The following is a 72,089-nucleotide window of genomic DNA, read 5'->3' on the forward strand; positions in this document are numbered from 1 at the left end:
AATGTTTAATCATTTTGATATGACCTCTAATCTTGGTGATGATTCTGTGTTGAATGACTTATTGCATGTTTGCTTATTTAAGCATTTTGTAGCATGTAAATTTGATGCAAGTAAGGTTTATTCACCAATGTTGGGATGGTTTAATGATGAACATTGTCAATCTTTCGAAATGAATAAGAGCTTCACTTATATGTGCAAACTGAGTTGCAATATTTTCATGCCTTCTACTTCTTGTGCTAATTTTTTGGCTTTAGATTTTATGAACTATGCAAGTTACTCATCTATTCATGTGTCATATATGCAAAAATCAAGGGAAGTAAAAATGGATGACATATACATATACAACATGTACACCTTGTCTCTTTTGTTAGCCACATTTCAGATTAAGCAACGTCGAGGACGGCTTTATTTTCAAGAAGGGGAGGATGATGAGGACATGACTACCTTGGATATGACCAAAAATATTGCATATATGCATATTTGTCAGGTGATTTCTAGTGCAAACTATTCAATAATCTATTTATGTTATGCAGAACAAAAATACTTCACACACTTTTGTGTTTTGTCTAATTGCAGGTGTATGGGACATTTGTACAATCCACATATGAAGATAAGGAAGAAAGAGATGTTTATTTGCTGTCCAAAAAGTTCTCTCACGTCACTTTTGGCCCAAGAGAAGATAGAGTCCAAGTCTCTCACGTTCTGGATTCAGATTCGGACTGCACAGACATACCTGACTCAAAACACACACAAGTTTTTCATACGGACTCTGAATTGGGTGATTCTTTTTTTGTTGGAAACTAGATTTTGTGCACTTTCCAACCCAATTGAAATCACCTTCAAATTCGTCCGGAGCGTTGAGTTGTGGACGAAACAATCTGATGCTATAGCAGAATCCGAGTCAAACTACAAGTCCAAAGGTGTTACATCACCTCCACTTGGGCCCATTGGCCTTGTACGACCTAGATTTAGTTTTAGGCTGCCTTGGGACGTCCTCCCACCTCCTTGGCCACCACCCCTTGCTCCTATATAAGTAGATCCATCTAGTAGCTTTTGCTTGGGATTTGTTTAGTTAAAAGTTAGCCATTGCAACTTCGTGTACTTCGTTTGTGTCCAACGACCAGACCAAGACCGCTTCCGGATCCCCACCATTATCAATACCTCATATATATTTGCAATATTCAGATTGCTTTATCATATTCTTGCTCGTTCTTCGATTGCTTGCAGGAATAGACCTTTGTGGTCAGGCTGACCGTGCTTCCGGCATCGTAAGTAACCTCAGGAGATTGGTTTAGCGATTGCTAAGGTGCAACGTCGTGCACGTTTGTAGTCGGATCGTCAAAGTCGTCTCCACCAAATCGATACTTATCATCTCATCGAAAGATCGGGACACCCTCGCCTCTATCACATTGGCACTTCCTTTTGAAGGAAATTTGAGAGATTGTGTTGCTTATAGACATTAGCACCCCTGGTAGGACAAACCTACCTTTCTGCAGATGCTCTATGATCCGGGCAATCTCATTGGCCGTAAATTGAAGAAAATCCAGCGGCTATATGCCTTATTCTCCTTGTTTTCACCGGATGGCATGCTGTAACTCATGCGCGTGAAAGCCAAGAACTAAAAGGCATTCCTGGCATCCGTTAATATATATGTGGAAACGATATCTCCACTATAGAGGACAAGAAATTTTGGGGCAGTCAGGCAAAAAGCGCACGAGAAAATGAAGTACTTTCAAGGACTGCCATAGAATGGACAGATGCTCACTAAGACGGTCATATTTTGTCATTAGGAGTCCGTGTCGGACCCATAAGTACTCGCTGCTCGCGGCGAGCGTGCGAATCCAAAAATATACTCCCCGCTTGCGCCAGGAGGCCCGGAGTACCCTCAAATTCAGCCTTAAGCAGGACTTTTTGGCCCTAAAAGTCAAAGAACATCATTCGTCGCTTTTTTCAGACAAGTTTCTGAACCCATTGGCACTTCCTTTTGAAGGAAATTCGAGGGATTATGTTGCTTATAGACATTAGCCCCCCAGGTAGGGACAAACGTACCTTTCTGCAGATGCTCTATGATCCGGGCAATCTCATTTGGCCGTAAATTGAAGAAAATCCAGCAGCTATATGCCTTATTTTCCTTGTTTTCGCCGGATGGCATGCTATAACTCATGCGCATGAAAGCCAAGAACAAAAGGGCATTCCTGGCATCAGTCAATATATATGTGGAAACGATATCTCCACTATAGAGGACAAGTAATTTTGGGGCAGTCAGGCAAAACGCGCACGAGAAAATGAAGTACTTTCAAGAACTGCCATAGAATGGACAGATGTTCACTAAAACGGTCATAATTTGTTCACTAGGAGTCCGTGTCGGACCCATAAGTACTCAAACTGCTCGCGGCGAGCATGCGAATCTAAAAAAATACTCCCCGCTTGTGCAAGGAGGCCAGGAGTACCCTCAACTTCAGCCTTAAGTAGGACTTTTTGGCCCTGAAAGTCAAAGAACATCATTCGTCGCTATTTTTCAGACAGGTTTCTGAACCCATTGGCACTTCCTTTTGATGTAAATTCGAGAGATTATGTTGCTTATAGACATTAGCCCCCTGGTAGGGACAAACGTACCTTTCTGCAGATGCTCTATGATCCGGGCAATCTAATTTGGCCATAAATTGAAGAAAATCCAGCGGCTATATGCCTTATTCTCCTTGTTTTCGCCGGATGGCATGTTGTAACTCATGCGTGTGACAGCCAAGAACAAAAGGGCATTCCTAGCATCGGTCAATATATATGTGGAAACGACATTTCCACTATAGAGAACAAGAAATTTTGGGGCAGTCAGGCAAAAAGCGCACGAGAAAATGAAGTACTTTCAAGGACTGCCATAGATTGGACATATGTTCACTAAAACGGTCATAATTTTGTCATTCGGAGTCCTTGTCGGACCCATAAATACTCAAACTGCTCACGGCGAGCGCACGAATCCAAAAAAATACTCCCCGCTTGCGCCAGGAGGCACGGAGTACCCTCAAATTCAGCCATAAGCAGGACTTTTTGGCCCTAAAAGTCAAAGAACATCATTCGTCGCTGTTTTTCAGACAAGTTTCTAAACCCATTGGCACTTCCTTTTAAAGGAAATTCGAGAGATTATGTTGCTTATAGATATTAGCACCCCTGGTAGGGACAAACGTACCTTTCCGCAGATGCTCTATGATCCGGGCAATCTCATTTGGCCGTAAATTGAAGAAAATCCAGCGGCTATATGCCTTATTCTCCTTGTTTTCGCCGGATGGCATGCTGTAACTCATGCGTGTGAAAGCCATGAACTAAAGGGCATTCCTGGCATCGGTCAATATATATGTGGAAACGATATCTCCACTATAGAGGACAAGAAATTTTGGGGCAGTCAGGCAAAAAGCGCATGAGAAAATGAAGTACTTTCAAGGACTGCCATAGAATGGACAGATGCTCACTAAGACGGTCATATTTTGTCATTAGGAGTCCGTGTCGGACCCATAAGTACTCGCTGCTCGCGGCGAGCGTGCGAATCCAAAAATATACTCCCCGCTTGCGCCAGGAGGCCCGGAGTACCCTCAAATTCAGCCTTAAGCAGGACTTTTTGGCCCTAAAAGTCAAAGAACATCATTCGTCGCTTTTTTCAGACAAGTTTCTGAACCCATTGGCACTTCCTTTTGAAGGAAATTCGAGGGATTATGTTGCTTATAGACATTAGCCCCCCAGGTAGGGACAAACGTACCTTTCTGCAGATGCTCTATGATCCGGGCAATCTCATTTGGTCGTAAATTGAAGAAAATCCAGCAGCTATATGCCTTATTTTCCTTGTTTTCGCCGGATGGCATGCTATAACTCATGCGCATGAAAGCCAAGAACAAAAGGGCATTCCTGGCATCAGTCAATATATATGTGGAAACGATATCTCCACTATAGAGGACAAGTAATTTTGGGGCAGTCAGGCAAAACGCGCACGAGAAAATGAAGTACTTTCAAGAACTGCCATAGAATGGACAGATGTTCACTAAAACGGTCATAATTTGTTCACTAGGAGTCCGTGTCGGACCCATAAGTACTCAAACTGCTCGCGGCGAGCATGCGAATCTAAAAAAATACTCCCCGCTTGTGCAAGGAGGCCAGGAGTACCCTCAACTTCAGCCTTAAGTAGGACTTTTTGGCCCTGAAAGTCAAAGAACATCATTCGTCGCTATTTTTCAGACAGGTTTCTGAACCCATTGGCACTTCCTTTTGATGTAAATTCGAGAGATTATGTTGCTTATAGACATTAGCCCCCTGGTAGGGACAAACGTACCTTTCTGCAGATGCTCTATGATCCGGGCAATCTAATTTGGCCATAAATTGAAGAAAATCCAGCGGCTATATGCCTTATTCTCCTTGTTTTCGCCGGATGGCATGTTGTAACTCATGCGTGTGACAGCCAAGAACAAAAGGGCATTCCTAGCATCGGTCAATATATATGTGGAAACGACATTTCCACTATAGAGAACAAGAAATTTTGGGGCAGTCAGGCAAAAAGCGCACGAGAAAATGAAGTACTTTCAAGGACTGCCATAGATTGGACATATGTTCACTAAAACGGTCATAATTTTGTCATTCGGAGTCCTTGTCGGACCCATAAATACTCAAACTGCTCACGGCGAGCGCACGAATCCAAAAAAATACTCCCCGCTTGCGCCAGGAGGCACGGAGTACCCTCAAATTCAGCCATAAGCAGGACTTTTTGGCCCTAAAAGTCAAAGAACATCATTCGTCGCTGTTTTTCAGACAAGTTTCTAAACCCATTGGCACTTCCTTTTAAAGGAAATTCGAGAGATTATGTTGCTTATAGATATTAGCACCCCTGGTAGGGACAAACGTACCTTTCCGCAGATGCTCTATGATCCGGGCAATCTCATTTGGCCGTAAATTGAAGAAAATCCAGCGGCTATATGCCTTATTCTCCTTGTTTTCGCCGGATGGCATGCTGTAACTCATGCGTGTGAAAGCCATGAACTAAAGGGCATTCCTGGCATCGGTCAATATATATGTGGAAACGATATCTCCACTATAGAGGACAAGAAATTTTGGGGCAGTCAGGCAAAAAGCGCATGAGAAAATGAAGTACTTTCAAGGACTGCCATAGAATGGACAGATGCTCACTAAGACGGTCATATTTTGTCATTAGGAGTCCGTGTCGGACCCATAAGTACTCGCTGCTCGCGGCGAGCGTGCGAATCCAAAAATATACTCCCCGCTTGCGCCAGGAGGCCCGGAGTACCCTCAAATTCAGCCTTAAGCAGGACTTTTTGGCCCTAAAAGTCAAAGAACAGCATTCGTCGTTGATTTTCAGACAAGTTTCTGAACCCATTGGCACTTCCTTTTGAAGGAAATTCGAGGGATTATGTTGCTTATAGACATTAGCCCCCCAGGTAGGGACAAACGTACCTTGCTGCAGATGCTCTATGATCCGGGCAACTCATTTAGCCGTAAATTGGAGAAAATCCAGCAGCTATATGCCTTATTTTCCTTGTTTTCGCCGGATGGCATGCTGGAACTCATGCGCATGAAAGCCAAGAACAGAAGGGCATTCCTGGCATCAGTCAATATATATGTGGAAACGATATCTCCACTATAGAGGACAAGAAATTTTGGGGCAGTCAGGCACAACGCGCACGAGAAAATAAAGTACTTTCAAGGACTGTGATGAGGACATGACTACCTTGGATATGACCAAAAGTATTGCATATATGCATATTTGTCAGGTGATTTCTAGTGCAAACTATTCAATAATCTATTTATGTTATCCAGAACAAAAATACTTCACACGCTTTTGTGTTTTATCTAATTGCAGGTGTATGGGACATTTGTACAATCCACATATGAAGATAAGGAAGAAAGAGATGTTTATTTGCTGTCCAAAAAGTTCTCTCACGTCTCTTTTGGCCCAAGAGAAGATAGAGTCCAAGTCTCTCACGTTCTGGATTCAGATTCGGACTGCACAGACATACCTGACTCAAAACGCACACAAATTTTTCATACGGACTCCTAATTGGGTGATTCTTTTTTTGTTGGAAACTAGATTTCGTGCACTTTCCAACCCAATTGGAATCACCTTCAAATTCGTCAGGAGCGTTGAGTTGTGGACGAAACAATCTGATGCTGCAGCAGAATCCGAGTCAAACTACAAGTCCAAAGGTGTTACATCACCTCCACTTGGGCCCATTGGCCTTGTACGACCTAGATTTAGTTTTAGGCTGCCTTGGGACGTCCTCCCACCTCCTTGGCCGCCACCCCTTGCTCCTATATAAGTAGATCCATCTAGTAGCTTTTCCTTGGGATTTATTTAGTTAAAAGTTAGCCACTGCAACTTCGTGTACTTCGTTTGTGTCCAACGACCAGACCAAGACCGCTTACGGATCCCCACCATTATCAATACCTCATATATATTTGCAATATTCAGATTGCTTTATCATATTCTTGCTCGTTCTTCGATTGCTTGCAGGAATAGACCTTCGTGGTCAGGTTGACCGTGCTTCCGGCATCGTCAGTAACCTCAGGAGATTGGTTTAGCGATTGCTAAGGCGCAACGTCGTGCACGTTTGTAGTCGGATCGTCAAAGTCGTCTCCACCAAATCGATAGTTATCATCTCATCGAAAGATCGGGACACCCTCGCCTCTATCAAGTGGTATCAGTTTTTAGGTTGCTCGGTGAGAATTTCCAGTTTTTCCTAGATTAGATTTATTTTCTTACCTATTGTCCAAGAAAAAGCCACAAAACAAAAGTTAGATCTATTCATCCTTTGTCCTAGCCAGACTGAGCCTTTGCAATTTTCTTTTCATTGTTTGCATTATTGAATTATCGGTTGCATCGCCGTGTCGAGTTGCTGGTCTTAGTGTCTAGTTCCTTTAGAGTTTCGAGTTCTGTTCACATTAGTCACGCAGCCGCTGCCTCATTATCCCATCCGCTGTCCACCATCCCATCCACCAATTTCCACCATGTGCTACGCACTATTTATTGTCATAATCATAGTTGAGGTCACTCACATCTTCGCCTGATCGAATCTGTATCTTATCTAGTTTGTCTTGGAAAGAGGGAGAAAAAGAAGATAAAGAAAAAAAAAGAGAGAAAAAATGAAAGAAAAAAAAGAAAAAGAGGGAGAAGAAAAAGAAAAAAAAGGCGTGAGAAAAAAAAAGAGAGAAGAAAAAAAATTGGATCTATCTAGAATCAATCTTGTACCTGAATTTGGATTGGAATCTGTTTTGCGCACTGTTCAGTAAAACAGGTGTATCTTCCTCATACGAAGTCAGTTTTGGCTCCGTGAGTACTCAAATTGAAGATAGCGACGAGCCGCATCTAAATAGTTGCAGAAGCTAGTTCAATATTTGACACCTCAAAATCGGCTTCTAAATAGGTCTTTTTGCCCTCCGAGAGTGGCTACGAAGGTCTATTCCTGCAAGCAATCGAAGAACGAGCAAGAATATGATAAAGCAATCTGAATATTGCAAATATATATGAGGTATTGATAATGGTGGGGATCCGTAAGCGGTCTTGGTCTGGTCGTTGGACACAAACGAAGTACACGAAGTTGCAGTGGCTAACTTTTAACTAAACAAATCCCAAGGAAAAACTACTAGATGGATCTACTTATATAGGAGCAAGGGGTGGCGGCCAAGGAGGTGGGAGGACGTCCCAAGGCAGCCTAAAACTAAATCTAGGTCGTACAAGGCCAATGGGCCCAAGTGGAGGTGATGTAACACCTTTGGACTTGTAGTTTGACTCGGATTCTGCTGCAGCATCAGATTGTTTCGTCCACAACTCAACGCTCCGGACGAATTTGAAGGTGATTCCAATTGGGTTGGAAAGTGCACGAAATCTAGTTTCCAACAAAAAAAGAATCACCCAATTCGGAGTCCGTATGAAAAACTTGTGTGCGTTTTGAGTCAGGTATGTCTGTGCAGTCCGAATCTGAATCCAGAACGTGAGAGACTTGGACTCAATCTTCTCTTGGGCCAAAAGTGACGTGAGAGAACTTTTTGGACAGCAAATAAACATCTCTTCCTTCCTTATCTTCATATGTGGATTGTACAAATGTCCCATACACCTGCAATTAGACATAACACAAAAGTGTGTGAAGTATTTTTGTTCTGGATAACATAAATAGATTATTGAATAGTTTGCACTAGAAATCACCTGACAAATATGCATATATGCAATATTTTTGGTCATATCCAAGATAATCATGTCCTCATCAGTTTACCTCGAACAAAGAAGGGGAGGGATAGCATATTTGTTGTCGTGGATAGATTCTCGAAAATGGCACACTTTATACCATGTCATAAAAGCGATGATGTTGTTAATGTTGCTGATTTGTTCTTTCGTGAAATTATTCGCTTGCATGGTGTGCCAAATACTATTGTTTCAGATCGTGATACTTGCGCAAGGAGGCTCGGAGTACCCTCAGCCTCATTCGTCGCTATTTTTCAAACAGGTTTCTGAACCCATTAGCACTTCCTTTTGATGTAAATTCGAGAGATTATGTTGCTCATAGACATTAGCCCCCTGGTAGGGACAAACATACCTTTCTGCAGATGCTCTATGATCCGGGCAATCTCATTTGGCCATAAATTGAAGAAAATCCAGCGGCTATATACCTTATTCTCCTTGTTTTCGCCGGATGGCATGTTGTAACTCATGCGTGTGATAGCCAAGAACAAAAGGGCATTCCTGGCATCGGTCAATATATATGTGGAAACAATATCTCCACTATAAAGGACAAGAAATTTTGGGGCAGTCAGGCAAAACGCGCACGAGAAAATGAAGTACTTTCAAGGACTGCCATAGAATGGACAGATGTTCACTAAAACCGTCATAATTTTGTCATTCGGAGTCCGTGTCGGACCCATAAGTATTCAAATTGTTCGCGGCGAGCGTGCGAATCCAAAAAAATACTCCCCGCTTGCTCCTGGAGGCCCAGAGTAACCTCAAATTCAGCCTTAAGCAGGACTTTTTGGCCCTGAAAGTCGAAGAACATCATTCGTCGCTATTTTTCAGACAGGTTTCTGAACCCATTGGCGCTTTGTTTTGATGGAAATTTGAGAGATTATGTTGCTTATAGACATTAGCCCCCCTGGTAGGGACAAACGTACCTTTCTGCAGATGCTCTATGATCCGGGAAATCTCATTTGGCCGTAAATTGAATAAAATCCAGCGGTTATATGCCTTATTCTCCTTGTTTTCGCCGGATGGCATGTTGTAACTCATGCGCGTGACAGCCAAGAACAAAAGGGCATTCCTGGCATCGGTCAATATATATGTGGAAATGACATTTCCACTATAGAGGACAAGAAATTTTGGGGCAGTCAGGCAAAAAGCGCATGAGAAAATGAAGTACTTTCTAGGACTGCCATAGAATGGACAGATGTTCACTAAAACGGTCATAATTTTGTCATTCGGAGTCCGTGTCGGACCCATAAGTACTCAAACTGCTCGCGACGAGTGCGTGAATCCAAAAAATACTCCCCTCTTGAGCCAGGAGGCCTGGAGTACCCTCAAATTCAGCCTTAAGCAGGACTTTTTGGCCCTGAAAGTCAAAGAACATCATTCATCGTTGTTTTTCAGACAAGTTTCTGAACCCATTGGCACTTCCTTTTGAAGGAAATTCGAGAGATTATGTTGCTAATAGACATTAGCCCCCTTGGTAGGGAAAAACGTACCTTTCTGCAGATGCTCTATGATCCGGGCAATCTCATTTGGCCGTAAATTGAAGAAAATCTAGTGGCTATATGCCTTATTCTCCTTGTTTTTGCCGGATGGCATGTTGTAACTCATTTGCGTGACAGCCAAGAATAAAAGGGCATTCCTGGCATCGGTCAATATATATGTGGAAATGATATTTCCACTATAGAGGACAAGAAATTTTGGGGCAGTCAGGCAAAAAGCGCACGAGAAAATGAAGTACTTTCAAGGACTGGCATAGATTGGACAGATGTTCACAAAAACGGTAATAATTTTGTCATTCGGAGTCCGTGTCAGACCCATAAGTACTCAAACTGCTCGCGGCGAGCGTGCGAATCCAAAAAATACTCATACCGCTTGCGCCAGGAGGCACGGAGTACCCTCAAATTCAGCCTTAAGCAGGACCTTTTGGCCCTGAAAGTCAAAGAACATCATTCGTCGCTGTTTTTCAGACAAGTTTCTAAACCCATTGGCACTTCCTTTTGAAGGAAATTCGAGAGATTATGTTGCTAATAGACATTAGCCCCCCAGGTAGGGACAAACGTACCTTTCGACAGATGCTCTATGATCCGGGCAATCTCATTTGGCCGTAAATTGCAGAAAATCCAGCGGCTATATGCCTTATTCTCCTTGTTTTTGCCGGATGGCATGTTGTAACTCATTTGCGTGACAGCCAAGAATAAAAGGGCATTCCTGGCATCGGTCAATATATATGTGGAAACTATATTTCCACTATAGAGGACAAGAAATTTTGGGGCTGTCAGGCAAAAAGCGCACGAGAAAATGAAGTACTTTCAAGGACTAGCATAGATTGGACAGATGTTCACAAAAACAGTAATAATTTTGTCATTCGGAGTCCGTGTCGGACCCATAAGTACTCAAACTGCTCGCGGCGAGCGCGCGAATCCAAAAAATACTCATACCGCTTGCGCCAGGAGGCAGGAGTACCCTCAAATTCAGCCTTAAGCAGGACTTTTTGGCCCTGAAAGTCAAAGAACATCATTTGTCGCTGTTTTTCACACAAGTTTCTAAACCCATTGGCACTTCCTTTTGAAGGAAATTCAAGAGATTATGTTGCTTATAGACATTAACCCCCTGGTAGGGACAAACATACCTTTCTGCAGATGTTCCATCATCTGGGCAATCTCATTTGGTCGTAAATTGAAGAAAATCCTGCTACTATATGCCTTATTCTCCTCGTTTTCGCCGGATGGCATGGTGTAACTCATGCACGTGAAAGCTAAGAACTAAAGGGCATTCCTGGCATCGGTTAATATATATGTGGAAACGATATCTCCACTAAGAAGGACAAGAATTTTGGGGTTGTCAGGCAAAAAGCGCAAGAGAAAATGAAGTACTTTAAAGGACTGTCATTGAATGGACAGATGTTCACTAAAATGGTCATAATTTTGTCATTAGGAGTCCGTGTCGGACCCATAAGTACTCAAACTGCTCGCGGCGAGCGTGCGAATCTAAAAAAATACTCCCCAGTTGCGGTAGGAGGCCCGGAGTACCCTCAAATTCAGCCTTAAGCAGGACCTTTTGGCCCTGAAAATCAAAGAACATCATTCGTCGCTATTTTTCAGACAGGTTTCTGAACCCATTGGCACTTCCTTTTGATGGAAATTCAAGAGATTATGTTGCTTATAGACATTAGCCCCCCTAGTAGGGACAAACGTACCTTTCTGCAGATGCTCTATGATCCGAGCAATCTCATTTGGTCGTAAATTGAAGAAAATACATCGGCTATATGCCTTATTCTCCTTGTTTTCGCCGGATGGCATGCTGTAACTCATGCGCGTGAAAGCAAAGAACAAAAGGGCATTCCTGGCATCGGTCAATATATATGTGGAAACGATATTTCCACTATAGAGGACGAAATTTTGGGGCAGTGAGGCAAAAAGCGCACGAGAAAATGAAGTACTTTCAAGGACTACCATAGATTGGACGGATCTTCACTAAAACGGTCATAATTTTGTCATTCGGAGTCCGTGTCGGACCCATAAGTACTCAAACTGCTCGCGGCGAGCGCGCGAATCCAAAAAAATACTCCCCGCTTGCACCAGGAGGTACGGAGTACCATCAAATTCAGCATTAAGCAGGACTTTTTGGCCCTGAAAGTTAAAGAACATCATTCGCCGCTGTTTTTCAGACAAGTTTCTGAACCCATTGGCACTTCCTTTTGAAGGAAATTCGAGAGATTATGTTCCTTATAGACATTAGCCCCCTGGTAGGGACAAACGTACCTTTCTGCAGATGCTCTATGATCTGGGCAATCTCATTTGGCCGTAAATTGAAGAAAATCCAGCGGCTATATGCCTTATTCTCCTTGTTTTCACCGGATGGCATGCTGTAACTCATGCGCGTGAAAGCAAAGAACAAAAGGGCATTCCTGGCATCGGTCAATATATATGTGGAAACGATATTTCCACTATAGAGGACGAAATTTTGGGGCAGTGAGGCAAAAAGCGCACGAGAAAATGAAGTACTTTCAAGGACTGCCATAGATTGGACAGATGTTCACTAAAATGGTCATAATTTTTTCATTCGGAGTCCGTGTCGGACCCATAAGTACTCAAACTGCTCGCGGCGTGTGCGCGAATCCAAAAAAAATACTCCCCGCTTGCGCCAGGAGGTACGGAGTACCCTCAAATTCAGAATTAAGTAGGACTTTTTGGCCCTGAAAGTCAAAGAACATCATTTTTCGTTGTTTTTCAGACAAGTTTGTGAACCCATTGGCACTTCCTTTTGAAGGAAATTCGAGAGATTATGTTGTTTATAGACATTAGCCCCCTGGTAGGGACAAACGTACCTTTCTGTAGATGCTCTATGATCCGGGCAATCTCATTTGGGCGTAAATTGAAAAAAATCCAGCGACTATATGATAAAGGCGGGGGTGTCCCGATCTTTCGATGAGATGATAACTATCAATTTGGTGGAGACGACTTTGACGATCCGACTACAAACATGCACGACGTTGCGCCTTAGCAATCGCTAAACCAATCTCCTGAGGTTACTGACGATGCCGGAAGCACGGTCAGCCTGACCACGAAGGTCTATTCCTGCAAGCAATTGAAGAACGAGCAAGAATATGATAAAGCAATCTGAATATTGCAAATATATATGAGGTATTGATAATGGTGGGGATCCGTAAGCGGTCTTGGTCTGGTCGTTGGACACAAACGAAGTACACGAAGTTGTGTTGGCTAACTTTTAACTAAACAAATCCCAAGGAAAAGCTACTAGATGGATCTACTTATATAGGAGCAAGGGGTGGCGGCCAAGGAGGTGGGAGGACGTCCCAAGGCATCCTAAAACTAAATCTAGGTCGTACAAGGCCAATGGGCCCAAGTGGAGGTGATGTAACACCTTTGGACTTGTAATTTGACTCGGATTCTGCTGCAGCATCAGATTGTTTCGTCCACAACTCAACACTCCGGACGAATTTGAAGGTGATTCCGATTGGGTTGGAAAGTGCACGAAATCTAGTTTCCAACAAAAAAAGAATCACCCAATTCGGAGTCCGTATGAAAAACTTGTGTGCGTTTTGAGTCAGGTATGTCTGTGCAGTCCGAATCTGAATCCAGAACGTGAGAGACTTGGACTCTATCTTCTCTTGGGCCAAAAGTGACGTGAGAGAACTTTTTGGACAGCAAATAAACATCTCTTTCTTCCTTATCTTCATATGTGGATTGTACAAATGTCCCATACACCTGCAATTAGACAAAACACAAAAGTGTGTGAAGTATTTTTGTTCTGGATAACATAAATAGATTATTGAATAGTTTGCACTAGAAATCACTTGACAAATATGCATATATGCAATATTTTTGGTCATATCCAAGGTAGTCATGTCCTCATCATCCTCCCCTTCTTGAAAATAAAGCCGTCCTCGGCGTTGCTTAATCTGAAATGTGGCTAACAAAAGAGACAAGGTGTACATGTTGTATATGTATATGTCATCCATTTTTACTTCCCTTGATTTTTGCATATATGACACATGAATAGATGAGTAAGTTGCATAGTTCATAAAATCTAAAGCCAAAAAATTAGCACAAGAAGTAGAAGGCATGAAAATATTGCAACTCAGTTTGCACATATAAGTGAAGCTCTTATTCATTTCAAAAGATTGACAATGTTCATCATTAAACCATCCCAACATTGGTGAATAAACCTTACTTGCATCAAATCTACATGCTACAACATGCTTAAATAAGCAAACATGCAATAAGTCATTCAACACAGAATCATCACCAAGATTAGAGGTCATATCAAAATGATTAAACATTGGTTCTTTTGCATCAATATTTAATTCAATGGGTGCACTCAAAATTGTTGGTATTTCAGTTGTTTGATCACATGGCAAAGTCAAATTATCAATGTAGTCCTCTAAAATAGGTGGTGTGATCAAAGTAGTGGGTAGCTCATCAGATGGTGCATTCAAATTGACAAGGCATTCATCATTCTCATGTAGAGATGGAAGATCAGTACCTTTGTCATTACCTCTTATGATCAACTCAGATGATGTAGCCACTCTCGAGGGCGATGTGTCATATGGCGGAGGTGATGTAGTCCTGACAACAACGGATGTGGTTGTCATAGTATGCCTAGTAGTTGAAGGAATAATCATATCAACTCTTGGAATGTGCACCGTGCGCTTGTTCTCCTCGTGGCCAACACGTCGTTTTATTTCCTGTTCAGCTTTGCAAGCAAGATGAAACAAATGGTCCATAGGATAACACTCTTCATGAATTAGTATCTCTTGAATATCACGGTTTAATCCTCCCCAAAATCTATCCATAAAATCATCTTCACTTTCTTCTAAAGAGGAATGCAACAAGGTAGTTTGTAAATCATCATAATATTTTGTTACAGTTTCACTACCTTGTTTTAAGTGTTGCAACTTCTTAATCATGTCACGAGTATAATAAGCAGGGACGAAAGTATGTCGCATGGCAAGTTTCAAATCATCCCAAGTAGTAGGTATATAATCAGGGTGTAACCGACAATATTCACTCCACCAAACCAAAGCATAACTAGTGAAAGAACCAACCGCAACCTTAACCTTTTTATGTTCATTGAAATTATGGGAAGCAAATATGTTTTTTATGTCGAACTCCCATTCAATATATAAAGCAGGTTTAAAACGGCCATTAAATGGTGGTATAGATACATTAACCTGATCATGTGCATTTGGATGTTTGTGCACCTCTCGTGACGGTTGTGGTATTTGCAAAGATGGTGGCACGTCTCCCGCGATCGACAAAGCCCATGAATTGACTCTGGATCCTGTCATGATTAGTAGAACAAGAAACAAAACCCAAAAATAATGTTCCTATAACTACTAGGATGTGGTGGTAAAACGCTCACAGTAAAGCAAATATCAATGTCTTACAAGTTCTTACCATGCAGCAGGCGGTGATCGGCAACCAGCGGTGTCAAGTAACTCCGAATATTGAGTAAAGCGATTGCCAGGGGAGCGTACGTATACACGGTGTAGAAATATGTGGAGCTGGGTTGGCTATATATGGTAGCAAAAGATTAGCAATAATCAATTCAAAGATGCAATGTTGAATAAACGCTCAACGACGGTACTGTGCTGGTCCTAGGCTAGACCGTACTAGAGACGCGAGCCTAGAACACTAATGAGGTCACGGCGTAGCACAACTAGCATCAATGAAGGATACTAAGTAGCTCTTGACAGCAAGATATAAGTGAATATCACAATGGCAGTGAAGATAATGATGAAAAAAAACTACCAAGCAGGATATACAACAACTCTCTCTCCAACTTTCCTCTTGAAAAGTTTAAGACAATTTTCTGATAAATTCTTTCAAAGAATGCTATTAACTCAAGCTTTCCAATGCAAAAAGAATCACTCAATTCCGAGTTGATATGAGGAGTCAAAGAATTCTAAAACTGGCCTGAAAAATTGGAACAAGCTGTGTTCATGAACTTCGGAGGGCAAAAAGACCTATTTAGAAGCCGATTTTGAGGTGTCAAATATTGAACTAGCTTCTGCAACTATTTAGATGCGGCTCGTCGCTAGCTTGAATTTGAGTACTCACGGAGCCAAAACGGACTTCATATGAGGAAGATGCACCTGTTTTACTGAACAGTGCGCAAAACAGATTCCAATCCGAATTCAGGTACGAGATTGATTCTAGATAGATCCAATTTTTTTTCTTCTCTCTTTTTTTTCTCACGCTTTTTTTTTTCTTTTTCTTCTGTCTCTTTTTCTTTTTTTTCCTTTTTTCTCTTTTTTTCTCTATCTTTTTTTTTCAAGACAAACTAGATAAGATGCAGATTGGATCAGGCGAAGATGTGAATGACCTCAACTATGATTATGACAATGAACAGTGCGTAGCACGTGGTGGAAATTAATAGATGGGATGGTGGACAGTGGAAGGGATAATGATGCAGCGGCGGCGTGACTAATGTGAACAGAACTCGAAACTCTAAAGGAACTAGACGCTAAGACCAGCAACTTACACGACGATGCAACCGATAATTCAACTATGCAAGCAATGAATAGAAAATTGCAAAGGCTCAGACTGGCTTGGATAAAGGATGAACAGATCTAACTTTTTTTGTGTGGCTTTTTCTTGGACAATAGGTAAGAAAATAAATCTAATGTAGGAAAACTGGAAATTCTCACCGAGCAACCTGAAAACTGATACCACTTGATAGAGGCGGGGTGTCCCGATCTTTCGATGAGATGGTAACTATCGATTTGGTGGAGATGACTTTGACGATCCGACTACAAACGTGCACGACGTTGCGCCTTAGCAATCGCTAAACCAATCTCCAGAGGTTATTGACCACGCCGGTGCACGATCAACCTGACCACGAAGGTCTATTCCTGCAAGCAATCGAAGAACGAGCAAGAATATGATAAAAGCAATCTGAATATTTCAAATATGTATGAAGTATTGATAAAGGTGGGGATCCGTAAGCGGTCTTGGTCTGGTCGTTGGACACAAACGAAGTACACGAAGTTGCAATGGCTAACTTTTAACTAAACAAATCCCAAGGAAAAGTTACTAGATGGATCTACTTATATAGGAGCAAGGGGTGGAGGCCAAGGAGGTGGGAGGACGTCCCAAGGCAGCCTAAAACTAAATCTAGGTCGTACAAGGCCAATGGGCCCAAGTGGAGGTGATGTAACACCTTTGGACTTGTAGTTTGACTCGGATTCTGCTGCAGCATCAGATTGTTTCGTCCACAACTCAACACTCCGGACGAATTTGAAGGTGATTCCGATTGGGTTGGAAAGTGCACGAAATCTAGTTTCCAACAAAAAAAGAATCACCCAATTCGGAGTCCGTATGAAAAACTTGTGTGCGTTTTGAGTCAGGTATGTCTGTGCAGTCCGAATCTGAATCCAGAACGTGAGAGACTTGGACTCTATCTTCTCTTGGGCCAAAAGTGACGTGAGAGAACTTTTTGGACAGCAAATAAACATCTCTTTCTTCCTTATCTTCATATGTGGATTGTACAAATGTCCCATACACCTGCAATTAGACAAAACACAAAAGTGTGTGAAGTATTTTTGTTCTGGATAACATAAATAGATTATTGAATAGTTTGCACTAGAAATCACTTGACAAATATGCATATATGCAATATTTTTGGTCATATCCAAGGTAGTCATGTCCTCATCACTATATGCCTTATTCTCCTCGTTTTTGCCGGATGGCATGGTGTAACTCATACACGTGAAAGCCAAGATGATGTAGGGTGGAACCCTATGGGGAGATCTTTCACTAATTGGAGGGGAATCCCCAAGAACAAGATGAACAAAAGAGGGAAAACAAGAGGAACACTCAAGAACAAGTCAAATCACACATCCACTAGACAATCAAACACACAAGATCCACAAGGTACATGAACAACAAAGGGAAATAAGATACATGGTAGAGTTCATCCCAAATCCTATGAAGGAGATGAGGGCTTGATGATCTAGATAGATCCTTCCCTCAACGGGGTCTTCATCCACTAGGGATCTTCTCCAATGGAGGCCTTGAACTCCAATGGAGTGTCTCTCTCTCAAGAGAAATCCCACAAGGGGAGGTACATGAGCTAAGCTCTAGTGTTTTGATCTAATCTTAGCTAAGTCTAAATGGAGGAGATGAAGGAGTATATATAGGTCCAAGGGATGAAGGGGTAAATAGGGACGAGATGGGGATACAAGGGTGATAGAGGCGGGGGTGTCCCGATCTTTCGATGAGATGATAACTATCGATTTGGTGGAGACGACTTTGACGATTCGACTACAAACGTGCACGACGTTGCGCCTTAGCAATCGCTAAACCAACTCCGAGAGGTTATTGACCACGCCAGAGCACAATCAACCTGACCACGAAGGTCTATTCCTGCAAGCAATCAAAGAAAAAGCAAGAATATGATAAAGCAATCTGAATATTGCGAATATAGATGAAGTATTGATAAAGGTGGGGATCCGTAAACGGTCTTGGTCTGGTCGTTGGACACAAACAAAGTACACGAAGTTGCAATGGCTAACTTTTAACTAAACAAATCCCCAAAGTCTAAACGATGCCCTAAGGGCTGTATATATGGAGGAAGAGGGGGGGGAATTTCGTGGCCCTTGGTGGAGGGGTCCGAAATCAACCCTATCTTTTGTTTCCCCACACATACGGACTCTAAAAATAGCCTATACTTATGTATTTCGAAATTACATGGGCCTGGCCCAATAATAAGGTGACGCAGCACCTAAAATAGCCTCGGGACGAAAATTATGAAGTGGCATCTTGTATATTTCGTCCAAGGCTTCATGCACCCATTATGGTGGCTTCAAAGTCCTAAAATCATCACTTGTAACTCCGTTCTTGGTCTTGCTCCAATGTTCATCCTTCTCCAAGCTAGGCCCTTCATTTGTAAGCAACACAAATGTATCCAATTTAGGCAGCATCATATTCCCATGAACATTAGAATCATTACCAAGAAACGAAAGTACCTGGTAATTTAGTTGGCGTGCACGAGCTCTAGTAATTGGTCCAGTATGTATAGCAGCAGGGGTTGTGGGTGTAACAATTGTATTGATGTCCTCATCAAAGGGCCAAGCCCAACAGCCACGCACAGGCGGGGCCCGTGTGCACGGGGTAAGTGGAGCACTCTCCAATGTCGCACCGTCTTGTAATTCCTTCAAAAGGAGCAAAGATAACAAGCACTTGGAAAAACAAATGTGGTTGTCGTAAGAACAAAACCAAGCATTCAAGAGGTGATTCAACCAACAAGTGTTGTCATCAAGCATAGCATATGGTTTGACAAAGAAGTGTGTCATGGCATTTGAGCATATAAATTGAGCACAATCAAGTACATCATGGGAACAAGCATGCAAATGGGAGGTCAAGATGCAAATATATGTGATAAGTGAACAAGCATCTACCTCAAGGTCATAGCAAGCATGCATAAAGTGCTCAATGAATGGTCTATGGTAGGCATAAGAGTCATCCACAACACCAAATATAGTGAAATGTCTAAACACATGGGGCAAGTGCAAAACAATCCAAGCATAACGTGCATAGGGTGTATTGAAGATATCGTGGCACTCAACACAATGAAAAGAGCAATTGTTCAACATGTGTGAGTTAATCAAGTCAAGCATGTGATAAGCAAAGGGACATGGCATATGTGAAGAACCAGATGCAACAGACAAGGTATATATATCATGTGGCATGGCAATGTGGTAATGATAGGTCGAAGCAAGACCGCTAGCATGTGTGCAAGGTGTCATGGAGCAAGCAACACATGAAGTATGATCCACAATATGCATGCTCATGGTTTGGGTGTTCTCGAGATAGAAAGATATCACCTCGAAAGCATGTCCTTGTGCGTTCTTCACAATGTCGAAGTGGTAGGAAATGTGGTGTAGAAGCGAGTCATGATATGGAGCATCCCACGTTCATCTCCATGTACACCTTCATAGCACATCAAGCCCCAAGTGGACCTACCGGACTTAAGGTGAACCCGCTCCTTTTCAAGATTTACATGAATATCCATAGGACTTGGCCGCTACCTCACCACGGAACGTTGTGCATCTTCAGGTTCGGGGACGACCGCTGCCAAGCAGCTAAAGAGCTTCCCGGAAGCCAAGGAGAAGGACCCCAAGGCCGCAAGGAAGAAGATGGAGTCCAACAGGAGCTGGACAGGAGGTCTCAGGTGACCCCATGCGCACGGGCCCCCAAGACCCCGTGCGCACGGACTACTCAGAGAGTTTGCGCTGGAGCACCCCGTGCGCACGGGCTTGTACCGTGCCCACGGGACCCCCATGCGCACGGGCCCAACTTACCCCGTGCGCACGGGCTCATCAGGATGGACGACCGTGATCTCCACTACGAGCCCCTCTTCCTCCACTTCGTCCCCAAGACTATATATTCCGTACCTAGACCATTTGTTAGGGTAAGCAAAGGATATGTTAGACATATGAGAGCTTTTCTCCATGGATCCACTCCACTAGGAGATCAAGACCTCCTCTTGGAGTGACCTAACTCAAGACCCCCTCATGGGTGGCCCCTATCAAGACCTCCTCATGGAGAAGAACCCTGTTACCTCTTGTATCGTCCTTTGTTGATCATGGATCATGTATCTCTCTTTGTGTTCATCGTTCTAGCGCATGTGTAATCAAAACTTGTTGGTTTGAGTGATTCTCTTGTGTTTTCCTCGTGATTTCCCTCGTGCTCTTCCGCTCGTTCTTCGTGTTCCTCGTAGGGATCCTCTCCAAACGTGAAAGATCATCCCCATAGGGTTCCACCCTACATCATATGGTATCATGAGCCACGTTGATCACGTTTTTGGAGCCCCTACCCCGTGTTTTCTAGCTTGATTTTGTTGTTTTTGTCCTAAATTCGAAAATTTCCCCACCAAAAATAGCCCCAATTTTTTTTCTGATTTATTGGTTTAGTGTGATTTTGTTGGATTTGATCCATGAATTTGCTTGGTTTCAAGTGGATCTAGCTTTCCTCCACCTTCCCCTACCTTCCATCCTTCGAATTTGACCCTAATTTCGAAATTCCCCACGGATCTGGAGCAGTTCATCCGCTCTTAGAGGACCCCGTGCACACGGGCCCCCGTGCACACGGGCCTGTCAAACCCCATGCGCACGGCCCTTCCAGTGTGTTTCTTCCACTGTCCCTTTGTCCTCCATACCACCCCCTACCCCCACCTCAACCTCAGCCACGAGATACATCCATTTGGAGCCCAAATCGCCAAGAAATCTGCCAAACCCGTGAGTCCCAGGTGACCCCGTGCCCTCGGTGTGTGTATCGTGCGCACGGGACCCCGTGCCCACGGCCCCTAGACCCCGTGCGCACGCCCCCCCAGGTCAGCCGCCAGCACCTCACCATATACTTCCACCATCCCAACTTAACCCAATTTTGTTTGAGCTTGTTCGAGTTGTGTGTTGTGTCTCCTCAGGTGTTTCGGCTACTTAGGGATGGCAACTTCAACATTGACTCGCATAACCCACCATTCCACTTCCGCATTGCCTAGTGCAACACCACCGCTTTCAGATACCACCATTTGACATTTGTCATTTGAGATTTTGAGTTTGCGGTTTTTACCGTTTCCTAAGGTGTTTTGGCTACTTACGGACGGGTCTACATCATCTTGGTATCTACATCAAGAACACCGCCACTCATCATCGCAAAAGACGGTAACCTCGACGACACCATTGTATATTACCCTTGCAATTGCATTGATAACCCCTAGCCCATTTTGCGTCACTTACCTACCGAGACTAGCCATTTGAGTATTGCCGGCAACGTTACTTGTGCAATTAGTGATCCACCATTCCATTGCATACATACCATATCATATTGGTATCATATCATCCATTGTGTCACAATATCGTTCCCGCATATACACAATAGCTATCTTGGTTTGTGCATTGTGCAAAAGTGGCCAGAGAAAAAAAAGAAAAAAAAGAAAGAGAAATAAAGCTTTTAAGCAAAAGAAAGAGAGCAAAGAAGCTTGTAAGCAAGTGCCATAGCATCATACTCCATTGCACATAAGATTGTCATATCTGATCATCTTGGATCAACTTGAGAGAAACACCGGGAACCATACATACATAGCATACTTGGGATAGAAAGTAAACCCATTTTGCATCTATAGGTTGTGCATAAGTGTCGTATCCGCCTATTGAGCAATCGTGCTAGCGTCTCTCTTGAGTTGTGCAGCACGAGCGTTTTGGTGGATTCCACATTTTGAGCTCATTCCTTGGTTGCACGACCCCAATTATCTATCCGTGTGTGTGTTTCCGTGTGCCATTCTTTGCTATTGGTCTACTTGTTTCACTTGCGAATTTGTGAATCTCTTTCAACATTATTGACACTTGTGCCACTATCCTCACCAAGCTCCACCATAAGCCTTATTTGTTAGGTGTGAGAAACCGACAAGAATTGGTACCAATTGTGTTATTTCCTTGTTACACATTGAGTGATCATTGATCCATTTTCAACATCGGTCAAGGTACATTTGGTATAAGTTGTTCTCTTTCTCCCACTCATATTTGCTCGAGTCTTGTGATGGATAGGCAAGGCATTTCCTCTCCGGTCTTCGACAACAACGACGGCGTGAACAACTACATCACCAAAAGGTCCATCTTCGGACTACAACACGAAATGCAAGGAGCACAATCCACCTTGCAAGAGCGCATCGAGAACCTCTCCATCGACATTCATCTCTCCGAAGCAAGGAAAAGGGACTTGAAGAGGACATCAATACCATTGTTACACCCATAGCCCCTACTGCTACATATACGGGACCAATTACTAGAGCTCACGCACGCCAATTAAATTATCAGGTACTTTCGTTTCTTGGTAATGATTCTAATGTTCATGAGAATATGATGCTGCCTAAATTGGATACATTTGTTTTGCTTACAAATGAAGGGCCTAGCTTGGAGAAGGATGAACATTGGAGCAAGAACAAGCATGGAGATGATGCCATGCGCAAGGGGAATAAGAACGAAGTTACAAGTGATGATTTCAGGACTTTGAAGCCACCATAATGGATGCATGAAGCCTTGGACGAAATATACAAGATGCCACTTCATAAATTTCGTCCCGAGGCTATTCTAGGTGCTGCGTCACCTTATTATTGGGCCAGGCCCTTGTAATTTCGAAATACATAAGTATAGGCTATTTTTAGAGTCCGTATGTGTGGGGAAACAAGAGATAGGGTTGATTTCGGACCCCTCCACCAAGGGCCACGAAATTCCCCCCTCTTCCTCCATATATACAGCCCTTAGGGCACCGTTTAGACTTTGGCTTTTGTTTAGATTAAAGTTCGCCATAGCTGCAACTTCGCGTACTTCATTTGTGTTCAACGACCAAACAAAGGCGTCACAGAACCCCACCTTGATCAATAAAGCTTTCATCTTATATTCGCAATATCCATATTGCAATCTTAGTTTCTTGCTTGTTCTTCGATTGCTCGCAGGAAACAGACCCTCGTGGTCAGGTTGATCGTGCTCCGGCGTGGTCAATAACCTCTCGGAGTTGGTTTAGCGATTGCTAAGGCGCGACGTCCTCGCACGTTCGTAGTCGGATCGTCAAAGTCGACTTCCACCAAAGCGAAATCCATCATCTCATCGAAAGACGGGACACCTTTGCCCCTATCAAGTGGTATCAGATTTCCAGGTTGCTCGGTGAGATTTTATAGTTTTTCGTAGTTTAGATCGAGTCTTTTCTTCATACCTATAGTCCCCAGAAAAAGCCACAAAAAAATTTAGGGTTAGTTCATCATATCCGAACCAGTCTGAGCCATTGCATAATCTTTTTAGGGTTTTTTCTTTGTTGAATTTGCGGTTGCATCGTCGTGTCTAGTTGCTGGTCTTAGAGTCTAGTCTTTTAGAGTTTCAAGTTCTGGTCATAAGTTGTCACGCTTCCGCCGCACCATCATCATCGCCCCTGCCATCTACCACCACCGCTTATCGGCCACCGCTTCGAATCCGTATCCATATACCATCACCGCTGTCATATACCACCACCGCTGCCATCTACCACCATATATCCACCACCAATCCGAGTTCCATCTAGATTCCGATTCGTGTTTCCTTGCCGGAGTAGGTTTCGGAAAAAAAAGAGTCCGAAAACCACCCTCCGTTTAGGCCCAAAATTTTCCGAAAACGCACTTGTCGAAAAAAATTCTGGCTATCCTATTTTTAGGTGTTTCTAAGCGTATTGAGACAGTCGTCGTTATAGAAAGTTTTTTTTTTGACCCGTTTCCAGTTTTTGGGTCCGGGCAGTCGAAAAAAAATGGTCAAAAAAATTTCGTGCCCATCCTGTCAGTTTGACCTGGGAAGAGTTTTGAGACACTTGCCATTATAGTGATTTTTCGCAAAACAAAAGCGCAAAAAAAAAGCAGCGCAAAAAAAAAGAGCGAAAAAAAAATTCCAGAGTGTGCTTTTCCCTTGTTTACGTGCAGCGCCGTGATTTTGTTAGTGTTCTAGGCTCGCGTCTCTAGTACAGTCTAGCCTAGGACCAGCACAATACCGTCGTTGAGCGTTTATTCAACTTTGCATCTCTGAATTGATTATTGCTGATCCTTTTTTGCTACCATATTATAAGCCTTCCCAGCTCCACATACATCTACGTCGTGCGTTTGACTCTCCCTGGTAATCACTCTATCCAAGCTTTGAGAGTTTTGACTACAACGGTTGCCGATCACCACCTGCTGCTGGGTAAGAACTGGTAAGAATTTGAGATTTGCTTGACGGGTTTGTGATACACCACCACCACTTCTTAGTAGTCTGTAGGATCATATTCTTGTGTGTTTCTATTTGCTGCTAACCATGGTAGGATCACAAGCCGATGAGACTGATTGGGACAACCTGAGGAACAAACAGCTATATGATAAATTTCAGCAAATGATGAGTGGACAGGTGCAAGAGGTGCTCAACAGATTTGACGAGGCCATGGAGAAGATAGATGGCATTGAGAAGATGTTTGAAACAAAGCTTGATAGCAAGTTTAATGAATTGCTCGCGCGTTTTCCACCACCACCGCCAGCTGCACCTATCGCACCTCTGCAACAACAACAACAACAACGCCTCCTTTCGAATCAGTATGGACGAGCGAAGCGTGTTCCTATTGAGGATGGCCAAACTTCTGGTGCTGCTGTTCCTGTTGTTGATGCTTCTTTCGCTCGTGCTACTGCTGCTGCTGGTACCCAGGAGGATGACGAGTATGCGGGCGATTATGAGGATGAGGTTGATCAAAATCCGAACTATGTGCAGCCACCAGCACCACCACCAGCAGATCGAACTCAGGTATATATTCGTAATGGTAGGCCTGCACCACCACCTCAGGTACGAGATGATGTCCATATTCCTAAACTGAAATTGAATATTCCACCATTTGAGGGTAGATATGTTCCTGATATATATCTTACTTGGGAGTTAGAAACTGAACAACGTTTTACATGTTTGCAATATCCCGAGGAGAGACGGGTTGCTGCTGCTGTTTGTGCTTTCACTAGTTTTGCATGTGTATGGTGGTCTGAACATTGTAGATTATATCCTATTCCAGCTACTTGGGCTGCTTTGAAAACTGCTATGCGTACGCGTTGGGTTCCACCATATTATCAACGTGAATTTCTTCAAAAATTGCAGCATTTAAGACAAGGAAAAAATTCTGTAGAAGAATATTATCAGGAATTACAAACTGGCATGATTAGATGTGGTATTGTTGAGGAGAATGAAGCTATGCTTGCACGTTTTCTGGGTGGATTAAATAGAGAGATTCAGACCATTCTAGACTATAAGGAGTATACTAATATCACTCGTTTATTCCATCTTGCTTGTAAAGCTGAACGTGAAGTGCAGGATCGACAAGCATTGGGGCGAACTAACTTTTCTGCAGGCCGACCTTCATCATGGACACCGCGTGCATCTTCTACTTCAACTGCACCAGCACCTCCAGCAGGTGCCACCTCCAGCCGTGATACAAGAAAACAGGCACAACCACCATTATCTGCCAAGAGCGCACCTGCGGGGCCTGCACAGCGTTCTTCTTCTTCCATAGCATCAACAGGGCACACAAGTGATATTATTTGTCGTCATTGTAAGGGAGGAGGTCATTATGCGAGAGAATGCAAATCTCAGTGTGTGATGATTGCTACCGAGGATGGTGGGTATGAGTCCGCTAGTGACTATGATGAGGAGACTTTGGCTCTTATTACACGCGAAGAACATGGTGGAGATGATTCTGATCATGAGACGCAATACATGGCTCCTGAAGACGCTGACAGGTATGAATGTTTAGTTGCTCAACGTGTTTTGAGTGTGCAGGTCACACAAGCTGAGCAAAATCAGAGGCACAATTTTTTCCATACCAAGGGAGTTGTGAAGGAACGTTCTGTGCGCGTCATAATAGACGGAGGGAGCTGCAACAACTTGGCTAGCATGGAGATGGTGGAGAAGCTTTCTCTCACCACAAGACCACATCCACATCCTTACTACATCCAATGGTTCAACAACAGCGGCAAGGTTAAGGTAACACGTACTGTTCGTGTGCATTTTAGTATCTCTACATATGCTGATTATGTTGATTGTGATGCGGTACCTATGCAAGCATGTTCCTTATTACTTGGTAGACCATGGCAATTTGATAAAAATTCTGTACACCATGGTAGAAACAATCAGTATACTCTTGTTCATAAGGATAAAAATATTACTTTGCTTCCTATGACTCCTGATTCCATTTTGAAAGATGATATTAATAGAGCTAATAAAGCAAAACAGGAGAAGAATAAGAGTGAAAATCAGATTGTGGCAAAAGAATTTGAACAACAAATGAAGCCTAATAATAAACCATCTAGTGTTGCTTCTGAAATTAAATTGAAAAGTGCATGTTTATTTGCCACCAAATCTGATATTGATGAGCTGGATTTCAGCAAATCTGTTTGCTATGCTTTTGTGTGCAAAGAGGCATTATTTTCATTCGAGGACGTGCCTTCCTCTTTGCCTCCTGCTATCACTAACATTTTGCAGGAGTTCGCTGGCGTCTTTCCACAAGACGTGCCACCGGGATTACCGCCTATTCGAGGGATTGAGCATCAGATTGACCTAATTCCCGGTGCTTCACTGCCAAACCGTGCGCCATACCGTACCAATCCAGAGGAGACGAAGGAGATTATGCGTCAAGTACAAGAGCTTCTCGACAAAGGTTATATACGCGAATCCCTTAGTCCTTGTGTTGTTCCTATTATTCTAGTGCCAAAAAAGGATGGTACATCGCGTATGTGTGTGTTGATTGTAGAGGCATTAATAATATTACTATTCATTATCGTCATCCTATTCCTAGGCTAGATGATATGCTTGATGAATTGAGTGGCTCTACAATATTCTCTAAAGTTGATTTGCATAGTGGATACCATCAAATTCGTATAAAATTGGGGGATGAATGGAAAACAGCATTTAAAACTAAGTTTGGATTATATGAGTGGTTAGTGATGCCTTTTGGGTTAACTAATGCGCCTAGTACTTTCATGAGACTAATGAACGAAGTTTTACGTGCTTTCATTGGATGATTTGTGGTAGTCTATTTTGATGATATACTGATTTATAGCAGATCTTTGGAAGAACATTTGGAACATTTACGTGCTATTTTTATTGCTCTACGTGATGCACGTTTGTTTGGTAACCTTGGGAAGTGCACCTTTTGCACCAACCGAGTATCTTTTCTTGGCTATGTTGTTACTCCACAAGGAATTGAAGTTGATAAAGCCAAGATTGAAGCTAATGAGAGTTGGCCGCAACCCAAAACGGTCACACAAGTGAGGAGTTTTTCTTGGCCTCGCTGGATTCTATAGGCGTTTTGTGAGAGATTTCAGCACCATTGCTGCACCTCTCAATGAGCTTACAAAGAAGGATGTGCCTTTTGTTTGGGGTACCGCACAGGAAGAAGCCTTCACGGTGTTGAAAGATAAGTTGACACATGCTCCTTTACTCCAACTTCCTGATTTTAATAAGACTTTTGAGCTTGAATGTGATGCTAGTGGAATTGGATTAGGAGGTGTGTTATTACAAGATGGCAAACCTGTTGCATACTTTTCTGAAAAATTGAGTGGGCCTAGTCTGAATTATTCTACTTATGATAAAGAATTATATGCTCTTGTTCGGACTTTAGAAACATGGCAACATTATTTATGGCCCAAAGAATTGTTTATACATTCTGATCATGAATCTTTGAAACATATTAAAAGTCAAGCTAAACTGAATCGTAGACATGCTAAATGGGTTGAATTCATTGAGACTTTCCCTTATGTGATGCGGAGCATCCCTCGCTCATCCCATGGACGTGCCTACATCTCCCTCAACACCACTTGGACCCATGACACGAGCCCGAGATAAGGCCATTGAAGATAAGGTGAACTCGCTCCTCTCCGAACTTCCTATTCCTACTCACGAGACATGGCTACTACCTCATTTAGAAACTCTGTGTGTTATCAGGTGCCTGGAAACGAGCCACGGAACAGCTACCCCCAAGAGCCAAGACAGCGAGGACTCCAACCATGATGAATAAGAAGAAGAGCTGCCGCGAAGCTACAGGCGTCGGACGACCCACAGTGTCCGGACGTCCGACGAGTCCCAGGACACGGACAACCGGACCCCTCCGGACGTCCGACACTTCGTCACCCGAACAAAATCTACGGACGTCCGGAGCGGACCGGACGACCGGACGCCAAGCACCAGAACCAAAACTACGGACGTCCGAGCGCGCCCGGACGACCGGACCCTCCTGAAGCCCCGGACGACCGACCCCCTACGGACGACCGACGCGCCTACATCCGAGCTGAAACAACGGACGCCCGAGCGCGCCCGGATGACCGGATCGTCCCGAGCCTCCGGACGTCCGACGCCTTCCGGACGTCCGACTCCTGAGTGATTGAACCTGCGGGTTGGAGCCCTTGTACCCCTTCGTTTTGACTTCCATTTGCACTAAGACTATAAATAGGACACCCCCCACCTCCTGGTACGGGCAGCATTGGATTAGCTCATATTTGTGAGAGAGCCTTTGCTCATCCACTTGGATACTTCTCCTCGGAGTTCAGGACCTCTTCGGAGAAGATCCCCCAAGCGGATTCAAGACCCCTCTCGAGGGAAGACCATCAAGACCTCCGTTAGGAGATGAACTGTCCTTTGTATCCTTACCTTTGTTGACTATGGATCATATGTACCTCTTTGTGTTCGGTGATCTAGCACACGTGTGATTGATTCTCTGTCGGTTTCGTGATTCTCTCTCAACCTCCCCGTGATTTCCCCTTTGTGCTTCCACGTGTTCTTCGTGTTTTCCCCGTGGGATCCCTCCAAACGTGAAAGATCATCCATCTAGGGTTCTGCCCTACATCATCTTGGTATCATGAGCCACGTTGATCATGTTTTTGGAGCCCCTACCCCGTGTTCTCTAGCTTGATTTTGTTGTTTTCGTCCTAATTCCGAAAATTCCCCACCAAAAATAGCCCCAAATTTTTTTTGTGATTTTTTTGTGAGTTGAGATTTTGTTGGATTTGGTCCATGGATTTGTGTTGCTGCGTGTGGATCTAGCTTTCCCCACCCTCCCCACCCTTTCCATCCATCAAACCGCTCGATTTCGACCTCACCGTCTTCTTCTTCCCTGGAGTTTCGCAGTTCCTCTCCCCGAGCCCGATTTTCGCCCAGGCTTCGGACGACCGGAAAAGGCCGGACGTCCGATGAAGTCCGGACGACCGTAAAATCACGGACGTCCGTGAAACCCTGACGAAGCTGAAGTTCGACAGTTCCCCACCTCCACATTCCCACATTCCACCACATCTTCCAAACCCACATACATAAACATCTTCCACAATACCTTCGATGACGATTTTAACACATTTTGGTCCTTGAGATTTCGAGTTGTGGATTCCGTATCCTTTTGTGTTTCGGCTATCTAGGTACGGTTGACGTCATCACCACCACGGCTCATCTTCGCAAGGGTCTCATCATCGCAAGGACGGTAACTTCGATGACATCTTTGTCATACCTTGCAATTGCATTGATACCCACATGTCCCTACTTTTGCGTAGCTTACCCATCGAGACTAGCCATTGAGTATTGCTGGCAACGTGACTTGTGCACATTAGTGATCATACTCCATATAGCATACATATCATACCATAGTGGTGCATATCTCGAGATCAAATTGTGTGTCACAAAGTTGTCATAGCATATGCAATTGCTATCTTGGTTCGTGAAGTTTTGCATGAGAAAAGAGCTCAAAAGTGAAAGAGCCACCCAAGCTTTTAAGCAAAGAGGAAAGATAAGCAAAGAGCTTATGAGCAAGAACCATAGCATCATACTACATTAAGATTGTCATATTGGATCATCTTGGATCATTGCACCGAAATACCATACATATAGCATAATTGGGATAGAGATAGTTGCATTTTTGCCTAGTAGGTTGTGCACAAGTTTGCGTATCCGCCTATTGTGCAATCGTGCTAGCGTCTCTCTAGAATTGTGCAACAAGAGCATTTTCGTCGTTTCCACATTTTGGCTCACTTTTGGTTTGCACAATCCCACTTATCTATTTGCGTGTGTGTTTCCGTGTAGCCATTCTAGCTTGGTCTACTTGTTGCATTTGCAAATTTGTGAATCTTTTCCAACATTATTGAAGCTCACTTACTATTGCATCAAATTCTGTGCCACCATCCTAACCAAGCTCCACCAAAAGCTTTTACTTGTGTAGGTGTGAGAACCGACAAGAATTGGTACCAACAGTGCTATTTCATTGTCCGCATTTGAGTGAATTTGATTCATCTTCAACATCGGTCAAGGTACATTTGGTACACATTCTTTTCCTTCTTCCACTTACATTTTACTTGGTATGATGGATAGGCCAAGTTCTTCTACAAATCCACCTCTCATCGAGCATGGCGACGATATGTCATCATTCGTCATAAAGAGCCACCTCTTTGGTGCTCAAAGGGCGTTACACCAAGAGCAACAAGCTATGAGCAACCGCATCGACAACCTCGCCACCGACTTGCGACTCTCCGAGCAACGTACAAGAGACTACTTCGACGACAAGTTCGAATCTCACAAGCAAGAAAATGATGCAAGAATGGACGAGATCCGCGCCTTGATGAGGAACCGGCATCATTCCACTTCTTCCTCCTCAAGACGGAGCCGCTCGAGTCAACACTCCGATGACACCTTCTCCGGCTCAAGTACACCGTCTTCGACCATTCTTCGACGAGCCGCGCATCAAGACCGTCATGCATCTCGGAACCCACTACAAGACAAGCATTCACAAGAGCAAGTCGATGAGAAAGTCCCTCATCCTCAATCAAACCAAGTGGCTTTTGCTCAAGCTCAAGAACAACAACGACTATGGCGCCAAGAAGAAGAACGAGCGCGTCTACACCAAGAAGAACAAGACGCCGAGGCTCAACGTCTTCAACAACAACAACGTGAAGCGCAAGCTCTTGAGGCGCAATGTGCCCTTCAAGAATCAAGTCGAGCCATCGCCAACCGCAATCGCGAACGGCGCAATCAAGAGGAAGCTCTTCGAGAAGAAATCCAAGAAAGGAACTACCTACCGCGTGTGCAACGTCAAGCTCCACAAGCCCCTCCTCAAGCTCGTCAAGCTCCTCTTCAACCTCAAGTTCAACAAGAGCAAGTTGATCATGGACTTCCTCCGCGCTAAGAGCAACATGAGGATGACTACCTTCCACGCCAAGGACGTCATCATCACCATCGCCAACAACACAATGAAGAGCAACGCTATGGCAAGCTCAAGTTCACAATGCCCAAGTTCAATGGAAGCAACGATCCGGAAGAATACCTCTCATGGGCATTGAAGGTTGACAAAATCTTTCGTTTGCACAACTTTGAGGAAGAGAAGAAGATCGCTATGGCATCACTTGAGTTCTAAGACTATGTGCTCATATGGTGGGAACAAGTACTTGAACGCCGTGAAGCAAGAGGTGAAACACCAATCACCACTTGGACTCAAATGAAGGATGTCATGCGGGCACGCTTTGTACCAACCTACTACAACCGCGATCTCTTCAAGAAGCTACAAATCCTCAAGCAAGGAACAAAGAGTGTTGAAGAATACTACAAGGAAATGGAGATAGCCATGATTCGAGCCAATGTCAACAAAGATGATGAGCAAACAATGGCACGTTTCTTGAATGGACTCAATCATCCCATCAAGAAGATCGCCGACTTCCAACCATATTCCAACCTCATTGAGCTCGTGCATCAAGCAACCAAGGCGGAACGTCAAGTGCAAGATGACTTCAAGTACGCCAAGTACTCATCCAAGACCTACGGCTTCTCCAACATCCAATCTTCAACGACTCCCCCAACATCTACGTCAACCAAATCTTCTCCAAGCAACGACGACAAGTCAAGTTACAAGAAAACTTCGGCAAGTTCAAGTCGTCTTCCTCCTACTACAAGCAACTTCAAGCCGCGTGCTTCATCAGCTACTCCGACCGATGAGACCATCAAAACAAGCTCCTTCAAGTGTTTCACTTGCGGCGGCCGAGGCCACAAAGCCTTCCAATGCACCAACAAGCGCACCATGATCCTCAACGACGATGGCACCTATGACTCAATGAGTGAAGATGAAATGGAAGCTATTGAGCAAGTGGCCATGCACCGACGCGTGAACGAGGATGAAGATGATCAAGTCTTTTGTGATGAGGATTCGAGCCCCGCTCTCGTTGTCTCCAAAGTCTTGACGCTTCAACATCAACAAGAAGAAGACCAACGATGCCACATCTTCCACACTAAGGCCGGCATCAATGGAAGGTCTGTCAAGGTCATCATCGATGGAGGTAGTTGCCACAACTTGGCAAGTGAAGAACTATGCTCCAAGCTTCAATTGGTCAAGAGGAAGCACCCGCACCCCTACAAGGTCCAATGGCTAAGTGACTCCGGCACTATACGAGTTGAGCATACGGTCCAAGTCTCCTTCAAAATTGGTGCCTATGAAGACACTTTGGAATGTGATGTGGTCCCAATGACCATTTGCCACCTCCTTCTTGGTCGACCATGGCAATTCGACCGTGGTGTCATCCACAATGGGCGCACCAATCACTATAGCTTCAAGATGAAAGGGAAGGAATATGTGCTACGACCTATGTCTCCTAGTCAAGTGATAGCCGACAAGCAAACCACCCACCATGGGGAGAAGAGTGAGAAAGTTACCCACCCAAAAGTGAGTGAGAGCCACAAGCCAAATATGAGCGCCTCTTCATCTAGAGAGAAAAACCTCATCCTATTTGCCACCAAAAGTGAGATAAGAGAAGTGTGTGAGAACCCATCGAGTGTGATACACTTCGTCCTCGTGTGCAAAGATGGAGAGCAAACAACTAACACCTCTCACGAGCTACCTTTAGTGTTTCAATCTCTTTTGCAGGAATTCCAAGATGTTTTCCCCGATGAGCTACCTCCGGGTCTACCTCCACTTCGAGGCATTGAGCATCGAATCGACCTCATCCCCGGAGCGCCACTTCCAAACAAAGCTCCATACCGTGTCAACCCCGAAGAGACAAGGGAAATCCAATGGCAAGTACAACAACTCATCGACAACGGTCATATACGTGAAAGCTTAAGCCCTTGTGCCGTTCCCGTTATACTTGTGCCTAAGCCCGATGGAAGTTTCCGCTTGTGTTCCGATTGTAGACCTATAAACGCTATTACTGTTCGCTATAGGCATCCCATTCCTCGCTTAGATGATATGCTTGATGAACTTAGCGGAGCCAACTTTTTCTCAAAAATAGATCTTAAAAGTGGCTATTATCAAATTCGCATTCAAGAAGGTGATGAATGGAAAACCGCTTTCAAAACCAAATTTGGCTTATATGAGTGGTTAGTGATGCCTATGGGTTTGTCCGAAGCTCCCGGAACTTTCGTGCGTCTTATGCATCATGTGCTTAGACCTTACATAGGAGTCTTCGTTGTGGTTTACTTTGATGATATTCTTGTGTTTAGCAAAACAATGAAAGACCATATTAATCATGTTAAATCTGTTTTGCAAACCCTTCGCAAGGAAAGCCTTTATGCAAATTTGAAAAAAATGCACGTTTGGTGTTGACAAAGTGGTTTTCTTGGGATTTGTTGTCTCTTCAAAAGGTGTTCATGTTGACGAAACTAAAATTGAGGCAATTAAAACTTGGCTCCAACCAACCAATTTGCAACAAGTGCGTAGTTTCCTTGGCCTTGCAGGATTTTATCGCCGATTTGTGAAAAACTTTAGCACAATTGCCGCTCCTTTGCATACCTTGAGTAAGAAGAATGCTCCTTTTGTTTGGGGATCTTTGCAATCCACCGCTTTTGATGAGGTCAAGTCTTTGCTTACTCATGCTCCGATTCTTGCTTTGCCCAATTTTGACAAAACTTTTGAGGTTCATTGTGATAAAGGCAAAGGTGTCCCGTCTTTCGATGAGATGATGGATATCGCTTTGGTGGAAGTCGACTTTGACGATCCGACTACGAACGTGCGAGGACGTCGCGCCTTAGCAATCGCTAAACCAACTCCGAGAGGTTATTGACCACGCCGGAGCACGATCAACCTGACCACGAGGGTCTGTTTCCTGCGAGCAAACGAAGAACAAGCAAGAAACTAAGATTGCAATCTGGGTATTGCGAATATAAGATGAAAGCTTTATTGATCAAGGTGGGGTTCTGTGACGCCTTTGTCTGGTCGTTGAACACAAACGAAGTACGCGAAGTTGCAGCTATGGCGAACTTTTAATCTAAACAAAACCCAAAGTCTAAACGGTGCCCTAAGGGCTGTATATATGGAGGAAGAGAGGGGGAATTTCGTGGCCCTTGGTGGAGGGGTCCGAAATCAACCCTATCTCTTGTTTCCCCACACATACGGACTCTAAAAATAGCCTATACTTATGTATTTCGAAATTACATGGGCCTGGCCCAATAAAAAGGTGACGCAGCACCTATATTAGCCTCGGGACGAAATTTATGAAGTGGCATCTTGTATATTTCGTCCAAGGCTTCATGCACCCATTATGGTGGCTTCAAAGTCCTGAAATCATCACTTGTAACTCCGTTCTTGTTCCCCTTGCGCATGGCATCATCTCCATGCTTGTTCTTGCTCCAATGTTCATCCTTCTCCAAGCTAGGCCCTTCATTTGTAAGCAAAACAAATGTATCCAATTTAGGCAGCATCATATTCTCATGAACATTAGAATCATTACCAAGAAACGAAAGTACCTGATAATTTAATTGGCGTGCGCGAGCTCTAGTAATTGGTCTCGTATATGTAGCAATAGGGGCTGTGGGTGTAACAATGGTATTGATGTCCTCATCATCCTCCCCTTCTTGAAATGAAGTCGTCCTCGACGGAAACTCATCTTCCTCACCCAAATAAGGCTTCAAATCTGCAATGTTAAAAGTGGGACTAACCCCAAAATCTGCAGGCAGCTCAAGTTTATATGCATTATCATTTATTTTCTCTAACACCTTAAAGGGACCATCAACATGTGTCATTAGCTTTGATTTGCGCAAATCAGGAAATCTATCCTTACGCAAATGTAACCAAACAAGATCTCCAGGTGCAAACACAACATGTTTTCTACCCTTATCTCCAGCAAGTTTATATTTAGCATTCATACGCTCAATGTTTTCCTCAGTTAACTCATGCATTTTTAAAATCAATTCAGCACGTTGTTTAGCATCAAGATTAACTTTCTCCGAAGATGGAAGAGGCAACAAATCAATAGGTGCACGAGGTAGGAAACCATACACAACTTCAAAAGGGCACATCTTAGTAGTAGAATGCAATGAACGATTATAAGCAAATTCAATATGAGGCAAGCATTCCTCTCACATTTTCTTATTATTCTTCAAAACAGCCCTAAGAATAGTAGACAATGTTCAATTGACTACTTCAGTTTGTCCATCAGTTTGGGGGTGACAAGTTGATGAGGACATGACTACCTTGGATACGACCAAAAATATTGCATACATGCATATTTGTCAGGTGATTTCTAATGCAACCTATTCAATAATTTATTTATGTTGTCCAGAACAAACATACTTCACACACTTTTGTGTTTTGTCTAATTGCAGGTGTATGGGACATTTGTACAATCCACATATGAAGACAAGGGAAAAGGAGAAGTTTAGGTTGTGTTCAAAAAGTCCTCTCACATCACTTTTGGGCCAAGAGAAGATAGAGTCCAAGTCTCTCACGTTCTGGATTCAGATTCGGACTGCACAGACATACCTGACTCAAAACGCCAACAACTTTTTCATACGGACTCCGAATTGGGTAATTCTTTTTTTGTTGGAAACTAGATTTCGTGCTCTTTCCAACCCAATGGGATTCACCTTCAAATTCATCCGGAGCGTTGAGTTACGGACGAAACAATCTGACGTTGCAGCAGAATCCGAGTCAAACTACAAGCCCAAAGGTGTTGCATCACCTCCACTTGGGCCCATGAGCCTTGTACGACCTAGGGTTAGTTTTAGGATGCCTTGGGACGTCCTCCCACCTCCTTGGCCGCCACCCCTTGCTCCTATATAAGTAAATCCATCTAGTAGCTTTTTCCTTGGGATTTGTTTAGTTAAAAGTTAGCCATTGCAACTTCGTGTACTTTGTTTGTGTCCAACGACCAGACCAAGACCGCTTCCGGATCCCCACCATTATCAATACTTCATATATATTTGCGATATTCAGATTGCTTTATCATATTCTTGCTTGTTCTTCGATTGCTGGCAGGAATAGACCTTCGTGGTCAGGCTGACCGTGCTTCCGTCATCGTCTGTAACCTCAGGAGATTGGTTTAGCGATTGCTAAGGCGCAACGTCGTGCACGTTTGTAGTCGGACCGTCAAAGTCGTCTCCACCAAATCGATAGTTATCATCTCATCGAAAGATCGGGACACCCTCGCCTCTATCAAGTGGTATCAGTTTTCAGGTTGCTCGGTGAGAATTTCCAGTTTTCCTAGATTAGATTTATTTTCTTACCTATTGTCCAAGAAAAAGCCACAAAAAAGAGTTAGATCTATTCATCCTTGGTCCAAGCCAATCTGAGCCTTTGCAATTTTCTTTTCATTGCTTGCATAGTTGAATTATCGGTTGCATCGTCGTGTCGAGTTGCTGGTCTTAGTGTCTAGTTCTATTAGAGTTTCGAGTTCTGTTCACATTAGTCACGCCACCGCTGCATCATTATCTCTTCCGCTATCCACCACCCATCCATCAATTTCCACCACGTGCTACCCACCATTCATTGTCATAATAATAGTTGAGATCTAGTTTGTTTTGGAAAGAGGGAGAAAAAAAGAGAGAAAAAAAACGAGAGAAAAAAAAAGTCAGAGAAAAAAAAGAAAGGAAAAGAAAAAAATTAGAAAAAAAAGAGAGGAGAAAAAAAACAAAATTCGGATCTATCTAGACTCAATCTCGTAGTTGAATTCGGATTGGAATCTGTTTTGTGCACTGTTCAGTAAAACAGGCATAACTTCCTCATATGAAGTCTGTTTTGGCTCCGCGAGTACTCAAATGAAAGCTAGCGACGAGCCGCATCTAAATAGTTGCAGAAGCTAGTTCAGTATTTCGCACCTCAACATCAACTTCTAAATAGGTCTACTGCTATTGTGATCTTCACTTATATCTTGCTGCCCAGAGCTACTTCATATCCTTTATTGATGCTAGTTGTGCTACGACGTGACCTCATAAGTGTTCTAGGCTCACGTCTCTAGTTTGGTCTAGCCTAGGACCAGCACAGTACCGTCGTTGAGCGTTTATTCAACATTGCATCTCTGAATTGATTATTGCTAATCTTTTGCTACCATATATAGCCAACCCAGCTCCACATATTTCTACACCGTGTATACGTACGTTCCCCTGGCAATCGTTTTACACAATCTTCGGAGTTATTTCACACCGCTGGTTGTCTGTCACCACCTGCCGCATGGTAAGAACTTGTAAGATATTGATATTTGCTTTACTGTGAGCACTTTACAACCACATCCTAGTAGTTCATAGGAACATTATTATCGAATTTTGGTTCTTGTTTCTACTAATCATGACAGGTTCCAGAGATAGAAGTTCTTGGATGACGGATACATCTTCACCATCATGAGAGTTGGGACAACACACACAAGCATATGGTCAGGTTATCTCTTTACCATCATTTGAGGGTAGATTTAATCCTGCATTTATCTAGCTTGGGAGCTTGAAGTAGAACAAGTTTTTAGTCACCATGATTTTTCTGAACTTGAGAGAGTACCAGCTACCATTAGAGCATTTACTAGTTTTGCTTCTGTTTGGTGGAGTGTACATTGTAAGAAAAACATTGATAACCAACCCACAACTTGGAAAGTTTTGAAAGCTGTAATGAGACAACAATTTTTTCCTCCTTACTATCGTCGTGAATTGCGTCGCAAATTGGAGCAATTAAAACAAGGCAGTAACACTGTTCATGCTTACTACCAAGAGTTCAAATCTTATATGCATCATTGTGACATAGAAGAATCTGAGGATGATACAATGAATAGATTTTTTGGTGGTTTGAACCATGATATTCAAGCAAGATTTCAGTATATTCCTCGTTGCATTACTGGTATGTATGTCCGTGCTTGTACCTTTGAGAGACAAATACAGGAGGATGCATTGGGTGACTACAACAACTACTATTCCAGTTCATGCTCACCACCGCCGGTTGGTTACTCCACTATTGCACCTACTAGAGCAGCCCCACCTCGGATTGTGAGCGCGATATCATCTCAAGAGTATGGTACATTGTCAACATCCGTACCTACATCAGCTACATCTCTGCGAGGTAACAGTAAAGGTCTTGATGATATAACTTCACATGAGAATGAAGCATGCCTAGTTAACTTGAATGCATCATGTGTTGAGTTACCTGTTGATTTGAGCACACCACCTATTTTAGAGACTCTTGTTACTGTCATGAATGCGTCATGTGATCAAACAATTGAAATATCAACAATTTTGACTGCACCCATTGAATTAACTGTTGATGCAAAAGAACCAATGTTTAATCATTTTGATATGACCTCTAATCTTGATGATGATTCTGTGTCCAATGACTTATTGCATGTTTGCTTATTTAAGCATGTTGTAGCATGTAAATTTGATGCAAGTAAGATTTATTCATCGAAGTTAGGATGGTTTAATGATGAACATTGCCAATCTTTTGAAGAGAACAAGAGCTTCACTTATATGTGCAAACTGAGTTCCAATATTTTCATGCCTTCTACTTCCTGTGATAATTTTTTGGCTTTAGATTTTATGAACAATGAAAGTTACTCATGTATACATGTGACATATGTGCAAAAATCAAGGGAAGTTAAAATGGATGACATATACATATACAACATGTACACCTTGTCTCTTTTGTTAGCCACATTTCAGATTAAGCAATGCCGAGGACGACTTTATTTTCAAAAAGGGGAGGATGATGAGGACATGACTACCTTGGATACGACCAAAAATATTGCATACATGCATATTTGTCAGGTGATTTCTAACGCAACCTATTCAATAATCTATTTATGTTATCCAGAACAAACATACTTCACACACTTTTGTGTTTTGTCTAATTGCAGGTGTATGGGACATTTGTACAATCCACATATGAAGACAAGGGAAAAGGAGAAGTTTATGTTGTGTTCAAAAAGTCCTCTCACATCACATTTGGGCCAAGAGAAGATAGAGTCGAAGTCTCTCACGTTCTGGATTCAGATTCGGACTGCACAGACATACCTGAATCAAAACGCCAACAACTTTTTCATACGGACTCCGAATTGGGTGATTCTTTTTTTTGTTGGAAACTAGATTTCGTGCTCTTTCCAACCCAATTGGATTCACCTTCAAATTCATCCGGAGCGTTGAGTTACGGACGAAACAATCTGACATTGCAGCAGAATCCGAGTCAAACTACAAGCCCAAAGGTGTTGCATCACCTCCACTTGGGCCCATGAGCCTTGTACGACCTAGGGTTAGTTTTAGGCTGCCTTGGGACGTCCTCCCACCTCCTTGGCCGCCACCCCTTGCTCCTATATAAGTAAATCCATCTAGTAGCTTTTTCCTTGGGATTTGTTTAGTTAAAAGTTAGCCATTGCAACTTCGTGTACTTCGTTTGTGTCCAACGACCGGACTGAGACCGCTTCCGGATCCCCACCATTATCAATACTTCATATGTATTTGCGATATTCAGATTGCTTTATCATATTCTTGCTCGTTCTTCGATTGCTTGCAGGAATAGACCTTCGTGGTCAGGCTGACCATGCTTCCGGCATCGTCAGTAACCTCAGGAGATTGGTTTAGCGATTGCTAAGGCACAACGTCGTGCACGTTTGTAGTCGGACCGTCAAAGTCGTCTCCACCAAATCGATAGTTATCATCTCATCGAAAGATCGGGACACCCTCGCCTCTATCACAAGTAGTACTAAAAAGCAGTTTCGTCCCCAACTTAGCTCATAAACATCTCCAAAAGTGGCTAAGAAATTTAGTATCACGATCTGAAACAATAGTATTTGGCACACCATGCAAGCGAATAATTTCACGAAAGAACAAATCAGCAACATTAACAGCATCATCGCTTTTATGACATGGTATAAAGTGTGCCATTTTCGAGAATCTATCCACGACAACAAATATGCTATCCCTCCCCTTCTTTGTTCGAGGTAAACCTAAAACAAAGTCCATAGATATATCCTCCCAAGGAACACTAGGTACAGGCAAAGGCATATATAAACCATGAGGACTGAGTCGTGACTTAGCTTTTTGACATGTAGTGCATCGAGTAATAAAACGCTCAACATCCCGTCTCATCTTTGGCCAAAAGAAATGTGTAGCAAGTACGTCCTCCATCTTCTTCACGCCAAAGTGTCCCATTAATCCTCCTCCATGCGCCTCCTGCAACAACAAAAGACGAACGGAGCTAGCTGGAATGCATAGCTAGTTAGCACGAAACACAAATCCATCATTAACGACGAACTTGTTCCACATTCTTCCTTCTTTACAATTCTGCATTACATCTTTAAAATCAGCATCATGCACATATTGATCTTTGATGGTCTCCAAACCAAATATTTTGAAGTCAAGTTGTGAAAGCATAGTATAGCGGCGAGACAATGCATCAACAATAACATTTTCTTTTCCCTTCCTGTGTTTAATGACATAAGGAAAAGTCTCAATGAATTCAACCCATTTAGCATGTCTACGATTCAGTTTAGCTTGACTTTTAATATGTTTCAAAGATTCATGATCAGAATGTATAACAAATTCTTTGGGCCATAAATAATGTTGCCATGTTTCTAAAGTCCGAACAAGAGCATATAATTCTTTATCATAAGTAGAATAATTCAGACTAGGCCCACTCAATTTTTCAGAAAAGTATGCAACAGGTTTGCCATCTTGTAATAACACACCGCCTAATCCAATTCCACTAGCATCACATTCAAGCTCAAAAGTCTTATTAAAATCAGGAAGTTGGAGTAAAGGAGCATGTGTCAACTTATCTTTCAATACCGAGAAGGCTTCTTCCTGTGCGGTACCCCAAAGAAAAGGCACATCTTTCTTTGTAAGCTCATTGAGAGGTGCAGCAATTGTGCTGAAATCTCTCACAAAACGCCTATAGAATCCAACGAGGCCAAGAAAACTCCTCACTTGTGTGACCGTTTTGGGTTGCGGCCAACTCTCAATAGCTTCAATCTTGCCTTTATCAACTTCAATTCCCTGTGGAGTAACAACATAGCCAAGAAAAGATACTCGGTCGGTGCAAAAGGTGCACTTCCCAAGGTTACCAAACAAATGTGCATCACGTAGAGCAATAAAAACAGCACGTAAATGTTCCAAATGTTCTTCCAAAGATCTGCTATAAATCAATATGTCATCAAAGTAAACTACCACAAATCGTCCAATGAAAGCACGTAAAACTTCGTTCATTAATCTCATGAAAGTACTAGGTGCATTAGTTAACCCAAAAGGCATGACTAACCACTCATATAATCCAAACTTAGTTTTGAATGCTGTTTTCCATTCATCTCCCAATTTCATACGAATTTGATGGTATCCACTACGCAAATCAACTTTGGAGAATATTGTAGAGCCACTCAATTCATCAAGCATATCATCTAGCCTAGGAATAGGATGACGATAACGAATAGTAATATTATTAATGCCTCTACAATCAACACACATACGTGATGTACCATCCTTTTTCGGCACTAGAATAATAGGAACAGCACAAGGACTAAGGGATTCGCGTATATAACCTTTGTCGAGAAGCTCTTGTACTTGACACATAATCTCCTTCGTCTCCTCTGGATTGGTACGATATGGTGCACGGTTTGGCAGTGAAGCACCGGGAATTAAGTCAATCTGATGCTCAATCCCTCGAATAGGCGGTAATGCCGGTGGCACGTCTTGTGGAAAGACGTCAGCGAACTCCTGCAAAATGTTAGTGACAGCAGGAGGCAAAGAGGAAGGCACGTCCTCGAATGAAAATAATGCCTCTTTGCACACAAAAGCATAGCAAACAGATTTGCTGAAATCTAGCTCATCAATATCAGATTTGGTGGCAAATAAACATGCACTTTTCAATTTAATTTCAGAAGCAACACTAGATGGTTTATTATTAGGCTTCATTTGTTGCTCAAATTCTTTTGCCACAATCTGATTTTCACTCTTATTCGTCTCCTGTTTTGCTTTATTAGCTCTATTAATATCATCTTTCAAAATGGAATCAGGAGTCATAGGAAGCAAAGTAATATTTTTATCCTTATGAACAAGAGTATAGTGATTGTTTCTACCATGGTGTACAGAATTTTTATCAAATTGCCATGGTCTACCAAGTAATAAGGAACATGCTTGCATAGGTACCACATCACAATCAACATAATCAGCATATGTAGAGATACTAAAATGCACACGAACAGTACGTGTTACCTTAGCCTTGCCGCTGTTGTTGAACCATTGGATGTAGTAAGGATGTGGATGTGGTCTTGTGGTGAGAGAAAGCTTCTCCACCATCTCCATGCTAGCGAAGTTGTTGTAGCTCCCTCCGTCTATGATGACGCGCACAGAACGTTCCTTCACAACTCCCTTGGTATGGAACAAATTGTGCCTCTGATTTTGCTCAGCTTGTGTGATCTGCACACTCAAAACACGTTGAGCAACTAAACATTCATACCTGTCAGCGTCTTCAGGAGCCATGTATTGCATCTCATGATCAGAATCATCTCCACCATGTTCTTCACGTGTAATAAGAGCCAAAGTCTCCTCATCATAGTCACTAGTGGACTCATATCCACCATCCGCGGTAGCAATCATCACATGCGGAGATTTGCATTCTCTCGCATAATGACCTCCTCCCTTACAACGACGACAAATAATATCACTTGTGTGCCCTGTTGATGCCATGGAAGAAGAAGAACGCTGTGCAGGCCCCGCAGGTGCGCTCTTGGCAGATAATGGTGGTTGTGCCTGTTTTCTTGTATCACGGCTGGAGGTGGCACCGGATGGAGGTGCTGGTGTAGTTGAAGTAGAAGATGCACGTGGTGTCCATGATGAAGGTCGTCCTGCAGAAAAGTTAGTTCGCCCCAATGCTTGTCGATCCTGCACTTCACGTTCAGCTTTACAAGCAAGATGGAATAAACGAGTGATGTTAGTATACTCCTTATAGTCTAGAATGGTCTGAATCTCTCTATTTAATCCACCCAGAAAACGTGCAAGCATAGCTTCATTCTCCTCAACAATACCACATCTAATCATGCCAGTTTGTAATTCCTGATAATATTCTTCTACAGAATTTTTCCCTTGTCTTAAACGCTGCAATTTCTGAAGCAATTCACGTTGATAATATGGTGGAACCCAACGCGTACGCGTAGCAGTTTTCAAAGCAGCCCAAGTAGTTGGAATAGGATTTAATCTACAATGTTCAGACCACCATACACATGCAAAACTAGTGAAAGCACAAACAGCAGCAGCAACTCGTCTCTCCTCAGGATATTGTAAACATGTAAATCGTTGTTCAGTTTCTAACTCCCAAGTAAGATATATATCAGGAACATATCTACCCTCAAATGGTGGAATATTCAATTTCAGTTTAGGAATATGGACATCATCTCGCACCTGAGGTGGTGGTGCAGGCCTACCATTACGAATATATACCTGAGGTCGACCTACTGGTGGTGGTACAGGTGGTTGCACGTAGTGCTGATTTTGATCAACCTCATCCTCATAATCTCCCACATAATCATCCTCCTCCGCATCAGTAGTAGGAGCCACAGAAGTATCAACAGCAGCAGCAGGAGCCACAGAAGTATCAACAGGCCACACGGCTTGCTCGGTGAAGGTCTGTTTCGCGACGTGGAGGTAGTCGTTGTTGTTGTTGTTGGAGAGGTGCGTTAGGTGCCACGGGTGGTGGTGGTGGAAGACGCGCGAGCAATTCATTAAACTTGTTATCGAGCTTTGTTTCGAACGTCTTCTCAAGGCCAGTGATCTTCTCCATGGCCTCTTCAAAATTGTTCAGCACATCTTGCACCTGTTCAGTCATCATTTGCTGAAACTTATCATGAAGCTCCTTGTTCGATAAATTCTCCCAGTCAATCTCGTCGGCTTGTGATCCTGGCATGGTTAGCAGCAATATAAACACACAAGAATATGATCCTACAGACTACGAACAAGTGATGGTGGTGGGTGTCACAAATCCGTCAAGCAAAACTCAAATTCTTACCAGTTCTTACCCAGCAACAGGCGGTGATCGGCAACCGTCGTAGTCAAAACTCTCAAAGCTTGGATAGAGCGATTACCAGGGAGAGTCAAACGCACGACGTAGATGTATGTGGAGCTGGGAAGGCTTATAATATGGTAGCAAAAAGGGTCAGCAATAATCAATTCAGAGATGCAAAGTTGAATAAATGCTCAACGACGGTACTGTGCTGGTCCTAGGCTAGACTGTGCTAGAGACGCGAGCCTAGAACACCAACAAAATCACGGTGCGGCACGTAAACAAGGGAGGAGCACACTCTGAATTTTTTTTTCTCTCTTTTTTTTTGCACTTTTTTTTCCTCTTTTTTTTTTGCTCCGCAACAAATTTTTTTCGAAAAAGTCTACAAATGGTCTAAAAACTACCTAGCCAGAATTTTCCAGACTTAGTTTTTTTTTGAAACTGGAACTGGCGGTATATGGCAACAGCGACGATGATGATGCGGTGGTGATATATGGCAGCGGCGACGTGACAACCTATGAACAGAACTCGAAACTCTAAAAGACTAGACGCTAAGACCAGCAACTGGACACGACGATGCAACCGCAAATTCAACAAAGCAAATACAGAAAAGATTATGCAAGGCTCAGATTGGTACGGATGGGATGAACTAACCCTAATTTTTTTTGGCTTTTTCGTGGACTATAGGTATGAAGAACAGACTCGATCTAAACTACGAAAAACTGTAAAATCTCACCGAGCAACCTGGAAATCTGATACCACTTGATAAAGGCAAAGGTGTCCCGTCTTTCGATGAGATGATGGATATCGCTTTGGTGGAACTCGACTTTGACGATCCGACTACGAACGTGTGAGGACGTCGCGCCTTAGCAATCGCTAAACCAACTCCGAGAGGTTATTGACCACGCCGGAGCACGATCAACCTGACCACGAGGGTCTGTTTCCTGCGAGCAAACGAAGAACAAGCAAGAAACTAAGATTGCAATCTGGATATTGCGAATATAAGATGAAAGCTTTATTGATCAAGGTGGGGTTCTGTGACGCCTTTGTCTGGTCGTTGAACACAAACGAAGTACGCGAAGTTGCAGCTATGGCGAACTTTTAATCTAAACAAAACCCAAAGTCTAAACGGTGCCCTAAGGGCTGTATATATGGAGGAAGAGAGGGGGAATTTCGTGGCCCTTGGTGGAGGGGTCCGAAATCAACCCTATCTCTTGTTTCCCCACACATACGGACTCTAAAAATAGCCTATACTTATGTATTTCGAAATTACATGGGCCTGGCCCAATAAAAAGGTGACGCAACACCTATAATAGCCTCGGGACGAAATTTATGAAGTGGCATCTTGTATATTTCGTCCAAGGCTTCATGCACCCATTATGGTGGCTTCAAAGTCCTGAAATCATCACTTGTAACTCCGTTCTTATTCCCCTTGCGCATGGCATCATCTCCATGCTTGTTCTTGCTCCAATGTTCATCCTTCTCCAAGCTAGGCCCTTCATTTGTAAGCAAAACAAATGTATCCAATTTAGGCAGCATCATATTCTCATGAACATTAGAATCATTACCAAGAAACGAAAGTACCTGATAATTTAATTGGCGTGCGCGAGCTCTAGTAATTGGTCCCGTATATGTAGCAATAGGGGCTGTGGGTGTAACAATGGTATTGATGTCCTCATCACATTGTGATGCAAGTGGTACCGGAATTGGCGGAGTTTTGATGCAAGAAAAACGAGCCATTGCTTATTTTAGTGAAAAATTCTCCGGTGCTCAACTTAATTATCCCATCTATGACAAAGAATTGTATGCTTTAGTGCGTGTGCTACATGTTTGGGAACATTATCTTAGACCTCATGAGTTTGTCATCCATACCAATCATGAAACGCTTAAGTACCTAAAAGGTCAAACTAAATTGAACAAGCGTCATGCCAAATGGAGTGAATTCATTGATCTTTTCCTTATGTGATCAAGTACATTAAGGGTAAAGAAAATGTAGTAGCGGATGCACTTTCACGCATATGCATGCTTGTCACTCAACTTGAGTTGAATGTTATTGGTTACGAGCATATAAAAGACTTGTACGAGCATGATCCTTCTTTTGCTAATCCTTACACTAAGTGTTTGACACACACGTCTTGGGAACGATACTACCTAAAGGATGATTATCTTATGAGAGCTAACAAACTTTGCATTCCCGAGTCTTCTCTTCGTTTGCTCCTTTTGCAAGAGGCTCATGGAGGCGGACTCATGGGACACTTTGGACGCGACAAGACTTTCGCCACGCTCTCCAAGAACTACTTTTGGCCCAAGATGTTTCGTGATGTCTCACGCTTCACCAACCGTTGCTCTACATGTCGCAAAGCTAAGTCAAAAGCTCAATCCCATGGTCTTTACATGCCACTTCCTATTCCTTATCAACCTTGGGAAGACATTAGCATGGATTTTGTACTTGGTTTGCCTAGAACTAAAAATGGCAAGGATTCCGTCTTTGTTGTTGTGGACAGATTTTCTAAGATGGCACATTTCATTCCTTGCAACAAGATAGACGATGCTTCACATATTGCTAATCTCTTTTGTAGGGAAATCTTGTGACTTCATGGAGTGCCAAAGACGATTGTCTCCGACCGTGACGTCAAGTTCTTGAGTTACTTTTGGAAGACACTATGCGCCAAGCTCGGCATCAAGCTATTGTTCTCTTCGGCATACCATCCTCAAACCGACGGCCAAATGGAGGTGACGAACCATACACTCTCGACTCTACTTCGCGTGTTGATCAAGAAGAACATCAAGGAGTGGGAAGAGTGTCTACCCATCGCCGAGTACGCCTACAACCGTGCAAGACATTCCACGACCGGCAAGTCCCCCTTCGAGGTCGTCTACGGCTTCAATCCTCTGTCCCCATTGGACATTCTACCTCTTCCTCTACAAGAGCGAACCAACCTCGATGCAAGCGCTCGTGCACGCTACATCAAGAAGATGCATGAAGATACAAGGCACACCATCGAGCGCCAAGTACAACGACTAACGACCAAGCTCAACATCAACAAGCAACCCATGGTATTCAACATTGGTGATCTAGTGTGGCTACATCTTCGCAAGGACCGCTTCCCCAACAAACGCAAGTCCAAGCTTCTACCACGCGCCGATGGACCTTTCAAGGTTCTAGCACGCTACAACGACAACGCCTACAAGATCGACCTACCACGAGACAAGTACAATGTGAGCGACATCTTCAACGTCAAGGACCCCACACCTTTCCATGGTGATGCACCTTTTGATCCGAGGTCGGATCTCTCCCAAGGGGGGGGGGAGATGATGCGGAGCATCCCTCGCTCATCCCCATGGACGTGCCTACATCTCCCTCAACACCACTTGGACCCATGACACGAGCCCGAGCTAAGGCCATTGAAGATAAGGTGAACTCGCTCCTCTCCGAACTTCCTATTCCTACTCACGAGACATGGCTACTACCTCATTCAGAAACTCTGTGTGTTATCAGGTGCCTGGAAACGAGCCACGGAACAGCTACCCCCAAGAGCCAAGACGGCGAGGACCCCAACCATGATGAACAAGAAGAAGAGTTGCCGCGAAGCTACAGGCGTCGGACGACCGACAGTGTCCGGACCTCCGACGAGTCCCAGGACACGGACGACCGGACCCCTCCAGACGTCCGACACTTCGTCACCCGAACCAAATCTACGGACGTCCGGAGCGGACCGGACGACCGGACGCCAAGCACCAGAACCGAAACTACGGACGTCCGAGCGCGCCCGGACGACCTGATGAGGACATCAATACAATTGTTACACCCACAGCCCCTGCTGCTATACATACTGGACCAATTACTAGAGCTCGTACACGCCAACTAAATTACCAGGTACTTTCGTTTCTTGGTAATGATTCCAATGTTCATGAGAATATGATGCTGCCTAATTTGGATACATTTGTTTTGCTTACAAATGAAGGGCCTAGCTTGGAGAAGGATGAACATTGGAGCAAGAACAAGCATGGAGATGATGGCATGCGCAACGGGAACAAGAACGGAGTTACAAGTGATGATTTCAGGACTTTGAAGCCACCATAATGGGTGCATGAAGCCTTGGACGAAATATACAAGATGCCACTTCATAAATTTCGTCCCGAGGCTATTTTAGGTGCTGCGTCACCTTATTATTGGGCCAGGCCCATGTAATTTCGAAATACATAAGTATAGGCTATTTTTAGAGTCCGTATGTGTGGGGAAACAAGAGATAGGTTTGATTTCGGACCCCTCCACCAAGGGCCACGAAATTCCCCCCTCTTCCTCCATATATACAGCCCTTAGGGCATCGTTTAGACTTTGGGTTTTGTTTAGATTAAAAGTTCGCCATAGCTGCAACTTCGCGTACTTCGTTTGTGTTCAACGACCAGACAAAGGCGTCACAGAACCCCACCTTGATCAATAAAGCTTTCATCTTATATTCGCAATATCCAGATTGCAATCTTAGTTTCTTGCTTGTTCTTCGTTTGCTCGCAGGAAACAGACCCTCGTGGTCAGGTTGATCGTGCTCCGGCGTGGTCAATAACCTCTCGGAGTTGGTTTAGCGATTGCTAAGGCGCGACGTCCTCGCACGTTCGTAGTCGGATCGTCAAAGTCGACTTCCACCAAAGCGAAATCCACCATCTCATCGAAAGACGGGACACCTTAGCCTCTATCACTCTTCCATCTTCGGAGAAGGTTAATTTTGATGCTAAACAACGTGCTGAATTGATTTTAAAAATGCATGAGTTAACTAAGGAAAACATTGAGCGCATGAATGCTAAATATAAACTTGCTGGAGATAAGGGTAGAAAACATGTTGTGTTTGCACCTGGAGATCTTGTTTGGTTACATTTGCGTAAGGATAGATTTCCTGATTTGCGCAAATCAAAGTTAATGCCACGTGCTAATGGTCCCTTTAAGGTGTTAGAGAAAATAAATGATAATGCATATAAACTTGAGCTGCCTGCAGATTTTGGGGTTAGTCCCACTTTTAACATTGCAGATTTGAAGCCTTATTTGGGTGAGGAAGATGAACTTCCGTCGAGGACGACTTCATTTCAAGAAGGGGAGGATGATGAGGACATCAATACAATTGTTACACCCACAGCCCCTGCTGCTATACATACTGGACCAATTACTAGAGCTCGTGCACGCCAACTAAATTACCAGGTACTTTCGTTTCTTGGTAATGATTCTAATGTTCATGAGAATATGATGCTGCCTAAATTGGATACATTTGTTTTACTTACAAATGAAGGGCCTAGCTTGGAGAAGGATGAACATTGGAGCAAGAACAAGCATGGAGATGATGGCATGCGCAAGGGGAACAAGAACGGAGTTACAAGTGATGATTTCAGGACTTTGAAGCCACCATAATGGGTGCATGAAGCCTTGGACGAAATATACAAGATGCCACTTCATAAATTTCGTCCCGAGGCTATTTTAGGTGCTGCGTCACCTTTTTATTGGGCCAGGCCCATGTAATTTCGAAATACATAAGTATAGGCTATTTTTAGAGTCCGTATGTGTGGGGAAACAAGAGATAGGGTTGATTTCGGACCCCTCCACCAAGGGCCACGAAATTCCCCCTCTCTTCCTCCATATATACAGCCCTTAGGGCACCGTTTAGACTTTGGGTTTTGTTTAGATTAAAAGTTCGCCATAGCTGCAACTTCGCGTACTTCGTTTGTGTTCAACGACCAGACAAAGGCGTCACAGAACCCCACCTTGATCAATAAAGCTTTCATCTTATATTCGCAATATCCAGATTGTAATCTCAGTTTCTTGCTTGTTCTTCGTTTGCTCGCAGGAAACAGACCCTCGTGGTCAGGTTGATCGTGCTCCGGCGTGGTCAATAACCTCTCGGAGTTTGTTTAGCGATTGCTAAAGCGCGACGTCCTCGCACGTTCGTAGTCGGATCGTCAAAGTCGACTGCCACCAAAGCGAAATCCATCATCTCATCGAAAGACGGGACACCTTTGCCTCTATCAAGTGGTATCAGATTTCCAGGTTGCTCGGTGAGATTTTACAGTTTTTCGTAGTTTAGATCGAGTCTGTTCTTCATACCTACAGTCCACGAAAAAGCCACACAAAAAAAATTTAGGGTTAGTTCATCATATCCGAACCAATCTGAGCCTTTGCATAATCTTTTTAGGGTTTTGCTTTGTTGAATTTGTGGTTGCATCGTCGGTCTAGTTGCTGGTCTTAGAGTCTAGTCTTTTAGAGTTCGAGTTCTGGTCATAAGTTGTCACGCCGCCGCCGCACCATCATCATCGCCCCTGCCATCTACCACCACCGCTCCGAATTCGTATCCATATACCACCACCAATCCGTGCCCATATACCACCACCGATCCATATCCATATACTACCACCGCTACCACCACCGCTGCCATATACCACCACCATATATCCACCACCAATCCGAGTTCCTTGCTTATTAGGTTTGTTTTCGGGATCCATCTAGATTCCGATTCGTGTTTCCTTGCCGGAGTAGGTTCCGGAAAAAAAAAGAGTCGGGTAGCCACGCTCCGTTTAGGCCCAAAATTTTTCGAAAACGCATTTTTCAAAAAAAATTCTGGCTATCCTATTTTTAGGTGTTTCTGAGTGTTTTGAGACAGGTGCCATTATAGGAAGTTTTTTTTGACCCGTTTCCAGTTTTTGGGTCCGGGCAGTCGAAAAAAAAAATTTGGTCGAAAAATTTCGTGCCCATCCTGTCAGTTTGAGCTAGGAAGAGTTTTGAGATACTCGCCATTATAGTGATTTTTCGCAAAAAAAAAGCAGCGCAAAAAAAAGAGCGCAAAAAAAAGAGCGAAAAAAAATTCAGAGTGTGCTTTTCCCTTGTTTACGTGCCGCGCCGTGATTTTGTTGGTGTTCTAGGCTTGCGTCTCTAGCACAGCCTAGCCTAGGACCAGCACCGTACCGTCGTTGAGCGTTTATTCAACTTTGCATCTCTGAATTGATTATTGCTGACCCTTTTTGCTACCATAGTATAAGCCTTCCCAGCTCCACATACATCTACGTCGTGCGTTTGACTCTCCCTGGTAATCGCTCTATCCAAGCTTTGAGAGTTGTGACTACAACGGTTGCCGATCACCGCCTGTTGCTGGGTAAGAACTGGTAAGAATTTGAGTTTTGCTTGACGGATTTGTGACACCCACCACCACCACTTGTTCGTAGTCTGTAGGATCATATTCTTGTGTGTTTCTATTGCTGCTAACCATGCCAGGATCACAAGCCGACGAGATTGACTGGGAGAATTTATCGACAAGGAGCTTCATGATAAGTTTCAGCAAATGATGACTGAACAGGTGCAAGATGTGCTGAACAATTTTGAAGAGGCCATGGAGAAGATCACTGGCCTTGAGAAGACGTTCGAAACAAAGCTCGATAACAGATTTAATGAATTGCTCGCGCGTTTTCCACCACCACCACCCGCTGCACCTAACGCACCTCTCCAACAACAACAACAACGACTACCTCCACGTCGCGAAATAGACCTTCGCCGAGCGAGCCGTGTTCCTCTTGCGTTTGGCCAAACTGTTGGTGCTGCTGTTGATACTTCTGTGGCTCCTGCTACTGCTGTTGCTGGTACCCAGGAGGATGATGAGTATGCGGGCGATTATGAGGATGAGGTTGATCAATATCAGATCTACGAGCAGCCACCAGCACCACCACCAGCAGGTCGACCTCAGGTATATATTCGTAATGGTAGGCCTGCACCACCACCTCAGGTACGAGATGATGTCCATATTCCTAAACTAAAATTGAATATTCCACCATTTGAGGGTAGATATGTTCCTGATATATATCTTACTTGGGAGTTAGAAACTGAACAACGATTTACATGTTTACAATATCCTGAGGAGAGATGAGTTGCTGCTGCTGTTTGTGCTTTCACTAGTTTTGCATGTGTATGGTGGTCTGAACATTGTAGATTATATCCTATTCCAACTACTTGGGCTGCTTTGAAAACTGCTATGCGTACGCGTTGGGTTCCACCATATTATCAACGTGAATTGCTTCAAAAATTGCAGCGTTTAAGACAAGGAAAAAATTCTGTAGAAGAATATTATCAGGAATTACAAACTGGCATGATTAGATGTGGTATTGTTGAGGAGAATGAAGCTATGCTTGCACGTTTTCTGGGTGGATTAAATAGAGAGATTCAGACCATTCTAGACTATAAGGAGTATACTAATATCACTCGTTTATTCCATCTTGCTTGTAAAGCTGAACGTGAAGTGCAGGATCGACAAGCATTGGGGCGAACTAATTTTTCTGCAGGCCGACCTTCATCATGGACACCACGTGCATCTTCTACTTCAACTGCACCAGCACCTCCATCAGGTGCCACCTCCAGCCGTGATACAAGAAAACAGGCACAACCACCATTTATCTGCCAAGAGCGCACCTGCGGGGCCTACACAGCGGTCTTCTTCTTCCATAGCATCAACAGGGCACACAAGTGATATTATTTGTCGTCGTTGTAAGGGAGGAGGTCATTATGCGAGAGAATGCAAATCTCCGCGTGTGATGATTGCTACCGCGGATGGTGGATATGAGTCCGCTAGTGACTATGATGAGGAGACTTTGGCTCTTATTACACGTGAAGAACATGGTGGAGATGATTCTGATAATGAGACGCAATACATGGCTCCTGAAGACGCTGACAGGTATGAATGTTTAGTTGCTCAACGTGTTTTGAGTGTGCAGATCACACAAGCTGAGCAAAATCAGAGGCACAATTTGTTCCATACCAAGGGAGTTGTGAAGGAACGTTTTGTGCGCGTCATCATAGACGGAGGGAGCTGCAACAACTTGGCTAGCATGGAGATGGTCGAGAAGCTTTCTCTCACCACAAGACCACATCCACATCCTTACTACATCCAATGGTTCAACAACAGCGGCAAGGTTAAGGTAACACGTACTGTTCGTGTGCATTTTAGTATATCTACATATGCTGATTATGTTGATTGTGATGTGGTACCTATGCAAGCATGTTCCTTATTACTTGGTAGACCATGGCAATTTGATAAAAATTCTGTACACCATGGTAGAAACAATCACTATACTCTTGTTCATAAGGATAAAAATATTACTTTGCTTCCTATGACTCCTGATTCCATTTTGAAAGATGATATTAATAGAGCTAATAAAGCAAAACAGGAGACGAATAAGAGTGAAAATCAGATTGTGGCAAAAGAATTTGAGCAACAAATGAAGCCTAATAATAAACCATCTAGTGTTGCTTCTGAAATTAAATTGAAAAGTGCATGTTTATTTGCCACCAAATCTGATATTGATGAGCTAGATTTTAGCAAATCTATTTGCTATGCTTTTGTGTGCAAAGAGGCATTATTTTCATTCGAGGACGTGCCTTCCTCTTTGCCTCCTGCTGTCACTAACATTTTGCAGGAGTTCGCTGACGTCTTTCCACAAGACGTGCCACCGGGATTACCGCCTATTCGAGGGATTGAGCATCAGATTGACTTAATTCCCGGTGCTTCACTGCCAAACCGTGCACCATACTGTACAAATCCAGAGGAGACGAAGGAGATTATGCGTCAAGTACAAGAGCTTCTCGACAAAGGTTATATACGCGAATCCCTTAGTCCTTGTGCTGTTCCTATTATTCTAGTGCCGAAAAAGGATGGTACATCACGTATGTGTGTTGATTGTAGAGGCATTAATAATATTACTATTCGTTATCGTCATCCTATTCCTAGGCTAGATGATATGCTTGATGAATTGAGTGGCTCTACAATATTCTCCAAAGTTGATTTACGTAGTGGATACCATCAAATTCGTATGAAATTGGGAGATGAATGGAAAACAGCATTCAAAACTAAGTTTGGATTATATGAGTGGTTAGTCATGCCTTTTGGGTTAGCTAATGCACCTAGTACTTTCATGAGATTAATGAACGAAGTTTTACGTGCTTTCATTGGACGATTTGTGGTAGTTTACTTTGATGACATATTGATTTATAGCAGATCTTTGGAAGAACATTTGGAACATTTACGTGCTGTTTTTATTGCTCTACGTGATGCACGTTTGTTTGGTAACCTTGGGAAGTGCACCTTTTGCACCGACCGAGTATCTTTTCTTGGCTATGTTGTTACTCCACAGGGAATTGAAGTTGATAAAGCCAAGATTGAAGCTATTGAGAGTTGGCCGCAACCCAAAACGGTCACACAAGTGAGGAGTTTTCTTGGCCTCGCTGGATTCTATAGGCGTTTTGTGAGAGATTTCAGCACCATTGCTGCACCTCTCAATGAGCTTACAAACAAAGATGTGCCTTTTCTTTGGGGTACCGCTCAGGAAGAAGCCTTCACGGTATTGAAAGATAAGTTGACACATGCTCCTTTACTCCAACTTCCTGATTTTAATAAGACTTTTGAGCTTGAATGTGATGCTAGTGGAATTGGATTAGGAGGTGTGTTATTACAAGATGGCAAACCTGTTGCATACTTTTCTGAAAAATTGAGTGGGCCTAGTCTGAATTATTCTACTTATGATAAAGAATTATATGCTCTTGTTCGGACTTTAGAAACATGGCAACATTATTTATGGCCCAAAGAATTTGTTATACATTCTGATCATGAATCTTTGAAACATTTTAGAAGTCAAGCTAAACTGAATCGTAGACATGCTAAATGGGTTGAATTCATTGAGACTTTCCCTTATGTCATTAAACACAAGAAGGGAAAAGAAAATGTTATTGCTGATGCATTGTCTCGTCGCTATACTATGCTTTCACAACTTGACTTCAAAATATTTGGTTTGGAGACCATCAAAGATCAATATGTGCATGATGCTGATTTTAAAGATGTAATGCAGAATTGTAAAGAAGGAAGAATGTGGAACAAGTTTGTTGTTAACGATGGATTTTTGTTTCGTGCTAACAAGCTATGCATTCCAGCTAGCTCCGTTCGTCTTTTGTTGTTGCAGGAGGCGCATGGAGGAGGATTAATGGGACACTTTGGCGTGAAGAAGACGGAGGACGTACTTGCTACACATTTCTTTTGGCCAAAGATGAGACGGGATGTTGAGCGTTTTATTGCTCGCTGCACTACATGTCAAAAAGCTAAGTCACGACTCAATCCTCATGGTTTATATATGCCTTTGCCTGTACCTAGTGTTCCTTGGGAGGATATATCTATGGACTTTGTTTTAGGTTTACCTCGAACAAAGAAGGGGAGGGATAGCATATTTGTTGTCGTGGATAGATTCTCGAAAATGGCACACTTTATACCATGTCATAAAAGTGATGATGTTGTTAATGTTGCTGATTTGTTCTTTCGTGAAATTATTCGCTTGCATGGTGTGCCAAATACTATTGTTTCAGATCGTGATACTAAATTTCTTAGCCACTTTTGGAGATGTTTATGGGCTAAGTTGGGGACTAAACTGCTTTTTAGTACTACTTGTCACCCCCAAACTGATGGACAAACTGAAGTAGTCAATAGAACGTTGTCTACTATGCTTAGGGCTAAATGTGGGAGGAATGCTTGCCTCATATTGAATTTGCTTATAATCGTTCATTGCATTCTACTACTAAGATGTGCCCTTTTGAAGTTGTGTATGGTTTCCTACCTCATGCACCTATTGATTTGTTGCCTCTTCCATCTTCGAAGAAGGTTAATTTTGATGCTAAACAACGTGCTGAATTGATTTTAAAAATGCATGAGTTAACTAAGGAAAACATTGAGCGCATGAATGCTAAATATAAACTTGCTGGAGATAAGGGTAGAAAACATGTTGTGTTTGCACCTGGAGATCTTGTTTGGTTACATTTGCGTAAGGATAGATTTCCTGATTTGCGCAAATCAAAGTTAATGCCATGTGCTGATGGTCCCTTTAAGGTGTTAGAGAAAATAAATGATAATGCATATAAACTTGAGCTGCCTGTAGATTTTGGGGTTAGTCCCACTTTTAACATTGCAGATTTGAAGCCTTATTTGGGTGAGGAAGATGAACTTCCGTCGAGGACGACTTCATTTCAAGAAGGGGAGGATGATGAGGACATCAATACAATTGTTACACCCACAGCCCCTGCTGCTATACATACTGGACCAATTACTAGAGCTCGTACACGCCAACTAAATTACCAGGTACTTTCGTTTCTTGGTAATGATTCTAATGTTCATGAGAATATGATGCTGCCTAATTTGGATACATTTGTTTTGCTTACAAATGAAGGGCCTAGCTTGGAGAAGGATGAACATTGGAGCAAGAACAAGCATGGAGATGATGGCATGCGCAAGGGGAACAAGAACGGAGTTACAAGTGATGATTTCAGGACTTTGAAGCCACCATAATGGGTGCATGAAGCCTTGGACGAAATATACAAGATGCCACTTCATAAATTTCGTCCCGAGGCTATTTTAGGTGCTGCGTCGCCTTATTATTGGGCCAGGCCCATGTAATTTCGAAATACATAAGTATAGGCTATTTTTAGAGTCCGTATGTGTGGGGAAACAAGAGATAGGGTTGATTTCGGACCCCTCCACCAAGGGCCACGAAATTCCCCCCCTCTTCCTCCATATATACAGCCCTTAGGGCATCGTTTAGACTTTGGGTTTTGTTTAGATTAAAAGTTTGCCATAGCTGCAACTTCGCGTACTTCGTTTGTGTTCAACAACCAGACAAAGGCGTCACAGAACCCCACCTTGATCAATAAAGCTTTCATCTTATATTCGCAATATCCAGATTGTAATCTCAGTTTCTTGCTTCTTCTTTGTTTGCTCGCAGGAAACAGACCCTCGTGGTCAGGTTGATCGTGCTCCGGCGTGGTCAATAACCTCTCGGAGTTGGTTTAGCGATTGCTAAGGCGCGACGTCCTCGCACGTTCGTAGTCGGATCGTCAAAGTCGACTGCCACCAAAGCTAAATCCATCATCTCATCGAAAGACGGGACACCTTTGCCTCTATCACGACCGGACCCTCCTGAAGCCCCGGACGACCGACCCCCTACGGACGACCGACGCGCCTACACCCGAGCTGAAACAACGGACGCCCGAGCGCGCTCGGACGACCGGACCGTCCCGAGCCTCCGGACGTCCGACGCCTTCCGGACGTCCGACTCCTAAGTGACCGAACCTGCGGGCTGGAGCCCTTGTACCCCTTCGTTTTGACTTCCATTTGCACTAAGACTATAAATAGGACACCCCCCACCTCCTGGTACGGGCAGCATTGGATTTGCTCATATTTGTGAGAGAGCCTTTGCTCATCCACTTGGATACTTCTCCTTGGAGTTCAGGACCTCTTCGGAGAAGATCCCCCTAGCGGATTCAAGACCCCTCTCGAGGGAAGACCATCAAGACCTTCGTTAGGAGATGAACTGTCGTTTGTATCCTTACCTTTGTTGACTATGGATCATATGTACCTCTTTGTGTTCGGTGATCTAGCACTCGTGTGATTGATTCTCTGTCGGTTTCGTGATTCTCTCTCAACCTCCCCGTGATTTCCCCTTTGTGCTTCCGCGTGTTCTTCGTGTTTCCCCCGTGGGATCCCTCCAAACGTGAAAGATCATCCATCTAGGGTTCTGCCCTACATCATTATGTCATTAAACACAAGAGGGGAAAAGAAAATGTTATTGCTGATGCGTTGTCTCGTCGCTATACTATGCTTTCACAACTTGACTTCAAAATATTTGGTTTAGAAACCATCAAAGATCAATATGTGCATGATGCTGATTTTAAAGATGTAATGCAGAATTGTAAAGAAGGAAGAATGTGGAACAAGTTTGTCGTTAACGATGGATTTGTGTTTCGTGCTAACAAGCTATGCATTCCAGCTAGCTCCATTCGTCCTTTGTTGTTGCAGGAGGCGCATGGAGGAGGATTAATGGGACACTTTGGCGTGAAGAAGACGGAGGACGTACTTGCTACACATTTCTTTTGGCCAAAGATGAGACGGGATGTTGAGCGTTTTATTGCTCGCTGCACTACATGTCAAAAAGCTAAGTCACGACTCAATCCTCATGGTTTATATATGCCTTTGCTTGTACCTAGTGTTCCTTGGGAGGATATATCTATGGACTTTGTTTTAGGTTTACCTCGAACAAAGAAGGGGAGGGATAGCATATTTGTTGTCGTGGATAGATTCTCAAAAATGGCACACTTTATACCATGTCATAAAAGCGATGATGCTGTTAATGTTGCTGATTTGTTCTTTCGTGAAATTATTCGCTTGCATGGTGTGCCAAATACTATTGTTTCAGATCGTGATACTAAATTTCTTAGCCACTTTTGGAGATGTTTATGGGCTAAGTTGGGGACTAAACTGCTTTTTAGTACTACTTGTCACCCCCAAACTAATGGACAAACTGAAGTAGTCAATAGAACGTTGTCTACTATGCTTAGGGCTGTTTTGAAGAATAATAAGAAAATGTGGGAGGAATGCTTGCCTCATATTGAATTTGCTTATAATCGTTCATTGCATTCTACTACTAAGATGTGCCCTTTTGAAGTTGTGTATGGTTTCCTACCCCGTGCACCTATTGATTTGTTGCCTCTTCCATCTTCGGAGAAGGTTAATTTTGATGCTAAACAAAGTGCTGAACTGGTTTTAAAAATGCATGAGTTAACTAAGGAAAACATTGAGCGTATGAATGCTAAATATAAACTTGCAGGAGATAAGGGTAGAAAACATGTTGTGTTTGCACCTGGAGATCTTGTTTGGTTACATTTGCGTACGGATAGATTTCCTGATTTGCGGAAATCAAAGCTAATGCCACGTGCTGATGGTCCCTTTAAGGTGTTAGAGAAAATAAATGATAATGCATACAAACTTGAACTGCCTGCATATTTTGGGGTTAGTCCCATGATGTAGGGTGGAACCCTATAGCGTCGAGCTTTCACGTTTGGAGTGGATCCTACGGGGAGACACGAAGAACGAGCGGGAGAACACGAGGAAATCACGGGGAGGAACGAGGGAAAACACTCAACCAACAAGCGATCGGTCACACAAGTGCTAAATCGAAGAACACAAAGAGGTACACGAGATCCAAAGTCAACAAAGGTAAGGATACAAAGGTAATCGATCTTCTCCGTGAGGAGGCCTTGAATCCACAAAGGGATCTTCCCACGAGGGGGTCTTGAATCCGATAGGATTTACTCCGAAGAGGCCGCGGTCTCTCACGAGGAGGAGATCCGATGGATGAGCGAGGCTCTATCTCTAACTTGAGCTAAATCAACGCTAAGTCTCAAAGTGAGGAGGAGGAGTCCTATATATAGGCTAGGGGCGAAGGGGTACATGGGCTCAGCCCAAGTCGCGCACACAGGCGGGGTCCGGATGATCCGGATGGTGGCCCGGATGATCCGGGTGTCGGGGGTCCGGATGATCCGGGTGACTGTCCGGATGATCCGGCTTCGTCGAGCAGCTTCGGGTGTCTTCGGGCACACTAGCCGGATCGTTCGGGTGGTCGTCCGGATCATCCGGGCTCGGTCTGGATCGTCCGGCTGGGTGTCCGGATGATCCGGGCAAGTCCAGCCTTGCTCCATTCTTCTTCTTCCTTCTCCTCTTCCATGCTTGGCCTTGATCCTTGGATTCTCCATGGTCATCTTGGTTGTACCTGAGTGTATGCAAGGTCCATGCATGAGGTAGTAGCCGTGTCTCATATGCGGAAAGTGACGGTTCGAAGAGGAGTGAATTCACCTTGTGTCCAATGGCGTATGTTCGAGGTCTCGTCATATGTCCTCTTGGGGCTTGGAGAGTAGTCGGAGTGTACATGGGGATGAACGTGGGATGCTCCGCATCATATCCCCCCCCCCTTGGGAAAGATCCGACCTCGGATCGTGATCCTCATCACCATGGAAACGGTTGTCGTGGACGGACTTGTAGTTGGACGAAGTTGAAGACATGGTGCAATCCGCGTAGTCCAAGGTGTCGCCGGAGTGATAGACCTGCAAAAAGAGCAAACACAAGCAACACTCAGAAATATAATGGTTAGCGCACACAAAGTGTCCATCATGTAAGAATGAGTCTGTGCGGCAAGATTGGTTGTGACAAAGTGCATGAAGCTTATCAAGATGATCTAGAATGAGATGCAAAGCATTCATGGGAGGAAATGCAATCATTGTGCACACAAATGTGTTGTAAATATGATCAATGCAACCACGGTGCAAAATGATGTCATAGTGAGACGGTTTATCAATAGCATGAATATGGCAATGGATGCTCAATATGTATATGTTATCATGCAATTGATGATGGACAATATGATCATGATGTATAAATATGCCTTCAAGGTAGATCACAACAAATTTGCTATGGAAATGCGCAAGCTCATATATCATGGATGACATGGGAATACAAGATGCAACAAGGCAATCATAATGTGAGTCAATCCTTGCATGAGGTGCAAACTTGTGGTAAGTATGATATGTCCATCGAGCATGACATGTATGAGCACAATCAACAAATATGAAGGTGGTACTGTACCAAAGCTCGATGTCGAGGCATGAGTGGAGTGCCGAAGGTGCATCCAATAAGTGCAAGCGTTCCTCGATGTGAAGGTCCATGTAGCCAATCTCCAATGTCGCTCCTCAGTTCACGAGATGTATCATGTAGACAACAAGAAGGAAACAACAATGAAAGAGTGACCCATCCAATATGCGTATTTGAGGATGGCTCAAAGAGAAGGAGTTCACCTCAAGATAGTTCCCAAAGATGTTGGAGTCCTACATCATGTATGCCTTCACATAACCAATATGTCTCATGACGGTATTGCCTTGTGAATCCTTCAAAATGAAATAACATGACAAACACTCGGAAAAACAAATGAGGTTAGCGGAAATGCAAAACCTATCATTCAAGTGGTAAGATACCCAACAAGTGTATGCATCATGCTCATCATAAGAATGGACAAGGGAGCATTTCATAGTATGAAGGCTTATGATGTAAGAACAACCGAATACAAGAGGCTCAATCAAACAATCATGCATCACAAGTAAAGTGTCCAAGTCTCCAAGATCAATAAGCATAGCAAGTTGGCACTCAATACAAGGTGATATGACAGATGCAACTAATGGAGACAAGAGGCAATGATTATGACAAATCAAGTGAGAGGCATGAGCATATATGTCATCAACCCAAGAAAGCAAGTGATAGTTGAACATGGGTGATGCAACCAAGCAAGCAGTCATAGCAATCACGTCAAGCAAGCTAGTAGTGCGAAGATGCAACATACTAGAAGGAATCATGGCAAGCATGTCATGTGTGCAAATAGTGGGCAAGAATAATGGACATGACATAGCACAAACATGAAAGCAAGATATGAGCAAAATATCATCAATGTATTGGCGAGAGACCATATGTGAATAGCAATGGGGCATCATGACTCTTCCAACACAACAAGCATCAATAGCATGGGGCACATGATAAACATGGCAAAAGCAACAAGGATCTCCACCAAGCATGCAAGTACACATAGGGATATCATAATGGTGAATCATGGGTAGATGCAAGCAAGGGTCATAATTGCATGGCAAAGGCATAGAAGCAAGAATAACATGCAAAGTGAACACAATAGTGTGGGCATAAGGTGACAAGTGGTAAATAGCCCATAGCCGTGTGAGAGCCAAGTAAAAAAGATGCGCGTAGTCCTTGCGAAGGGAACGGTGGTAAGGATAGTCCACGGGATCCCAAGTCATCGTTGCTCTCAAGAGCTCGTTTCGTCAACTCATGGGATTGTGAGGTTGACGAGTGTTCATAAGTACCTACACAAAACAAAGACAAAGAGAAAATTGTGTGTGCATGGTATATGTACACATCATCCATCATGATGCGCACGTGCATGTGTCGGTTAGTACTAAATAGCCAATGCTCAAATAAATGAGATGCGTTATATAGAAACATGTCATCCATCATGAGAGGTTTGTTATTATGTATGTCATAATGGAGACTCAAATTGTGTAATGCATCATGAGAAATATCTAGAGCATTGTTATTCATGGAATGCATAAGGTGCAAGCAATCATGGGAATCATGCAAAGTATGAAATGCATCAAGATCTCCTAATATGTATGAGGAAACTATGGGGGTCTCCTCATGAACATGAGTAGCAACATCACATGGAGAATATTGACAACATCCAAAACAATGCATATTCGAAACAATGTGATCATGGCATGACATAGTAGATGAATTGCACAAATCATGTAAAGGAAGCATGGCAATATCATCACAAGAGAAGCAAAAGCCAATGACCATCATCTCGTCATCTATGCCATAAGTGCAAATGGGATTGATCTTAATGCGGCATGCATAGTTACTATGTTGAGATTGAAATGAAGCAATATGGGAGATCTCACTCATAGCATATGACAAGTTCAATGGATTGTCAAACATGAAGTGACCAATAGAATTTTCACATGATATCCTATGAAGCATAGCATCACAACTAGGCAACTCAACATGCTCATCATCATATTCATCATAAATAGGTAAGTCAAGACATGAGGAAGTCGCACTAGCATGAAGCATGGTAATAGGTGGGTCAACATCATGGGAGCAACCATTGTCAAGAGCGTCCACTAGTGGGACAAGAGAAGCACCATCACCTATGTTACCTTTGGAGCATAGCTCATGTGTTGTAGGTGAGGTGTTGAAGATCCAATCATTGTCATCTTCATCTTGATGGAACCATGTGGGGGGCGCATCATTGTCCACCATGGCCATCGGTTTTTCCATTGGAGGGATGGACTCGTCGAGGATAGGCATGTCGTCATGTAGGAGACCTAGCACCAAAGAAGAAAACACACTAGGAGTAGACGTTAAGTCGTTAGAAATCATAGTGGTCTCACATGCTGTGTCAACTACCTCACTCACTAAGTGTTGTGGCTCACTCACTCCCTCAAGGATGCTCTCACTCGTATGGTAGGTGGAGTCACTCAAATGGCTCTCAACCTCACATAGGATGTGTTGCATGCTCTCATGTGTGGGGCTAGTGGTGGTCACACTCATCCTCTCATAGGAAATGCTCTCAATGTCACGTATGGTGGAGGCACTCATGTCACTCATGTGGTGGTGGCTCTCCTCACATGGCACTTTGGGCATCTCTTCATATGTGGGTGTCGGAGAGGTGTAGGTGCAAATGTCTCCATGCGCGGTCGCGTAGCTTGACTCGGAGTATGAGTCTAATGTGAGCGCCGTCTTCATGGTGTCGAAGAGGTTCGTGCTCGTCGCCGTGGTCGAAGGGGATGGCCCTTGCTCGACCGTCTTGTCACTGTCTTGGTGTTGGAGGCCCATATGATGTGGCAGCTCGTAGCTCGTCTCCATGACCGAAGGGAATTTCCCATGCTCGGCCATCTTCCTTGAGGGGCTTCCGAAGATGGAAGTGTCACCCTCACTTGTATGTGGTCGCCTTGGACTTGATGAAGTCGTTGTAGGCATACTTGTGGGAAGTAGGCGAAGATGTCGTACGTCCATAGGCGAAGATGCCTTGAGAACACTTGGCGAAGATGCCGAAGTGGTTGATGTAGCCGTAGCGCCGTCTTGGTGGTGGTCGTCTCGCGGTCTTCTTTTATGCTCATGAAGCTTCAACTTGGCGTGTTGGGACTTGTGCATTTGTGCTTGTGGAGCATCTTCATGATGATGGTGTCGTTGTCGCGCTTGAGCTCGAAGGCGTTCGTCGTCGTCGTGCACATGATGCTTGGAGGTGACTTGCCCTTCATGACGATGTTGATCACGAACGTGATGGTGGTCGCCATGTAGATGTGGACAAGGACGATTTGCACTTGCATCTTTTTCGCGCTCCGAAGACTTGTGGCTTGAACGTCATCGTCTTGAGGATGATGAAGTGGAAGAAGACTTGATCAAGGCCCGAATCTCTTCCATCCTCGCATCTTGCTCCTCCTTTTGTGCGGCAAGCTTGTTGTTGATGTAGTCCCTTTTCCTTGCTTCGGAGTGGAAAATGTCGATGGAGATGTTCTCAATGCGCTCTTGCAATATTGATTGTGCGCCTTGCATTTGTCATTGTAGATCGAAGATAGACGCTTTGGAGATGTAGTTGTTCACGCCGTCGTTGTTGTCGTAGACCGGAGAGGAAATGCCTTGCCTATCCATCACAAAACTCGAGCAAATATGAGTGGGAGAAAGAGAAGAACTTATACCAATGTACCTTGACCGATGTTGAAAATGAATCAAGTTCACTCAAATGCGGACAATGAAATAGCACTATTCGTACCAATCCTTGTCGGTTCTCACACCTACACAAGTAAAGCTTATAGTGGAGCTCGGTGAGGATAGTGGCACAAAAATTTAATGCAAAATGTTAGCAAGAGTCAACTAATGTTGAAAGAGATTCACAAATTCGCAAGTGAAACAAGTAGACCAATAGCAATATGTGTCACACGGAAACACACACACGGATAGATAAATGGGGTCGTGTGATGAGGACATCAATACAATTGTTACACCCACAGCCCCTGCTGCTATACATACTGGACCAATTACTAGAGCTCGTGCACGCCAACTAAATTACCAGGTACTTTCGTTTCTTGGTAATGATTCTAATGTTCATGAGAATATGATGCTGCCTAAATTGGATACATTTGTTTTGCTTACAAATGAAGGGCCTAGCTTGGAGAAGGATGAACATTCGAGCAAGAACAAGCATGGAGATGGTGGCATGCGCAAGGGGAACAAGAACGGAGTTACAAGTGATGATTTCAGGACTTTGAAGCCACCATAATGGGTGCATGAAGCCTTGGACGAAATATACAAGATGCCACTTCATAAATTTTGTCCCGAGGCTATTTTAGGTGCTGCGTCACCTTATTATTGGGCCAGGCCCATGTAATTTCGAAATACATAAGTATAGGCTATTTTTAGAGTCCGTATGTGTGGGGAAACAAGAGATAGGGTTGATTTCGGACCCCTCCACCAAGGGCCACGAAATTCCCCCCTCTTCCTCCATATATACAGCCCTTAGGGCATCGTTTAGACTTTGGGTTTTGTTTAGATTAAAAGTTCGCCATATGATGAGGACATCAATACAATTGTTACACCCACAGCCCCTGCTGCTATACATACTGGACCAATTACTAGAGCTCGTGCACGCCAACTAAATTACCAGGTACTTTCGTTTCTTGGTAATGATTCTAATATTCATGAGAATATGATGCTGCCTAAATTGGATACATTTGTTTTGCTTACAAATGAAGGGCCTAGCTTGGAGAAGGATGAACATTGGAGCAAGAACAAGCATGGAGATGATGGCATGCGCAAGGGGAACAAGAACGGAGTTACAAGTGATGATTTCAGGACTTTGAAGCCACCATAATGGGTGCATGAAGCCTTGGACGAAATATACAAGATGCCACTTCATAAATTTCGTCCCGAGGCTATTTTAGGTGCTGCGTCACCTTATTATTGGGCCAGGCCCATGTAATTTCGAAATACATAAGTATAGGCTATTTTTAGAGTCCGTATGTGTGGGGAAACAAGAGATAGGGTTGATTTCGGATCCCTCCACCAAGGGCCACGAAATTCCCCCCTCTTCCCCCATATATACAGCCCTTAGGGCATCGTTTAGACTTTGGGTTTTGTTTAGATTAAAAGTTCGCCATAGCTGCAACTTCGCGTACTTCGTTTGTGTTCAACGACCAGACAAAGGCGTCACAGAACCCCACCTTGATCAATAAAGCTTTCATCTTATATTCGCAATATCCAGATTGCAATCTTAGTTTCTTGCTTGTTCTTCGTTTGCTCGCAGGAAACAGACCCTCGTGGTCAGGTTGATCGTGCTCCGGCGTGGTCAATAACCTCTCGGAGTTGGTTTAGCGATTGCTAAGGCGCGACGTCCTCGCACGTTCGTAGTCGGATCGTCAAAGTCGACTTCCACCAAAGCGAAATCCACCATCTCATCGAAAGACGGGACACCTTTGCCTCTATCACTACATGTCAAAAAGCTAAGTCACGACTCAATCCTCATGGTTTATATATGCCTTTGCCTGTACCTAGTGTTCCTTGGGAGGATATATCTATGGACTTTGTTTTAGGTTTACCTCGAACAAAGAAGGGGAGGGATAGCATATTTGTTGTCGTGGATAGATTCTCGAAAATGGCACACTTTATACCATGTCATAAAAGCGATGATGCTGTTAATGTTGCTGATTTGTTCTTTCGTGAAATTATTCGCTTGCATGGTGTGCCAAATACTATTGTTTCAGATCGTGATACTAAATTTCTTACCCACTTTTGGAGATGTTTATGGGCTAAGTTGGGGACTAAACTGCTTTTTAGTACTACTTGTCACCCCCAAACTGATGGACAAACTGAAGTAGTCAATAGAACGTTGTCTACTATGCTTAGGGCTGTTTTGAAGAATAATAAGAAAATGTGGGAGGAATGCTTACCTCATATTGAATTTGCTTATAATCGTTCATTGCATTCTACTACTAAGATGTGCCCTTTTGAAGTTGTGTATGGTTTCCTACCTCGTGCACCTATTGATTTGTTGCCTCTTCCATCTTCGGAGAAGGTTAATTTTGATGCTAAACAACGTGCTGAATTGATTTTAAAAATGCATGAGTTAACTAAGGAAAACATTGAGCGTATGAATGCTAAATATAAACTTGCTGGAGATAAGGGTAGAAAACATGTTGTGTTTGCTCCTGGAGATCTTGTTTGGTTACATTTGCGTAAGGATAGATTTCCTGATTTGCGCAAATCAAAGTTAATGCCACGTGCTGATGGTCCCTTTAAGGTGTTAGAGAAAATAAATGATAATGCATATAAACTTGAGCTGCCTGCAGATTTTGGGGTTAGTCCCACTTTTAACATTGCAGATTTGAAGCCTTATTTGGGTGAGGAAGATGAACTTCCGTCGAGGACGACTTCATTTCAAGAAGGGGAGGATGATGAGGACATCAATACAATTGTTACACCCACAGCCCCTGCTGCTATACATACTGGACCAATTACTAGAGCTCGTGCACGCCAACTAAATTACCAGGTACTTTCGTTTCCTGGTAATGATTCTAATGTTCATGAGAATATGATGCTGCCTAAATTGGATACATTTGTTTTGCTTACAAATGAAGGGCCTAGCTTGGAGAAGGATGAACATTGGAGCAAGAACATGCATCGAGATGATGGCATGCGCAAGGGGAACAAGAACGGAGTTACAAGTGATGATTTCAGGACTTTGAAGCCACCATAATGGGTGCATGAAGCCTTGGACGAAATATACAAGATGCCACTTCATAAATTTCGTCCCGAGGCTATTTTAGGTGCTGCGTCACCTTATTATTGGGCCAGGCCCATGTAATTTCGAAATACATAAGTATAGGCTATTTTTAGAGTCCGTATGTGTGGGGAAACAAGAGATAGGGTTGATTTCGGACCCCTCCACCAAGGGCCACGAAATTCCCCCCTCTTCCTCCATATATACAGCCCTTAGGGCATCGTTTAGACTTTGGGTTTTGTTTAGATTAAAAGTTCGCCATAGCTGCAACTTCGCGTACTTCGTTTGTGTTCAACGACCAGACAAAGGCGTCACAGAACCCCACCTTGATCAATAAAGCTTTCATCTTATATTCGCAATATCCAGATTGCAATCTTAGTTTCTTGCTTGTTCTTCGTTTGCTCACAGGAAACAGACCCTCGTGGTCAGGTTGATCGTGCTCCGGCGTGGTCAATAACCTCTCGGAGTTGGTTTAGCGATTGCTAAGGCGCGACGTCCTCGCACGTTCGTAGTCGGATCGTCAAAGTCGACTTCCACCAAAGCGATATCCATCATCTCATCGAAAGATCGGGACCCTCGCCTCTATCAAGTGGTATCAGATTTCCAGGTTGCTCGGTGAGATTTTACAGTTTTTCGTAGTTTAGATCGAGTCTGTTCTTCATACCTATAGTCCACGAAAAAGCCAAAAAAAATTAGGGTTAGTTCATCCCATCCGAACCAATCTGAGCCTTGCATAATCTTTTCTGTATTTGCTTTGTTGAATTTGCGGTTGCATCGTCGTGTTCAGTTGCTGGTCTTAGCGTCTAGTCTTTTAGAGTTTCGAGTTCTGTTCACAAGTTGTCACGCCGTCGCCGCACCATCATCATCGCCCCTGCCATCTACCACCACCGCTCCGAATCCGTATCCATATACCACCACCAATCCGCTGCCATATACCACCACCATATATCCACCACCAATCCGAGTTCCTTGCTTATTAGGTTTGTTTTCGGGATCAATCTAGATTCCGATTCGTGTTTCCTTGCCGGAGTAGGTTTCGGGAAAAAAAAAGAGTCGGGTAGCCACGCTCCGTTTAGGCCCAAAATTTTTCGAAAACGCATTTTTCGAAAAAATTTCTGGCTATCCTATTTTTAGGTGTTTCTGAGTGTTTTGAGACAGGTGCCATTATAGGAAGTTTTTTTTGACCCGTTTCCAGTTTTTGGGTCCGGGCAGTCAAAAAAAAAAAATTGGTCAAAAAATTTCGTGCCCATCCTGTCAGTTTGAGCTAAGAAGAGTTTTGAGACACTCGCCATTATAGTGATTTTTCGCAAAAAAAAAAGCAGCGCAAAAAAAAAAGAGCGCAAAAAAAAAAATCCAGAGTGTGCTTTTCCCTTGTTTACGTGCCGCGCCGTGATTTTGTTAGTGTTCTAGGCTCGCGTCTCTAGCACAGTCTAGCCTAGGACCAGCACAGTATCGTCGTTGAGCGTTTATTCAACTTTGCATCTCTGAATTGATTATTGCTGACCCTTTTTGCTACCATATTATAAGCCTTCCCAGCTCCACATACATCTACGTCGTGTGTTTGACTCTCCCTGGTAATCGCTCTATCCAAGCTTTGAGAGTTTTTGACTACAACGGTTGCCGATCACCGCCTGCTGCTGGGTAAGAACTGGTAAGAATTTGAGATTTGCTTGACGGATTTGTGACACCCACCACCACCACTTGTTCGTAGTCTGTAGGATCATATTCTTGTGTGTTTCTATTGCTGTTAACCATGCCAGGATCACAAGCCGACGAGATTGACTGGGAGAATTTATCGAACAAGGAGCTTCATGATAAGTTTCAGCAAATGATGACTGAACAGGTGCAAGATGTGCTGAACAATTTTGAAGAAGCCATGGAGAAGATCACTGGCTTTGAGAAGACGTTCGAAACAAAGCTCGATAACAAGTTTAATGAATTGCTCGCGCGTCTTGCTCGATAACAAGTATACTAATATCACTCGTTTATTCCATCTTGCTTGTAAAGCTGAACGTGAAGTGCAGGATCGACAAGCATTGGGGCGAACTAACTTTTCTACAGGCCGACCTTCATCATGGACACCACGTGCATCTTCTACTTCAACTGCACCAGCACCTCCATCAGGTGCCACCTCCAGCCGTGATACAAGAAAACAGGCACAACCACCATTATCTGCCAAGAGCGCACCTGCGGGGCCTGCACAGCGTTCTTCTTCTTCCATGGCATCAACAGGGCACACAAGTGATATTATTTGTCGTCGTTGTAAGGGAGGAGGTCATTATGCGAGAGAATGCAAATCTCCGCGTGTGATGATTGCTACCGCGGATGGTGGATATGAGTCCGCTAGTGACTATGATGAGGAGACTTTGGCTCTTATTACACGTGAAGAACATGGTGGAGATGATTCTGATCATGAGACGCAATACATGGCTCCTGAAGACGCTGACAGGTATGAATGTTTAGTTGCTCAACGTGTTTTGAGTGTGCAGGTCACACAAGCTGAGCAAAATCAGAGGCACAATTTGTTCCATACCAAGGGATTGTGAAGGAACGTTCTGTGCGCGTCATCATAGACGGAGGGAGCTGCAACAACTTGGCTAGCATGGAGATGGTGGAGAAGCTTTCTCTCACCACAAGACCACATCCACATCCTTACTACATCCAATGGTTCAACAACAGCGGCAAGGTTAAGGTAACACGTACTGTTCGTGTGCATTTTAGTATCTCTACATATGCTGATTATGTTGATTGTGATGTGGTACCTATGCAAGCATGTTCCTTATTACTTGGTAGACCATGGCAATTTGATAAAAATTCTGTACACCATGGTAGAAACAATCAATATACTCTTGTTCATAAGGATAAAAATATTACTTTGCTTCCTATGACTCCTGATTCCATTTTGAAAGATGATATTAATAGAGCTAATAAAGCAAAACAGGAGACGAATAAGAGTGAAAATCAGATTGTGGCAAAAGAATTTGAGCAACAAATGAAGCCTAATAATAAACCATCTAGTGTTGCTTCTGAAATTAAATTGAAAAGTGCATGTTTATTTTCCACCAAATCTGATATTGATGAGCTAGATTTCAGCAAATCTGTTTGCTATGCTTTTGTGTGCAAAGAGGCATTATTTTCATTCGAGGACGTGCCTTCCTCTTTGCCTCCTGCTGTCACTAACATTTTGCAGGAGTTCGCTGACGTTTTTCCACAAGACGTGCCACCGGGATTACCGCCTATTCGAGGGATTGAGCATCAGATCGACTTAATTCCCGGTGCTTCACTGCCAAACCGTGCACCATACCGTACCAATCCAGAGGAGACGAAGGAGATTATGCGTCAAGTACAAGAGCTTCTCGACAAAGGTTATATACGCGAATCCCTTAGTCCTTGTGTTGTTCCTATTATTCTAGTGCCGAAAAAGGATGGTACATCACGTATGTGTGTTGATTGTAGAGGCATTAATAACATTACTATTCGTTATCGTCATCCTATTCCTAGGCTAGATGATATGCTTGATGAATTGAGTGGCTCTACAATATTCTCCAAAGTTGATTTGCGTAGTGGCTACCATCAAATTCGTATGAAATTGGGAGATGAATGGAAAACAGCATTTAAAACTAAGTTTGGATTATATGAGTGGTTAGTCATGCCTTTTGGGTTAACTAATGCACCTAGTACTTTCATGAGATTAATGAACGAAGTTTTACGTGCTTTCATTGCACGATGTGTGGTAGTTTACTTTGATGACATATTGATTTATAGCAGATCTTTGGAGGAACATTTGGAACATTTACGTGCTGTTTTTATTGCTCTACGTGATGCACGTTTGTTTGGTAACCTTGGGAAGTGCACCTTTTGCACCGACCGAGTATCTTTTCTTGGCTATGTTGTTACTCCACAGGGAATTGAAGTTGATAAAGCCAAGATTGAAGCTATTGAGAGTTGGCCGCAGCCCAAAACAGTCACACAAGTGAGGAGTTTTCTTGGCCTCGCTGGATTCTATAGGCGTTTTGTGAGAGATTTCAGCACCATTGCTGCACCTCTCAACGAGCTTACAAAGAAGGATGTGCCTTTTGTTTGGGGTACCGCACAGGAAGAAGCCTTCACGGTATTGAAAGATAAGTTGACACATGCTCCTTTACTCCAACTTCCTGATTTTAATAAGACTTTTGAGCTTGAATGTGATGCTAGTGGAATTGGATTAGGAGGTGTGTTATTACAAAATGGCAAACCTGTTGCATACTTTTCTGAAAAATTGAGTGGGCCTAGTCTGAATTATTCTACTTATGATAAAGAATTATATGCTCTTGTTCGGACTTTAGAAACATGGCAACATTATTTATGGCCCAAAGAATTTGTTATACATTCTGATCATGAATCTTTGAAACATATTAAAAGTCAAGCTA

The sequence above is a fragment of the Triticum aestivum genome, chromosome 6B (assembly GCF_018294505.1).
Source record: "Triticum aestivum cultivar Chinese Spring chromosome 6B, IWGSC CS RefSeq v2.1, whole genome shotgun sequence".
Taxonomy (NCBI): Eukaryota; Viridiplantae; Streptophyta; class Magnoliopsida; order Poales; family Poaceae; genus Triticum; species Triticum aestivum.